The sequence below is a fragment of the Coregonus lavaretus genome, assembly GCF_964263955.1.
Source record: "Coregonus lavaretus genome assembly, contig: HAP1_SCAFFOLD_1170, whole genome shotgun sequence".
Classification (NCBI taxonomy): Eukaryota; Metazoa; Chordata; class Actinopteri; order Salmoniformes; family Salmonidae; genus Coregonus; species Coregonus lavaretus.
The window spans coordinates 82,403-154,491 of record NW_028156538.1 but is presented as its reverse complement, the minus strand read 5'-3'; the positions used below and the strand labels follow the sequence as shown (position 1 = coordinate 154,491).

Sequence of the window (72,089 nt, the reverse complement as noted above, 5' to 3'; positions counted from 1 at the left end):
TCAATTCCAGGCTGTATCACAACCGGCCGTGATTGGGAGTCCCATAAGGCAGCGCACAATTGGCCCAGTGTTGTCCGGTGTAGGCCGTCTTTATAAATACGAATTTGTTCTTAACTGACTTGCCTAGTTAAATAAAGGTAAAAATGTAATTAAATTTTTTAAATACTGCTCGCAGTGCTCTCTGTGGTTTGATGGGTGAGCATTCTGAGCAGTGATGGAGAAGAATTTGAGTTTAGGAGAGGACAAGACAGGAGATGAGTGCTCTCTCCTGTCAGACGACAGTTTTAACTCCCACTGGGCTGGAGATAGCAGGACTACTGTATCTGTTTAGGGGGAGGGTGGAGGTGTTTCCAACAGTGATCCAGTTCAGGGGCAGACTGGCCATCTGGCATTTGCCCAAATGCCAGATGGGCTGGTCAATTTTTAGCCTAGTGGGCCTGTCTAACTATTTTGTTTCTTGCAAAACTATCATTGTCTGGTTAATAATGGGGGTCTTGAGGAAAAGAATGACCCGTTGTGGGGGCCTCAAGAACAAAAAGGGCCGGTTATCACTCATTTTCCTAATCGACACCGAAATTGCTTCATCACTCCAAGGAGAGCTGGTCATGAGGTAAACCAGATGGCTCATTAGAATGCTCTCAGCAAACATCGACAGCCCACCTTTTCCTCCCCTCATCCGCTATTACTCAGATCGCTGCTCTGCTTGCATTCACATAAACACGCAGTGGGTTTCACAGAGAGAGAGTTGCTGTTCTGATAACCCCAGTTCATGCTATGGATGTTCATCCCTCCCTCCCTCCCTCCCTCCCTCCCTCCCTCCAGGGCCGACCCTAGCCACCAAGTGACATACGCCACCACTTAGGGCCCTGCAGCCGCTAGGGGGCCCCGTATTATTATTATGTTTTTAGGAACTCAGTCGGGTAAGAATAGTAGAACACGCAAGGTGCAATTTCGAAACGTGGTTGTGCATCAGCAGTTGTTCTCTTGTTATGTCACTGACGGTCACTCAGTTAGCCATGTCAGCTACCGTTTTTTAGATTGTTAAGTTAGTCTAGCCAGCTATCTAAACTTGTAGTAATCATGGTTGAATTACCGGCCGGGCACGCAGAGTGATTTCCTTTCCAAAGTGAGGGCCCTGTGGGTCACAGTGTGTGTGTGTCTGTGTCTGTGTCTGTGTCTATCTGTGTTTGTGTGTGTGTGTGTGTGTGTGTGTGTGTGTGTGTGTGTGTGTGTGTGTGTGTGTGTGTGTGTGTGTGTGTGTGTGTGTGTGTGTGTGTGTGTGCGTGCGTGCGTGCTTGCGTGCGTGTGTGCATGTGTGCGTGTCGCAGTTGGCTGTTTGAGAGCCTACCCTGCCTCCCTCCCTCTGCCCTGGATGGGATTAGCATTAGGAAGACAGTCCAAGTTACACATGGAGAAAGCAGCATCTCTCTCTCCTCTCCTCCACAGCCTCTGGTAGCTAGAGGTCTGATCTGGTTCCTCTCTCTCCTCTCCTCAGACACTCTAAAGCTGTTTCTGACACTCACACACACACACACATACACACACACACACACACACACACTCACACACACACATATACACACACACACACACTCACACACACACATATACACATTCACACACACACAACACACAACACACACACTCACACACACACACTCACACAGACACAGACACACTCACACACTCACAGACACAGACACAGACACAGACTGAGCTGCTGTATATATTTGATAGTGTGACAGTGTTAATTCTGGCACTCTTTTTTAGATGTAGTCAAGTCTTAGTCTTTTGACAAAAATATAATTAAGTCACGTTTTTATCATTTGAATAATGATTTAGTCTTGTTATTGTCAACATTACAAAAACAGTGGGCCATTTTAGTCAACTAGTAACATTTTAGTCACATCACATTTGTATTGCCTCATTAACCTGCAGTAAACATACATCACCTGACTTCCATGTGCATAAACATACATACCCTTGTCCTACCAATATATTGTTCTGCATAACATCCTATTCTCTTCCCAATAGCAGAAATATCACAAACCTATATAAGAATTATCGGTCACGCTTTATTTGAAGTGCATCCTACGGAGGCTTCATAAAGCATTCATATAGGCTTTATAAGCACTAAATAAATGGGTCACAAATCATCTATAACAGTATTTCATGCTCTATAAAGGAGTAATACATGTGAACAAATAAATTGATGGTTATGTCACACAGTTATGCCACATTATGAATCTTTATAGAGCATGATATATGGTTATAGATAATTTGTGAAGCATCTATGTAGTGCTTATGTTGTCTATATGAAGGCTTTATGAAGCCTTTATAAGATGCCCTTCAAATAAAGCGGGACCAAATTATCTGGCCACGTACATTCCTAATTCAGCCTACATAGATGCCACACATTACATAGAAAACAAACAGACACATGAGAGAGAGAGAGAGAGAGAGAGAGAGAGAGAGAGAGAGAGAGAGAGAGAGAGAGAGAGAGAGAGAGAGAGAGAGAGAGAGAGAGAGAGGAGAGAGAGAGAGAGAGGAGGAGAGAGAGAGAGAGAGAGAGGGGGGGGGGGAGAAGAACTTGACTGGCCTGCACAGACACCTGATCTCAACCCCATTGAACACTTTGGGATGAATTGGAACGCCGACTGTGAGCCAGGCCTAATCGCTCAACATCAGTGCCCGACCTCACTAATGATCTTGTGGCAGAATGGAAGCAAGTCCCCGCAGTGATGTTCCAACATCTAGTGGAAAGCCTTCCCAGAAGAGTGGAGGCAGTTATAGCAGCAAAGGGGGGACCAACTCCTTATTAATGCCCATGATTTTGGAATGAGATGTTCGACCAACTCCTTATTAATGCCCATGATTTTGGAATGAGATGTTCGACGAGCAGGTGTCCACATACTTTTGGAAATGTAGTTTTTCTCTAAGGAGACACACATACACTCCCCATATTGCGTGGGAAGGTGAGTTTCTCTCCCTATCGAGCTGTGAGTATGTGCGAGTGTGTGTGTGTGAGTGTGCGTGTGCATGTGTGTTCGTGTTTGTGCGTGTGTGTGTGTCCTCTCACTCAGCTCTCCCTCCCATACTTTTGGTCATGTAGTGTACCTTAGATTGGTCACTTTCACTGGCCAGTCCAGTGTTGTGATTGGCTATTACTAGCATTATGCATGTTATGTAGAGCTGTCTGTTGGAAAACCCAGCAGATTGATAACCAAATTAATTAAATCTAAAAGGTATACTATACCTTGTGTTGAGGGGAATCTACACTACCGGTCAAAGGTTTTAGAACACCGACTCATTCAAGGGTATTTCTTTATTTTTGCTATTTTCTACATTGTACAATAATAGTGAAGACATCAAAACTATGAAATAACACATATGGAATCATGTAGTAACCAAAAAAGTGTTAAACAAATCAAAATATATTTTATATTTGAGATTCTTCAAATAGCCACCCTTTGCCTTGATGACAGCTTTGCACACTCTTGGCATTCTCTCAACCAGCTTCACCTGGAATGCTTTTCCAACATTCTTGAATGAGCTCCCACATATGCTGAGCACTTGTTGGCAGTTTTTTCTTCACTCTGCCGTCCAACTCATCCCAAACCATCTCAATTGGGTTGAGGTCGGGGGATTGTGGAGGCCAGGTCATCTGATGCAGCACTCCATCTTGGTAAAATAGCCCTTACACAGCCTGGAGGTGTGTTGGGTCATTGTCCTGTAGAAAAACAAATGATAGTCCTACTAAGCCCAAACCAGATGGGATGGCGTATCGCTGCAGAATGCTGTGGTAGCCACGCTGGTTAAGTGTGCCTTGAATTCTAAATAAATCACAGACAGTGTCACCAGAAAAGCATCACCACCCCATAACACCTCCTCCTCCATGCTTTGTGATGCGAACTACACATGCGGAGATCCTCCGTTTACCCACACCGCGTCTCACAAAGACACGGCGGTTGGAACCAAAAATCTCCAATTTGGACTCCAGACCAAAGGACACATTTCCACCGATCTAATGTCCATTGCTTGTGTTTCTTGGCCCAAGCAGGTCTCTCCTTCTTATTGGTGTCCTTTAGTAGTAGTTTCTTTGCAGCAATTCGACCATGAAGGCCTGAATCACACAGTCCCCTCTGAACTGTTGATGTTGAGATGTGTCTGTGACTTGAACTCTGTGAAGCATTTATTTGGTCTGCAATTTCTGAGGCTGGTAACTGTAATGAACTTATCCTCTGCAGCAGAGGTAACTCTGGGTCTTCCATTCCTGTGGCGGTGGTGAAGCTGGTTGAGAGAATGCCAAGAGTGCAAAGCTGTCATCAAGGCAAATTGTGGCCATTTGAAGAATCTCAAATATAAAATATGTTTTGATTTGTTTAACACTTTATTTCGTTACTAAATTATTCCATATGTGTTATTTCATAGTTCTGATGTCTTCACTATTATTCTACAATGTAAAAAATAGTAAAAACAAAGAAAAACCCTTGAATGATGTCACGGATTCAGCCGAGGCTGCTCCTCCTCCTTGCTCGGGCAGGCTTCGGCATTCGTCGTCCCCGGAGTACTAGCTGCTGCCGATCGATGTTTCGGTGTTTGTCTTGTTTGGTCTTTATTGTTTACACCTGTTTCCCATTATGTTTGATTGTGTTCCCTTTAAAATCCCTCTGTTTCTCATTGTGTATTGTGCGTTATTGTTTTTGGTCTTTGCGGCAGTTGCCCATGTGTGCAGGTCTTGTTATTTCCCTCGCTGTTCGAGGTTGCCAGTGTACTTTGTTTTGTTGCACTGAATCTAGTAAAGTTTCTGCCAGTAGCTCGGTGTCCTGCTCTTGACTTCGCCTACCGCATACACGTCGCCTTGACAAATGAGTAGGTGTGTCCAAACTTTTGACTGGTAGTGTATATATATATATATATATACAGTGCCTTCGGAAAGTATTCAGACCCCTTGACTTTTTCCACATTTTGTTACGTTACAGCCTTATTCTAAAATTGATTAAATTGTTTTTTCCCCTTATCAATCTACACACGATACCCCATAATAGGGTGAATGCACCAATTTGTAAGTCGCTCTGGATAAGAGCGTCTGCTAAATGACGTAAATGTAAAATGTAAATGTATAATGACAAAGCAAAAACTGGTTTTAAGAATTTTTTGCTGATAAAAATAATAAAAACATAAAACTGAAATACCACATTTACATAAGTATTAATACCCTTACTCAGTACTTTGTTGAAGCACCTTTGGAAGCGATTACAGCATCGAGTCTTCTTGGGTATGACGCTACAAGCTTAGCACACCTGTATTTGGGGAGTTTCTCCCATTCTTCTCTGCAGATCCTCTCAAGATCTGTCAGGTTGGATGGGGAGCGTTGCTGCTCAGCTACTTTCAGGTCTCTCCAGAGATGTTCGATCGGGTTCAATCCGGCCTCTGGCTGGGCCCGAAGTAACAGTCTGAGGTCCTAAGCGCTCTGGAGCAGGTTTTCATCAAGGATCTCTCTGTACTTTGCTCCGTTCATCTTTGCCTCGATCCTGACTAGTCTCCCAGTCCCTGCCGCTGAAAAACATCCCCACAGTATGATGCTGCCACCACCATGCTTCACCTTCGGGATGGTGCCTTTTGGCAAATTCCAATTGGGCTGTCGTGCATTTTACTGAGGATTGGCTTCTGTCTGGCCACTATACCATAAAGGCCTGATTGGTGGAGTGCTGCAGAGATGATTGTCCTTCCGGAAGGTTATTCCAGCTCCACAGAGGAACTCTAGAGATCTGTCAGAGTGACCATCGGGTTCTTGGTCACCTCCATGGCCAAGGCCCTTCTCCCCCGACTGCTCAGTTTGGCAGGGCGGCCAGCTCTAGGAAGAGTCTTGGTGGTTCCAAACTTCTTCCATTTAAGAATGATGGAGGCCACTGTGTTCTTGGTGACCTTCAGTGCTGCAGACATTTTTTGGTACTCTTCCCCACATCTGTGTCTCGACACAATCCTGCCTTGGAGCTCTACGGACAATTCCTTCGACCTCATGGCTTGGTTTTTGCTCTGACATGCACTGTCAACTGTGGGACCTTATATAGACAGGTGTGTGCCTTTCCAAATCATGTCCAGTCAATTGAATTTACCACAGGTGGACTCCAATCAAGTTGTAGAAACATCTCAAGGATGATCAATGGAAACAGCTTGCACCTGAGCTCAATTTCGAGTCTCATAGCAAAGGGTCTGTATACTTATGTAATTTTTTTTTTTTTTTATTGCATATATATTTGTTACTGCTCGACTAAAACAATTTCGGTTGACCAACAGCCTAAAAACCAAACAATCGACCAGTCAACAAATTGGGGTTAGCCCTAGACTAGTGATATCCAGCCACCTGACAATCTGCCCACTTTACCCCATCCACTCCTCCCTTCTCCAGTCCATCTCTGGAGACCTTCTCCCATCCCTCACTTCCCTCATCAACTCATCCCTGACCACTGGAAGCATCCTCTCTGACAAAAAGATGGCCAGAGTCACTCCCCTCCTTAACAAACCAACACTCACTCCCTCAGACGTCATAAACTACAGGCCAGTATCCCTTCTTTCTTTTCTTTCCAAATCACTTGAGCGTGCTGTCTATGACCAACTCTCTCATTATCTCTCTCAGAACTACAGTTTAAGTCGAAAGTTTACATACACTTAGGTTGGAGTCATTAAAACTTGTTTTTCAACCACTCCACAAATTTCTTGTTAAGAAACTATAGTTTTGGCAAGTCTGTTAGAACATCTACTTTGTGCATGACACAAGTAATTTTTCCAACAATTGTTTAGAGACAGATTATTTCACTTATAATTCACTGTATCACAATTCCAGTGGGTTAGAAGTTAACATACACTAAGTTGGCTGTGCCTTTAAACAGCTTGGGAATTCCAGAAAATGATGTCATGGCTTTAGAAGCTTCTGATAGGCTAACTGACATCATTTGAGTCAATTGGAGGTGTATCTGTGGATGTATTTCAAGGCCTACCTTCAATCTCAGTGCCTCTTTGCTTGACATCATGGGAAAATCAAAAGAAATCAGCCAAGACTGGTTCATCCTTGGGAGCAATTTCCAAATGCCTGAAGGTACCACGTTCATCTGTACAAACAATAATAGGCAAGTATAAACACCATGGGACCACGCAGCCGTCATTCCGCTCAGGAAGGAGGCGCGTTCTGTCTCCTAGAGATGAACGTACTTTGGTGCGAAAAGTGCAAATCAATCCCAGAACAACAGCAAAGGCCCTGTAGCTCAGTTGGTAGAGCATGGCGCTTGCAACGCCAGGATTGTAGGTTCGTTTCCCACGGGGGGCCAATATGAAAATGTATGCACTCACTAACTGTAAGTCGCTCTGGATAAGAGCGTCTGCTAAATGACTAAAATGTAAGTGAAGATGCTGGAGGAATGGGGACAAAGAGCATACTTTTTGGAGAAATGTCTGATGAAACAAAAATAGAACTGTTTGGCCATAATGACCATCGTTATGTTTGGAGGAAAAAGGGGGTGCTTGCAAGCCGAAGAACACCGTCCCAACCGTGAAGCACGGCGGTGGCAGCATCATGCTGTGGGAGTGCTTTGCTGCAGGAGGGACTAGTGCACTTTACAAAATAGATGGCATCATGAGGAAGGAAAATATGTTAATATATTGAAGCAACATCTCAAGACATCAGTCAGGAAATTAAAGCTTGGTCGCAAATGGGTCTTCCAAATGGACAATGACCCCAAGCATACTTCCAAAGTTTTGGCAAAATGGCTTAAGGACAACAAAGTCAAGGTATTGGATTGGCCATCACAAAGCCCTGACCTCAATCCTATAGAACATTTGTGGGCAGAACTGAAAAAGCATGTGTGAGCAAGGAGGCCTACAAACCTGAACCAGTTACACCAGCTCTGTCAGGAGGAATGGGCCAAAATTCACCCAACCTATTGTGGGAAGCTTGTGGAAGGCTACCCGAAACGTTTGACCCAAGTTAAACAATTTAAAGGCAATGCTACCAAATACTAATTGAGTATATGTAAACTTCTGACCCACTGGGAATGTGATGAAAGAAATAAAAGCTTAAATAAATCATTCAATGTGACATTTCACATTCTTAAAATAAATTGGTGATCCTAACTGACCTAAAACAGGGATTTTTTACTAGGATTAAATGTCAGGAATTGTGAAAAACTGAGTTTAAATGTATTTGGCTAAGGTTTATGTAAACTTCCGACTTCAACTGTATCTTGACCCTAATCAGTAAGGCTTCAAGGTGGCTCACTCAAATGAGACCGCTCTCCTCTTTGTCACGGAGGCTCTCCACTCTGCCAAAGCTGACTCTCTCCTCTGTTCTCATCCTCCTAGATCTACCCGCTGCCTTCGACACAGTGAACCATCAGATCCTCCTCTCCACTCTCTCAGGGCTGGGCGTCTCAGGCTCTGCACACTCCTGGATTGCATCCTACCTGGCACGTCGCTCCTACCAGGTGGCGTGGAGAGGATCTGTGTCTGCATCACATGCTCTTACTACTGGTGTCCCCCAGGGCTCGGTTCCTGGCCCTCCCCTCTTTTCTCTTTACACCAAGTCACTTTTCTCCGTCATATCCTCACATGGTCTCTCCTATCATTGCTATGCGGATGACACTCAACTATTTTTCTCCTTCCCCTCTTCTCACACCCAGGTGGTGACACGCATCTCTGTGTGCCTGGCAGATATCTCAGCTTGGATGTTGGCCCAACACCTCAAGCTAAACCTCGACAAGACGGAGCTGTTGTTCCTCCCGGGAAAGGCCTGCCCACTCCACAACCTCTCCATCACGGTTGACAACTCCACAATGTCCCCCTCCCAGAGTGCAAAAAACCTTGGTGTGACCCTGGACAACACCCTGTCATTCTCTGCAAACATCAAAGCAGAGACTCGCTCCTGCAGGTTCATGCTCTATAACATCCGTAGAGTACTACCTTTCCTCACACTGGAAGCGGCACAGGTACTAATCCAGGGACTTGATTATCTCCTGTCTAGACTACTGCAACTCTCTGTTGGCTGGGCTCCCCGCTTGTGTCATCAAACCCCTGCAACTTATCCAGAACGCCGCAGCATGCCTGGTGTTCAACCTTCCCAAGTTCTCCCACGTCACCCCGCTCCTCCGCATACTCATTACATTTGCATTTACATTACATTTTAGTCATTTAGCAGACGCTCTTATCCAGAGCGACTTACAGGAGCAATTAGGGTTAAGTGCCTTGCTCAAGGGCACATTAACGTCATTTAGCAGACGCTCTTAGCCAGAGCGACTCACAAATTGGTGCGTTCACCCTATAGCCAGTGGGATAACCACTTTACAATTGGGGGGGGGGGGGGGGGGGGGGGGGTAGAAGGATTCCTTTATCCTATCCCAGGTATTCCTTAAAGAGGTGGGGTTTCAAATGTCTCCGGAAGGTGGTGAGTGACTCCGCTGTCCTGGCGTCGTGAGGGAGCTTGTTCCACCATTGGGGTGCCAGAGCAGCGAACAGTTTTGACTGGGCTGAGCGGGAACTATGCTTCCGCAGAGGAAGGGGAGCCAGCAGGCCAGAGGTGGATGAGCGCAATGCCCTCGTTTGGGTGTAGGGACTGATCAGAGCCTGAAGGTACAGAGGTGCCGTTCCCCTCACTGCTCCATAGGCAAGCACCATGGTCTTGTAGCGGATGCGAGCTTCAACTGGAAGCCAGTGGAGTGTGCGGAGGAGGGGGGTGACGTGAGAGAACTTGGGAAGGTTAAACACCAGACGGGCTGCGGCATTCTGGATGAGTTGTAGGGGTTTAATGGCACAGGCAGGGAGGCCAGCCAACAGCGAGTTGCAGTAGTCCAGACGGGAGATGACAAGTGCCTGGATTAGGACCTGTGCCGCTTCCTGTGTAAGGCAGGGTCGTACTCTCCGAATGTTGTAGAGCATGAACCTGCAGGAGCGGGTCACCGCCTTGATGTTGGCGGAGAACGACAGGGTGTTGTCCAGGGTCACGCCTAGGCTCTTCGCACTCTGGGAGGAGGACACAGCGGAGTTGTCAACCGTGATGGCGAGATCATGGAACGGGCAGTCCTTCCCCGGGAGGAAGAGCAGCTCCGTCTTGCCAGGGTTCAGCTTGAGGTGGTGATCCGTCATCCATACTGATATGTCTGCCAGACATTCAGAGATGCGATTCGCCACCTGGTTATCAGAAGGGGGAAAGGAGAAGATTAGTTGTGTATCGTCAGCGTAGCAATGATAGGAGAGACCATGTGAGGATATGACAGAGCCAAGTGACTTGGTGTATAGGGAGAAAAGGAGAGGGCCTAGAACTGAGCCTTGGGGGACACCAGTGGTGAGAGCACGTGGTGCGGAGACAGCTTCTCGCCACGCCACTTGGTAGGAGCGACCGGTCAGGTAGGACGCAATCCAGGAGTGAGCCGCGCCGGAGATGCCCAGCTCGGAGAGGGTGGAGAGGAGGATCTGATGGTTCACAGTATCAAAGGCAGCAGACAGGTCTAGAAGGACAAGAGCAGAGGAGAGAGAGTTAGCTTTAGCAGTGCGGAGAGTCTCCGTGACACAGAGAAGAGCAGTCTCAGTTGAATGACCAGTCCTGAAACCTGATTGGTTTGGATCAAGAAGGTCATTCTGAGAGAGATAGCAAGAGAGTTGGCTAAAGACGGCACGCTCAATAGTTTTGGAAAGAAAAGAAAGAAGGGATACTGGTCTGTAGTTGTTGACATCAGTGGGGTCGAGTGTTGGTTTTTTGAGAAGGGGAGCAACTCTCGCTCTCTTGAAGACGGAAGGGACATGGCCAGCGGTCAAGGATGAGTTGATCAGCGAGGTGAGGTAGGGGAGAAGGTCACCGGAGATGGTCTGGAGAAGGGAGGAGGGGATGGGGTCAAGCGGGCAGGTTGTTGGGCGGCCTGCAGTCACAAGTCGCAGGATTTTATCTGGAGAGAGAGGGGAGAAAGAAGTCAAAGCATAGGGTAGGGCAGTGTGAGCAGGACCAGCAGTGTCATTAGACTTAACAAACGAGGATCGGATGTCGTCAACCTTCTTTTCAAAGTGGTTGACGAAGTCATCCACAGAGAGAGAGGAGGGGGGGGGGGGGGGGAGGATTCAGGAGGGAGGAAAATGTGGCAAAGAGCTTCCTAGGGTTAGAGGCAGATGCTTGGAATTTAGAGTGGTAGAAGGTGGCCTTAGCAGCAGAAACAGATGAAGAAAATGTAGAGAGGAGGGAGTGAAAAGATGCCAGGTCGGCAGGGAGTTTAGTTTTCTTCCATTTCCGCTCCGCTGCCCGGAGCTCTGTACTCCACTTACTCCACTTGCTTCCAGTCAAAGCTGGCATCATCTGTAAGACCCTGGTGCTTGCTTATCTAGCAGCAAGGGGAACTGCCCCTTCCTACCTTCAACCCTATGGTCAAACCCTACCCCTCTGGTCTCTTGGCCCTCTCACCCCTAGCTCCTGCTATGCCCAGTCAAAGCTCTTCTCTGTCAAGCTTCCCCCTAATAGATGAAGAACATACGTACATGCCTGATGAAGACCTAAGGGTGGAAACGTTGTTATAAATAAATATCACCTGGGAGCATGAGCAGCAGTGTGCGGCGTTTCCCTTTCTGTTTTTCAAGCTTCCCCCTAATGTCAGGACAGGGGAGTTCCTGCCCATCTTCCGAAAACATCTGAAACCCTATACCAGCAGGTAGCTTAGTGGTTAAGAGCGTTGTGCCAGTAACCGAAAGGTCTCTGGTTCTAATCCCCGAGCCGACTAGGTGAAAACTCTGTTGATGTGCCCTTGAGCAAGGCACTTAACCCTAATTGCTCTTGATAAGAGCATCTGCTAAATGACTGAAATGTAAATACCTCTTTAAAGAGTATCTTAAATAACCCCCCCAAAAAATCATTATATATATATTTTTTTTATATACACTTTTCCTACTAGCACTGACTTTGCTGATAACTACCTTGTTGAGGGAAAATGTACTTGCTAAAATTGTGATATGTTGTTGTCTCACCTAGCTATCTTAAGATGAATGCAATAATGTAAAAGGCTCTACGTGATCAATCCGATGTCTGCAGTGGCCACACAGCATTTAATTGATACGGCCTCTGCAGAGGTCAGGGCTTTCATACTTATTGTGCTTTGGATAGCAGAGCAGAGCTGGTGTGAAGGAAGTTGTCAAGGAAGTGATTTTGTGTTTATACAGGACCTCCCACCCCCACCTACCGTCAACATCATGTCAATGCGGAGTTACACGGAGCCCTCCGCATTGTTACAAAATTTGGGAGGTGCACGCCAATGCTGTACGCTCGATTTGGCCTCCACAAGCCTCCTGAGGCTCTGCAATTGATTCACACCCTCTGTACAGAGCCTATGGACTACACGGCCCGATCAAGCATAAATTGGCTTTTTGTTGCTCTAGATAAGAGGGTCTGCTAAATGACAGAAATCAAAAAAAATTAAAAATAATCGTAGTCTTTTACTCACTTTTCTTTTTTTCCTCAGTTAATTTTTATTTATATCGTAATAATGTGAAATATGCGGGAGCCTTCTCGACTATCGACTGATGACCTCACATGCTAAAGAGTAAATCACATGTAGCTGAAATGTTGGATTTACAGGTCGATTAGTTAATAGTGCTTTATATCCCTACCTCACTAACATTGTGCACTGTGTGTCTTTTTCTTCTCTTTTCCAGACACAATAGCCAACACTTGTTTTGACTTGCTGATATTTCAATAACAACTTGTTCAATATCTTTTTTAATCCAGAAACACTTTTCAATAGGCGTACGGATGGGATGGTGTGGTGACTTTTGGAAAAGCATTGATGATGACTTTGATTAGTGCGGTGAGAAAACAATGTCCAATCCAATATCGCGAGATCATGAACATAGTGGCGTCCACTACGTGTGACGTTAGTCTGTGCGATCAACGGAAGAAATTAAACATGTCGCTTACGAGGTGAGTCGTGTGGCAAGGCCTTATTTATATTTTACAGAATGTACAACACCTGTAAATTATCAAATGGCATGTTAACACATTATTTAACGTTACTAACGTCTTACCCCCATATTCTTTCTTTGAAATCGATGTTTTGGTAGTTAGCATTTAGTTAGTTAGGCTAACTCCTGGCCTAGTTGGCTAGCTAGCAAGCTAACTTTAGCTAACTGCTCTCTGGTGGTTTCTTGTCTTGGGGATTAGCTAGCTAGCTATTTGGTGTATCGGGGTCAGGTTTATTAGAAAATATACCTTGATGTTATTAGTGCGAACACAACCTTGTCTTGTGTCTCAAAACAAGCCTTTGAAGCTAGCACATGCACCGTACGCTAACGTTAGGTAGCTAGATAGCCTTGTTTACAGTCGAGATATCTGAATTGCGGTAATTCTACTTAATAGCGAAAAAAGAATGACAACTTAGTATTTTGTTTGTCTGCCTGCAGCTTTCTACCGGCGCCGACGCAGCTGTCCCAGGACCAGCTGGAGTCAGAGGAGAGAGCCCGGGCACAGAGGTCCCACTCCACCGCCCTGGTCTCCTCCCGCAGAGAACCCCCTCCCTACGGCTACAGGAAGAGCTGGGTGCCCCGCTCTCTGGAGGTACTGAGATTTACTCCATACCTAGTTTAATGGATTCAATGATGCTGTTATTCGGTGTTAGCTATGAGTTGTCTTATAAGGCACTCTATGTAAAATGGAAGGGACAGTCAAAGCCTTACAAGAATGTGCTATTGTTGGTGCTGTGTTAGAAATTACACTCTGTGCAGAAAATATGTCATGTGAGACTTCCTCTTGGTGTGTGTGTTGGGCTCACCTGCGTTGTAGGACTTTGGAGATAGAGGTACATCTCCACATAGCTTCTTCCTCATAATCTCACAGTTTGTTTGACTCTCTGCCTTGTTTTGTGTTGTAGGACTTTGGTGATGGCGGTGCCTTCCCAGAGATCCACGTTGCCCAGTTCCCTCTGGAGATGGGCAGGAAGAAAAAGACGTCCAACGCACTGGCCGTTCAGGTGGACGCTGAGGGCAAGATCAAATACGACGCCATCGCCAGACAGGGACAGGGCAAGGACAAGGTAAGAATATTATTAGTTATCCAGCTGGTCGGGCCTCCCGAGTGGCGCAGTGGTCTAAGGCACTGCATCGTAGTGCTAGCTGTGCACTGTCGCAGCCGGCCGGTGTTTCCTCCGACACATTGGTGCGGCTGGCTTCCGGGTTAAGCGGGCATTGTGTCGAGAAGCAGTGCGGCTCGGCTGGGTTGTGTTTCGGAGGACGCACGGCTCTTGACCTTCGCCTCTCCCGAGACTGTAACTACCAATTGGATACCACGAAATTGGGGAGAAAAAGGGGTAAAAACAAAATGCATAAATAACTAAAAGATATCCAGCTGGTCTGCTTGGTGTAGCTAGATCTACAAGACATTCTCAGATGAGTCTGTGACATAAAGGAAGCCTATTGGTCCTTTTTATTTGGATTTATGCCGTTAGGGAACGAAATTGCCTGAATACTTTTTCTGTGCTGTGAGCCACCATTGTTATTGTCATACAGTTACCAAGTAAATAAAGCTGTTTCATGACCAGATCCTGTGTTAAACGAAGAGCCATCATTTGAATAGATGCGAATAGAACCAGTGTAGAGTTCAGTTTCTTGTATGTTCAGCTGTCTCCTCTGTTCTCCCTGTGCAGGTGATCTTCAGTAAGTACACAGACCTGCTTCCTAAGGAAGTGCTGAACGACGATGCCCCAGAGCTGCAGAAGCCTGACGAGGAGGCTGTCAAAGAGCTGACAGAGAAGACCCGTGATGCTCTGATGAAGCAGGTCTCTCAGAAGATCGCTGCAGCCATGCCTGTGAGGGCAGCAGACAAGCAGGCCCCTGCACAGTACATCAGGTATGGTTGCTCTCTGTGATATACTCTGTGGCCAGTTTATTAGGTATGCCCATCTAGTGCTGGGTCGGACCCCCCCTTTGCCTCCAGAACAGCCTGAATTCTTTGGGCGGTGGATTGTACAAGGTGTGGCGTTCAAACGTTGCTCGATTTGGATCAAGGGACCTAACGTGTGCCAGGAAAACATTCCCCACACCATTACACCACCAGCCTGTACCGTTGACACCAGGCAGGATGGAGCCATGGACTCATGCTGCTTACGCCAGATCCTGACTCTGTCATCACCATGACGCAACAGGAACCGGGATTCGTCGGACCAGGCGTTGTTTTTACACTCCTCAGTTGTCCAGTGTTGGTGATCGCGTGCCCACTGGAGCCGCTTCTTCTTGTTTTTAGCTGATTGGATTGGAACCCGGTGTGATCGTCAGCTGCAAAAGTCCATCCGTGACAAGGACCGACGAGTTGTGCGTTCCAAAATGCTTTTCTGCACGCTGTTGTTTGCCTGTTTGTGGCCCGCCTGAATGCTTGCATGATTCTTGACATTCTCCTTCGATCTCTCATCAACGAGCTGTTTTTGGCCACTGGACTGCCACTGACTGGCTGTTTTTCGTTTGTCACACAATTCTCGGTAAACCCTGGACACTGTCGTGAGTGAAAAGCCCAGGAGGCCGGCCGTTTCTGAGATACTGGAACCGGCGTGCCTGGCACCCACGATCACACCATGTTCAAAGTCGCTTAGGTCACTCGTTTTGCCAATTCTAACATTAAATCGAACAGTAACTGGTACCTGTCTGCCTGCTTTATATAGCAAGCCACGGCCACGTGATTTACTGTCTGTAGGAGCGAACCATTTTCGTGAACGGGCTGGTGTGGTCCTCTGTAGCTCAACTGGTAGAGCACGGCGCTTGTAACGCCAAGGTAGTGGGTTCGATCCCCAGGACCACCCATACACAAAAATGTATGCACGCATGACTGTAAGTCGCTTTGGATAAAAGCGTCTGCTAAATAACTTATTATTATTATATTATTATAAACTGGCCTCTAAGTGTATATGATGCACACATTTTACATCATTGTATGTATTTCTGTCCTACAGAAGAATATAATACTACGTCTTTCAGACTCAATTTAGAAATCATCATTGTGGTCTGAACACAAAAGTACAATCGCATACTTCCATTTACTTCACATGCAACATGTAGCCTACAGGACAGTCCCCATGAAACCTATAATGGATTCAGTGTTTGTGTGGTTTATTGAAAGGGGCATGTAGATGCTGATACCTTGTGTGTTATTCCCCCAGGTACACTCCTTCCCAGCAGGGTGTGGCCTTCAACTCCGGGGCCAAGCAGAGGGTCATCCGTATGGTGGAGATGCAGAAGGATCCCATGGAGCCCCCACGCTTCAAGTAAGTACATTTTCATCATGGTCACTGACTAAATTCACGCTAAACCCGTTTAACTTACATGCTTGTCACTTTTATTATCTTGCTGGGGGAACTCGAGTCATGCACATCCTTAAACAAAACTGATGTAGACTAGAACCCACCCCCTTGCGTTAACTAGGATGTAATGTTTGGTTGTTGTTTCAGGATCAACAAGAAGATTCCTCGTGGACCTCCCTCCCCTCCTGCACCAGTCATGCACTCCCCCAGCAGAAAGGTACCGTTGGGGTTCAGACTAGGGGTGGGACGTTTAAACATTTGAACGAATTTGGGATCATTAACGTTTAGAAAAAAATCCCTAAACGAAACCTTTTTATTTATATTTAAATCCCATTGCAGTTATCACAGAAATACCACTAACAGGTCCTGATCATCATAAAGGCAAAAAATTTAAATGTAACAAATACCTAATGAAATAATGCTGTAAGTAGGAGATATGCATCTTTCAAATGATTTGCCTCGGATATAAAGCACTCCACGCGTCATCGTCGTTAACTGTTGGAAAAATGGCAGAGATTGAGACAAGGAAGCGACAGCAGCGAAGACCTGTACGGCAATACTTTGAGAAGTTAAATGAGAAGGTGATGAAATGCAAACTTGGCGAAGTGTAATTGAGCTGCAGTACAGGTGCAATGCTGAAAGGGAGGCGCCGTGAGACCAAACCCGTTGCTGGCAGCAGAGCGATGAGGGACGGAGTGAGAAAATCACAGCGCTCATTACAGAAATGATTACAGTTGATATGCAGCCATTGTCAATGGTAGAGGATGTCGGCTTCAATACCCTGATGGCATATCTAGAACCAGACTACAAGATGGTAGGTAGCCATGACTGCGGTTCATTGAACTGCATTGCCCCCTAGCAGTCGTACGCAGGACCATTTCTGAAATGTGAATTCATGTCATTTTATGAAGAAAATAAAATGAACGAGAGAGAAAAATGTCAGTTTAAACGTTAAATAGTTTTAATAATTTGTCACAGCCAGCTGTACAGTGTTTCCTCCGATACGGTGCGGCTGGCTTCCGGGTTAAGCGAGCAGTGTGTCAAGAAGCAGTGCGGCTTGGCAGGGTCATGTTTCGGAGGACGCATGACTCTCGACCTTCGCCTCTCCCGAGTCCGTACGGGAGTTGCAGCGACGGGACAAGACTGTAACTACCAATTTGGATATCACGAAATTGGGGAGAAAAAGGGGTAAAAAAATAAATAATAAAAACATACAAAAAAAGCATTTGGTCAATTCAATACATTTCATCTAGAACTTTCTCCCTCTAGCTGTGTAAATGTTGGACAAAGACGTGAAGTGTTTTCTCTCTGTCCTTTCAGATGACTGTCAAGGAGCAACAGGAGTGGAAGATTCCTCCCTGTATTTCAAACTGGAAGAACGCAAAGGTACTGACTAACTCTGCTTCCTCCCTCTGGAGGCATTAGTGAATCAATGAGACATTTGTCTTTGTTTGAGGCCAAGAGCGACGACATTGGACGAAGCCCAACTCCTGTGTTCCGTGTTCTAGGGTTACACCATCCCACTGGACAAGCGTCTGGCGGCGGACGGGAGAGGACTGCAGACCGTTCACATCAACGAGAACTTTGCCAAACTGGCCGAGGCGCTCTACATTGCTGACAGAAAGGTAAACAGTCTGTGGTTTTGGACCCTGGTGTTTGTCCTGTGCCTAGCAACTTCTCAGAGCCTCTCTGAAATATCTGGTCATCTCTCTGTGTCCATTTTCAAAGCTGACTACAATTCTGTATGCTCTTGATTTCAGAGTGATTCTGTCACCATGAAAATATGATTCTGTGCTGTGTTCTCTCTTTGTTGTTCTGTGTCTAAGCCTTTATGTCTGTGAGTCACACTTACGCTTGTGACCTTAAGTATAGAACATGATGCTGATTCACATAGCAATTCTTCCCGTTGTGTGTTGTCTAGGCCAGAGAGGCTGTGGAGATGAGAGCCCAGGTGGAGAAGAAGATGGCCCAGAAAGAGAAGGAGAAGAAGGAGGAGAAGCTCAGAGAGCTGGCTCAGATGGCCCGGGACCGCAGGGCAGGGATCAAAGGTCACGGAGGGGACAAAGGTCAGTCCACCACCCTCTTCCTCCTTCAGGTTTACCCTAACCACAGATCTAGGATCAGGTCATCTGTTTATGATTTCATGTTTTCTTGTACAAGGACTTCCAATATATAGAGTAGTAAAGCTGTGTGCATGGTCACATAAATCCTTAATAAGTACATTTGAAATTAAATATACTGACAATGTTTAACCAAATGCAGCATTGAGAAACACAAACCAATAGATCTTTCTGAGTCTTGTCCAAGTAGCTCTGTGCATGTGGAGGGAGGACTCAGCTGTCGTTTCTGTTTATGTGAGTGAGCCTCCTGGTAACCACATTGCTCCCTCTCTTCCCCTGCACTGTCCTACTCTCTCCATCCCCTGTTCCTTCTCCATCGCTCCTTCTCCATCTCTCCATCCCCTGTTCCTTCTCCATCTCTCCATCCCCTGTTCCTTCTCCATCTCTCTCCTCTCATACCTCCCTCTATCACTCCCTCTCCTATACCTCCCCTCTATTTCTCTCCTCCCTCCGTCTCTCCTGTGTCAGCTGGAGAGGACGGTGAGGCCAGAGAGCGTGACGAGATCCGTCATGACCGGAGGAAAGAGAGACAGCACGACAGGAACATCTCCAGAGCCGCCCCCGATAAGCGGTACATGCTTCTTTAACAACGCATACATACACAAACCATATGTCCATACACCATCACATACACACACATGCACTCCAGCCACACACACGACACACTCACTTTACACACACACACACACACCTATCTACATGGTGCGTAACATTTACATTTACATTTTAGTCATTTAGCAGACGCTCTTATCCAGAGCGACTTACAGTTAGTGAATCATTTTTTTTATTTTTTATACTGGCCCCCCTTGGGAATTGAACCCACAACCCTGGCGTTGCAAACGCCATGCTCTATCAACTGAGCTACATCCCTGCCGGCCATTCCCTCCCCTACCCTGGACAACGCTGGGCCAATTGTGCGCCGCACAAGAAATGTTGAATGAATGCAGCTGGCCACAGCAGCACCCAGCCCTGACCCCTTGTCTGTCTGCTACGACTGCAGTGCGACAGAGAGACAGCAAGTGAGAGGGCGTGAGGGGGGGGGCAGGGAGTGAGGGAAGGGCAGGGAGTGAAGAGGGGGAGTGAGAGAGGGAGGGGCAGGGAGTGAAGATGGGGAGTGAGGGAGAGCTAGAGACCCACAGCGACTACTTAACCTTGCTGTGTGCTGGACGTGATCATCTGCAGATTTGTAGAGATTGGGAGGGTAACGTTATCGGACCGTGCCCAGGCGGTTTGGAGCAGGTTGGGGGCGCTAGGTTTAGCTCGTAAGCTACATTCCATTGCAGTACACCTGAAATGAATAGTTATCCTGTTGTCTCTGTCCTTCCTCCTTTATTCCCATCGTCAGGTCGAAGCTGCAGAGAGACCAGGACAGAGATATCAGTGAGCTCATCGCTCTGGGCCAGCCCAACCCTAGGGCCTCCAGCGAGGCTCAGTACGACCAGAGACTGTTCAACCAGAGCAAGGTGAGATGGAGTGCGCACACACACACACCTACACACACACTAGTGATGCATGGGTTGACTTATAGCCCACGGTTATATCTGCCGGGCGGGTTTAGGGTCATGAAATATTGTGTGGATGAAGTCCGGGTGGGTGGCGGGCGGGTTGAATAAAGAGAAAACAAAACTTTAAATTAATAAATGTATCATTCTTGTGCGATTTCTATCTATAGGCTACATTTAGTCTAAAATAATGAAAGAAAAACCTATCTGGCATTAGTGCATAAGGCTGAGGGCCTAACTGTATGCATGCCAAATACCTTACACACCAATTACCAAATATTTTGGGGACAGGCAGTAAAAGTTCTCGTCGAACCATGGAGGCAAAAACAACTATTTGAGTTTAATTCAATAAGAGAAGAAGCTGTGAAATGGAGAGGTGAAGATAAAGAGAAGGGAGGGCCAGAAAAGTCGTGTTTGGGAAAGATTTGGTGAAGTGGTAAAAGAGGATGATAGCAGTGCCGGCTATGTTATGTGTCCCGTGTAGCTCCGCTATGATACCAAATGTAGGCTACATTTTGACTCGGGAACAGGAGTGGAGAAATATGATTTATTTCTTTCAGCATCTTGAGAGAATGCCAATGCACAGGTAGTGCTATCTTTATCAGCATCATAGAAGCTGATAGTATTTCAACCACATAAAATATGCATCCAAGCTGAGCTGAAGTCTTATCAGAAACATGTTGGGTAGTTTTCACTGCTTTCTATTTCCTTACTACCAGTCGAACTGATGTCATTTGAACGTTTTACACAGAAAATCTTTCCCATTTCTCTATTTTGTTATGGCATTTTCTCTCCAGTCCCTAATTGTTTTTGCTCCGCGAAAGAAGCAGCGGTGACCGAGAACTTTACCAATGTCAACTAGATTGAAGCATTCATGACAAGTTGACTAATGGATAGCCTACCAAAATGTCGGAAATTATAAACAGAAACGTCTACATCAAGCAAAACTAAGTCCTGCACCCTCTGTCAAATATCCCAAAATCATTCCGTCCAATTTCTATATTGGCGGGTTAGGGTCAGGAGTGGGCCTCAGATTTTCACTTTATCACATATAGTCTGTTGCAGATGGGTTGTTAGCAATTGCGGGCAGGTGAAAAAACATCTGCCCGCGCACCACTAAAACACACACTTTATTGTCAGGGGTTAATAAAGGCTCTCAAGTGTCAGTGGGATCCGCTGGCTGTTAATACATCTGTTCGTAAATGTCAAGTGGTTCTCACAAAGAAGGTTATGAAAGTTGTGTGCTTCCCTGGTAGTTTTTTTGAACAATCCCATTCTAAGTCTGATGTCATTGTTTACCAGGGTATGGACAGCGGTTTTGCAGGCGGGGAGGATGAGATGTACAATGTGTACGACCAGCCGTTCAGGAGAGGCGCCGACATGGCTCAGAACATCTACCGGCCCACCAAGAGCTCTGACAAGGACATGTATGGCGACGACCTGGACACACTCATGCAGACCAACAAGTACGCAAGGCCATCTGTTACATTACCCTTCTGTGTATATACTGTTAGATATATACAGTCATGGTCAAAAGTTTTGAGAATGACACAAGTATTGGTCTTCACAAAGTTCGCTGCTTCAGTGTTATGAGATTTTTGTCAAATGTTACTATGGTATACTGAAGTATAATTACAAGCATTCCATAAGTGTCAAAGGCTTTTTATTGACAATTACATTAAGTTTGTGCAAAGAGTCAATATTTGCAGTGTTGACCCTTCTTTTTCAAGACCTCTGCAATCCGCCCTGGCATGCTGTCAATTAACTTCTGGGCCACATCCTGACTGATGGCAGCCCATTCTTGCATAATCAATGCTTGGAGTTTGTCAGAATTTGTGGGGTTTTTTGTCCACCCGCCTCTTGAGGATCGACCACAAGTTCTCAATGGGATTAAGGTCTGGGGAGTTTCCTGGCCATGGACCCAACATTTCAGAAGTGTTGTTCCCCGAGCCACTTAGTTATCACTTTTGCCTTATGATCATGCTGGAAAAGGCATTGGTCGTCACCAAACTGTTCTTGGATGGTTGGGAGAAGTTGCTCTCGGAGGATGTGTTGGTACCATTCTTTATTCATGGCTGTGTTCTTAGGCAGAATTGTGAGTGAGCCCACTCCCTTGGCTGAGAAGCAACCCCACACGTCAATGGTCTCAGGATGCTTTACTGTTGGCATGACACAGGACTGATGGTAGCGCTCACCTTGTCTTCCCCGCCGGATGCCCCAAACAATCGGACAGGGGATTCATCAGAGAAAATGACTTTACCCCAGTCCTCAGCAGTCCAATCCCTGTACCTTTTGCAGAATATCAGTCTGTCCCTGATGTTTTTCCTGGAGAGAAGTGGCTTCTTTGCTGCCCTTCTTAACACCAGGCCATCCTCCAAAAGTCTTCGCCTCACTGTGCGTGCAGATGCACTCACACCTGCCTGCTGCCATTCCTGAGCAAGCTCTGCACTGGTGGTGCCCTGATCCCGCAGCTGAATCAACTTTAGGAGATGGTCCTGGCACTTGCTGGACTTTCTTGGGCGCCCTGACACCACCTTCACAACAATTGAACCTCTCTCCTTGAAGTTCTTGATGATCCGATAAATGGTTGATTTAGGTGGAATCTTACTAGCAGCAATATCCTTGCCTGTGAAGCCCTTTTTGTGCAAAGCAATGATGATGCAGGTAACCATGGTTAACAGAGGAAGAAATGATTTCAAGCACCACCCTCCTTTTAAAGCTTCCAGTCTGTTATTCTAACTCAATCAGCATGACAGAGGGATCTCCAGCCTTGTCCTCGTCAACACACTCACCTGTGTTAACGAGAGAATCACTGACATGATGGCAGCTGGTCCGTTTGTGGCAGGGCTGAAATGCAGTGGAAATGTTTTTGGGGGATTAAGTTAATTTTCATGGCAAAGAGGGACTTTGCAATTAATTGCAATTCATCTGATCACTCTTCATGACATTCTGGAGTATATGCAAATTGCCATCATCGAAACCGAGGCAGCAGACTTTGTGAAAATTAGTATTTGTGTCATTCTCAAAACTTTTGACCAGGACTGTACATATGTACAATGACATGTATGGAAATGACTGGGACATCTAGCTGGGCGATGTGGACAAAAATCCATATTGCGGTAAATTGCCTGAATTGATGCGATGGCGACAAATAGAACTATACGTTTATAACATTTAGATTTGATTAGGATCCACATTAGCCGACACCAATGGCGACAGCTAGCCTTCCTGGGGTCCGACACATAACCAGAAAGACATTACAGACAAAATACTTTATCATTTAAAAACATGTGTTTGCATCTATCAGTTCCACATACATGTTAGTACATACACACAACAAGTAGGTCACATGGGGGAGAGGCATTGTGCCGTGAGGTGTTGCTTTATTTGTTTTTTGAAACCAGGTTTTCTGTTCACTTGCTCTATATGAGATGGAAGGGAGTTCTATGCAATCATGGCTCTGTATAATACTGTATGTTTCCTTGAATTTGTGAGAAGACCCAGGTGGCATGTCTGGTGGGGTAAGTGTGTGTGTCAGTGCTGTGTGTAAGTTGACTAATGCAAACAATTTGGAATTTCAAACGCATTAATGTTTCCAATAGAAACAAGAAGAGATGCAGTCACTTTCCTCAACTCTTCGCCAAGAGAGACAGGCATATTATTGATATTAGCCATCTGATTACAATGAAGAGCAAGACGTGGCTCTCTGTTCTGGGCCAGCTGCAGTTTAACTAGGTCCTTCTTTGCAGCACATGACCATATGACTGGACAATATTCACGATAACATCAAACTAGAACCTGCAGGTTTGTGTCAAGAATTGCAACGCTGCTGTGTTTTTCACACTTAACAGTTTCCTGTGTGTATCAATAATGATCCACCACCCAAAGGACATCCAGCCAACTTGACACAAGCTGTGGGAAGCATTGAGGTCAACATGGGCCAGCATCCCTGTGGAACGCTTTCGACCCCTTGTAGAATCCATGCTCTTACGAACTGAGGCTGTTCTGAGGGCCAAAGGGCTGTTCCTAATGTTTTGTATACCTGGACACACTCATACAGAGTAACATGCTGTTTCCCTGCCACTGCGGCGTCCTCTCTGGGGAGAGACATATGGAGAGATGCACAGTCCACTGCTGATAAATGCAACGTTTAAGCCTAATTTATACCCTGCGTACCCAACGTGAGAACGCTCCAGTCCATAGGTACTATAGTGATATTGCACTAAGTGGAGCGTGCGGTTCTTAACAGGAGTCGACCGTATGGTGCGTATGCCAGAGCAGAAAGTCTTTACTTCATCTGGAGCATCCCTCCCCTGATGTCCAGTGTCTCCTCAAAGACAGTCTTCCTTGGTTTTTCTGGCTGCTTTATGTGATTGGTTTCTTTATGTGATTGGTTTCTTTATTGGGCTATAGATAATGGGTCACTTTAACAGGGACTGGTGTTACTAGCTATAGGCTGATAAACCCTATGGAACAGTGTATCTGATAGATGGTGGCGATCAGTGGTAAATTCAACCTGCCCTTATTATTTTTCAAATATGGAGACATTAGATGTAGAAAGTTAAATGGAAAATACTTAAAAGGATTAATTATTTAATGCATTTATTTACTCGGCTCTGCACTTCATATGGATCATGGCAACTCTGTCCTCTTATGTACCTACCAGAATTCAGCACCCAACCATTTTTGAGTGAACACTATCAATTTCCAAATGATTAAACTTTCCCTACCTCTGTCCCCTCACCTCTACGCCCCAGGGTTGCAGGGAACTAAAGGAACTTCTAATCCTGGTGGACATGGGTGCACATTTTTTGCCCAGCATGCAACTGATTCCTCCTCCCCTTCCAGGTTTGTTCCGGACCGTGAGTTCTCTGGTACGGACCACGGTCCTCGTCGTGACGGCCCCGTCCAGTTTGAGGAGGATCCGTTCGGTCTGGACAAGTTCTTGGAGGAGGCTAAGCAGCACGGCGGCTCCAAGAGACCCTCCACCAGCAGAGGCTCCAAGGACTACGACCACGACAAGAAACGCAGGAAGGAGTGAGAGGACGGAGAGAGAGAGAGACCCAGTCTGGTGGGATGGGAGGGTAGCTCTCAGTAGTCACAAAATGGCTGCGAATGTTTTGAACCAACAGTTCCCACCCAAGACAAGTCTGATAGTGGGGGATGGGAGGGTAGCGTTCATTTGGCACAAAATCTCAGAAAACATTTTGAAAAGTAGAAGTTGCCATTTTAGCGTCTCCAATTAATTTTCCTTTTTGTTTAAACTTTGAAATACGTCTGTTTGTCTCATCTGTTGTGTGGCTGAAACCCCCAGGACCTAGCAGGGATTGTTCTTTACATCTGTGTTGATAATTACCTTTTTTTTTTCTTTACGCCATCCCTTAATCTTTACATGGAACAGAGTCCCGCCTGTAAAGGTTTTTAAGTAAAGCCCCCGCTAGTTGTATTAAGCAATGTTGCTATGGCTCGTTTGATAGTCTTTGATCTAGCAGCATTCCTGTCATTGAGTTTGAATTCCGGTCTTAAGTGATCTAGTCTATGGTATCTTGATAATAACTACACAACCTCTGTTACTGGTCGGATAGTGTGAGCCTACTCTGTAACCACTGAATATACTTCATACAGTGGATTGAACATGTCTCTTATTTTTAGGTTTGTGCTAATAAACATGAAACCAGTGTGATTCTACAGTGATCTAAATGTTTTATTTGTCACATGCTTGGTAAACAACAGGTGTAGACTAACAGTGAAACGCTTACTTACCAACAATAGAGAGAAAAACCTATAAAGATTATAAACCCCATGAATAAATACAGTGAGTAATGCTAACCTGGCCAATACATGGGGTACCAAGTCAATGTGCAGGGGTACGATGTAATTGAGGTAGATATGTACATATAGGTAGGGGTAGAGTGACTACGCAACAGGAAAAATAATAAAACAGTAGCAGCAGTGTATGTGATGAGTCGAGAGTTTAGGGCTGACCCCATTTAGTCGACTGGTCGATAGGCTGTTGGTCAATAGGCTGTAGGCTGTTGGTCGACCGAGATTTCTTTAGTCGAGCAGTCGCAAAAAAAAAAAGGGTGTACAAGACACCTGTCTGATTGCCGCCTGTCTGAGTGGACTGATCCATTGTGGAGGCCTGTCTGAGTGGACTGATCCATTGTTGAGGCCGTGGGGATGGCACAGTCCGTCACTCCTAAGACGAGCTACTGAAATTGCATATGGTTATATTACGTAGGAACAATGGGGCAACGCTAATATAAATATTATTTTGTAAAAGATGCTCTTTCTACCCGAGTTGGATAGCGGTTGATGTCCGCGGTTCTGAAAAACAACAGTGCGCTGTTGAATTGCCGCCTTTTCCTAGACCATGTTGCTATGTGAATAATAGCAAAGTTAACCAGCATATTGGTGTTGAGAACAATGGGGCGGAGGCAGCAGCGGAATGAGTTGAGAAAACAGCCGTTGCCTTATTGTCTAAGGAAAGTGAGGAGAGAGGAAACCCCAACTTAATTAGGTCTATAATCAATAGCCTAACTGTTAAATGTGCCTGGCTTTATAAATTATCCATATATATCTACAGAAATAAGACAGATCCTGCTTCTGTTGCATGTTGGAGTGTTTGTTTAATAGCCTACTGATTCCGGGAGCACCAAGCATCACGCAACAATTTTTCATCTTTGCTGTGCTGTAATAAAGACATATTATTTTTATTCGTTAGACCAGCCTCTGGTATTATTTATCATTTAGTTTGTGTTTACGCTGTTTGTAATTGTCGGAATTTATTTATTTATTATAATAACCCTATTTTTTTCCCCTTATTACTGTTATTATGATCATCATAATATGTAATGTCATAAGTAGGCTTACTATAGCAGCCTTGTATAACCACCATCGAGCTGCCTAAGCGCATCCTGTTTACATTGCATTTAGCAGACGCTCTTATCCAGAGCAACTTACAGTAGTGAGTGCACACATTTTCGTACTGGTCCCCCGTGGGAATCGAACCCCCAACCCTGGCGTTGCAAGCGCCATGTTCTACCAACTGAGCTACACAGGACTTAGTCATAATAATGTAACTTACTTAGGCCTATATTTAAATATTTATGTAGGCTACTGTATCACTCCAATCATTTATTCGTTCATGTCATCACACAGCATACGAGTCATTCATGATGTGAAATGCAATCAAGCATTTTAGTTTTAAAATAAAATAATAAAGCAACCATTGAATAATTAGCGTAAACAATAAATAGACCTAAACCGTTCCATTTTGGAAATTGCATGAACGAATGCGACTGTTTTTAGTCTTTGCTGTAATAAAGGCTTTTCAAAAAAACGTTACCACAGACACTCTGGTACGCTTGTAATTTATTTAGTGTTGCTTACATTGTTCCAAACAGTTTGGCACATAATAGCCACGCAGCGCTTGATCCTTACCTTCTTTTTCTTGATCTCCAGTATTTTCCACAACTAGAGGGTCAATGGAGATAGCTATTTGGTTAGCTATTTAGTAGTCTTATGGGTTGGGGGTAGAAGCTGTTCAGGGTCCTGTTGGTTCCAGACTTGGTGCATTGGTACCGCTTGCTGTGCAGGAGCAGAGAGAACTAGCTGTGACTTGGGTGGCCTTCCTCTGACACCGCCTGGTATAGAGGTCCTGGATGGCAGGGAGCTCCGCCCCAGTGGTGTACTGGGCCGTACTCACCACCCTCTGTAGCGCCTTGCGGTCGGGTGCCAAGCAGTTGTCATACCAAGCGGTGATGCAGCCAATCAAGACGTTCTCAATGGTGCAGCTGTAGAACATTTTGAGGATCTGAGGACCCATGACAAATATTTTCAGGCTCCTGAGGGGGATAAAAAATAAATTGGTCATTTAGCAGACGCTCTTATCCAGAGCGACTTACAGGAGCAATTAGGGTTAAGTGCCTTGCTCAAGGGCACATCAACAGATTTTTCACCTAGTCGGCTCGGGTATTAGAACCAGCGACCTTTCGGTTACTGGTACAACGCTCTTAACCACTAAGCTACCTGCTGGATAAGGTTTTGTGATGTGTGGACAATGATAGTTCTTCGGTGTCCACATCACTAAGGAGCTATCAGAGGATATGCTGTCCTACAAAATGCACTAATAGATTGCAATCATCAGTCACGTTCATTAGACAGACACCAACCGGAAGAGGACTGCAACCGGGAGGTCGCTCATTTAAGTGTTCCGTTGCGTGCCTTAATGAACAAGGCCCAGATGCATTCTCCTCAGTCAGTGAATGCAGTCCCTTCTCTCTGTAGGGTGTCTTGTTGTTGTAACTGTTTTATTTAGAGCGCCACAGTTTCCCCAGATTTTTAATCACGTCCTGAATAGTGCCTCTAATTTACATAGAAGATGAAATGCCCAAAGTTGATTCAGAGGACCCATTAATTCCCTAGCATGACCATCTGACATCAACGGATATGCTCTGCATCCTCTACTTCTGACCAGAGCCCTATGGGCCACTACTTCTGACCAGAGCCCTATGGGCCACTACCCCAAGACAGTTGTTGGTTGTAGGGCCATGGACCCCAAGACAGTTGTTGTTTGTAGGGCCATGTACCCCAAGACAGTTGTTGTTTGTAGGGCCATGTACCCCAAGACAGTTGTTGTTTGTAGGGCCATGATGTACCCCAAGACAGTTGTTGGTTGTAGGGCCATGGACCCCAAGACAGTTGTTGGTTGTAGGGCCATGGACCCCAAGACAGTTGTTGGTTGTAGGGCCATGTACCCCAAGACAGTTGTTGGTTGTAGGGCCATGATGTACCCCAAGACAGTTGTTGGTTGTAGGGACATGATGTACCCCAAGATAGTTGTTGTTTGTAGGGCCATGATGGACCCCAAGACAGTTGTTGTTTGTAGGGCCATGGACCCCAAGACAGTTGTTGTTTGTAGGGCCATGTACCCCAAGACAGTTGTTGGTTGTAGGGCCATGATGTACCCCAAGACAGTTGTTGTTTGTAGGGCCATGTACCCCAAGACAGTTGTTGGTTGTAGGGCCATGATGTACCCCAAGACAGTTGTTGTTTGTAGGGCCATGGACCCCAAGACAGTTGTTGTTTGTAGGGCCATGTACCCCAAGACAGTTGCTGTTTGTAGGGCCATGTACCCCAAGACAGTTGTTGTTTGTAGGGCCATGGACCCCAAGATAGTTGTTGTTTGTAGGGACGTGTATTTCAAGCTTTTGCAACATGCCTTATTCCTTCTCATAATCTTGCTAGGCTTCACATTTTGGTTCTACCTGCAATGTCATTATGTTTGGAACAAAACACACATAGTTCAACTACAAACACTTCAATCTGGCCCCTAGAGTTCCCACTCCGACAGAGAGAGAAACACCTGATAGAGGTAATAATGACAGGATGCCAAGTATACTAGCCTTGCCTCAGTGGTAGACTGTTCTCTTCTGCAGTCAGTTTATTATAGGCCCCATGCCGATTCTCTGATAGACAGTTTTCACACTCCACTTCCACACTGTGCCTCTTCAAGGCTTCACTGCCTGTCTCTAGTCACAGCTGTTATGTTGCCATCGGAATTCATTTCCCTCCCACAGTGAGAGGTCAGGCCAAATGGGATTATCACACACTCCCTGTCAACCCATGGAGCCTGCAAACAAACAGCGTGTGCGTTTGCGTGTGTTTGCGTGCGTGTGTGCGTGTGTGTGTGTGTGTGTGTGTGTGTGTGTGTGTGTGTGTGTGTGTGTGTGTGTGTGTGTGTGTGTGTCGGCTTGTCCACACAGCCCCTCGGGCACTGGAGAACAATAAAGCTTGACTCGCTCCATAGGAAAATGCTGTTTTATTTTGCATTGACCTTTATCATGTGGAGAAGAGTGGAACCGGTGATTGTAATCCGATAGCATCTCAGCAGGAGATGCTTTTCAGACCGCGGTGGAGATTCGCTGTAATGTTGTAAGACAAACAGTGGCGTGAGAGAATCAATCCACAGTATGACGAATCAATGTCAGTTGTTACTGGTCTGATGTAGGGCTGCATCTTTTAGTGGTTCAGAGTGGTGTCTCTGTAGTGTGTAGTCTGTAGTGTGTAGTCTGTAGTAGTCTGTAGTGTGTAGTCTGTAGTGTAGTCTGTAGTGTGTCGTCTGTAGTCTGTAGTGTGTAGTGTGTAGTCTGTAGTCTGTGGTGTGTAGTCTGTAGTGTGTAGTCTGTAGTGTAGTCTGTAGTGTGTCGTCTGTAGTCTGTAGTCTGTGGTGTGTAGTCTGTAGTGTGTAGTCTGTAGTGTGTAGTCTGTGGTGTGTAGTCTGTAGTGTGTAGTCTGTAGTGTGTCGTCTGTAGTGTGTCATCTGTGGTGTGTAGTCTGTAGTGTGTAGTCTGTAGTGTGTAGTCTGTAGTGTGTAGTCTGTAGTGTGTAGTGTGTAGTCTGTAGTCTGTAGTGTGTAGTCTGTAGTCTGTGGTGTGTAGTCTGTAATGTGTAGTCTGTAGTGTGTGTCATTGCTGGTATGGCTTAATTTGGAGGGACTGATATCATTTTTCGGCAAGTTGATCTGCTGTTTATGACATCACAGATAGGACCGAGAGCTTTACTGACCAAGTACCTGACTTCAGGGTGAGGGCCCAGAGAGCACCCCATTCTGTATGATGCTGTAGTCTACAAATTCAATTGAGCTTTTTGAAGCATAGCCCTAACACAGGCACCCTCAGCGTATTCTTTCAGTTCTCTGTTGAGCTTTGACCATTATTGTTGAGACCGTGAGGTGTATTTAATTTTCTCAGACAGCTTGATAATGGCTCTTCACTAGTTGTTCGGGCTGTGAATGTGGAACAGTGGAAGATTAATGAGTTTCTTAAGAAAACGAAATTGGTTCTTTGGCCAGCTTTTGTGTGGCTTTGAACACAAACAGCTAAACACCATTGTGTCCTTCCATAATGGAATCTTCAGTGTGCAGACGGAACACGATTTATAGGTTTTTATCTCTGTTCCCAGAATGGAACAACCCCCAGACAGAAACAATATTGAGTTGTACAGCAAATTTTTCACTTCAAGGGTGGTTTCTAGTTATTTGTTATTATGTATGTGTTTTTGTGATATTTTCCTTCCCTGTCAGTGAGAGAAAGAGGAAGCAATCCGGTTCAGTGATAAATGTGTGTGCTCTGTGGTCCTTTTGACCTGTCTAGAGTTCTGGACAAAGATCCTAGCAGACTGATGGTTTGTTGTTCCACGTGCTGAACTCGGACCCTCTTTCTTTTTATAGAATTACCTACTCTTATGAGTCAGTCTGAGGATTTGATTCTGCTGTATATAAATAAATAATATGCCATTTAGCAGACGCTTTTATCCAAAGCGACTTACAGTCATGCGTGCATACTTTTTTGTGTATGGGTGGTCCCGGGGATCGAACCCACTACCTTGGCGTTACAAGTGCCGTGCTCTACCAGCTGAGCTACAGAGGACCGCATGACGCAAGCAAATCCTGACTCAGGCATCCGTTCAAAATACTCAGTGAGAATCTCAATTGCATACTCCTCGCGTCCTCTCTCCTTGCCTCCTTCTCAAAACCCATTGGTTGAGAAAGCCAGAGATTCCACCCCTCTGACCTTCTCCTCCAATGGGGTTTGAGAAGGAGGCGAGGAGAGAGGACGCGAGGAGTATGCTATTGAGATTCTCCCCATCATGCTAATCTAATTTTACTCACCCAGTCACTATTCCATGTTGCCTGGCTTGCACCGTTTCCTCATCACAACAGACTAGTGGAGTCTGGGGGTCTTGGCTTGACACTCATTGGAAAGTCAATCCAGACCAACATTCATATAGCTTGAGATTTGTCTATGGCTCGTGAGAATACTCTTTGGATGACTGAGCAGTCAGTCAGTGGGTGTGTAGCAGAGTCTGAGGCTAGCATCTGAATCCTGGAGAGCTGAACAGAACCTCTGTTCTCCTCCTCTCCTCTCCTCTCCTCTCCTCTCCTCTCCTCTCCTCTCCTCTCCTCTCCTCTCCTCTCCTCTCCTCTCCTCTCCTCTCCTCTCCTCTCCTCTCCTCTCCTCTCCTCTCCTCTCCTCTCCTCTCCTCTCCTCTCTCCTCAGCCGTGGCTCCTCTTCCCAAGTATGACCGAGAGCATAATCCATTATAAGGAGAAGGTTTAGACAGGCGTAAAAACTTTCTAATGGTTGTGTCAGTCAGAGACCGTCCCCGCCTGGCCGTCACACACACACACATGCACACACACACAGGCGCACGCACACACACAGGCGCACGCACGCACACACACACGCGCGTGCACACGCACACACACATGCACACACACACACACATGCACACACACACAAGCAGACGCACACACGCACACACATGCACACACACACACAGGCGCATGCACACACACACACACACACACAGTTGCCGAGAGAGGCATGGCTGCCTGGAATTCAATGTTCAGCACACTGACAGCTCTGGAATGCGTTGTGTGATTGAGTGACAGCTGGGACAATGTCTTAATTTAATAAAAGACCAAGTGTCTTACTGTGGGGCCAAATGGCTCATAGTAGTTCCCTGTGGTTGTTGCTGTTCTTTTTCGATGGTGGTGATGTCTGTGATGATCATTTCTTCCATATTTCACTTGTTCCTCTTTCTCTCGTCTCTTTCACTTTCTCTCGTCTCTTTCACTTTCTCTCTCACACACGCGTTCACACAGAGAGGTCAATTATAATAGGTTATAATAGGTTATGACTCGTCAGTGTCCTGTATTCATTATAATATTTACCATGTACATATTGTGATGTCATATTGTGCTAAAGCTAAATAATAGGTATTTTCTGTCCAAGATCAGAGCTTTGTCTGGAATTTTAACCTCAACCTTATAAAACTATAACATTGAGATAGATGCATCTATCTCATGGGTAGGAGCCACCTTAGCCATCAGGGTGATAGGTGTTACTTAGGATCAGGGGCACATTCTGAAATTGCATTTTTGTCCCCCCCCAGTTTTATCATTGGAATGTGATACAAAACGAGACAAAAGTGTGCTTTAGGACCATGCGTATGCCTCTGAGCGGTCGGGTTTATCTGACTGGAATAATAAATAATGTCCCAACCACTTCTAAAACCAAAGTTGCGGCCCTGTTTAGGATTATAAATACAGTGGGGGAAAAAAGTATTTAGTCAGCCACCAATTGTGCAAGTTCTCCCACTTAAAAAGATGAGAGGCCTGTAATTTTCATCATAGGTAGAAATCTTGCTTGTTTGTAGGTGACCAAATACTTATTTTCCACCATAATTTGCAAATAAATTCATTAAAAATCCTACAATGTGATTTTCTGGATTTTTTTTCTCATTTTGTCTGTCATAGTTGACGTGTACCTATGATGAAAATTACAGGCCTCTCTCATCTTTTTAAGTGGGAGAACTTGCACAATTGGTGGCTGACTAAATACTTTTTTCCCCCACTGTAAACGGTAAACCTAGTAATGTATTATTAATCAGACTGCTTGTATTATAGATCTCAGTTCATCATTGTGTTAAGGACATGGCTTGGTCTGTAGTATGGCAAATGTTTAGTTTATTACTTCGACCATTTAAGTACACATAAAACTTGAAAAGCTATACATGCACATGAGTAAAATCATTGAGGAAAACACAAAATAAAGTTTAGGACTTATTTACATTGTGGTTCTCTTAAATTACATGGTGTAAAGTACTTAAGTCAAAATACTTTAAAGTACTACTTAGGTAGATACTGTACTTTAATATTTCTATTTTTGACTACTTTTACTTTTACTTCACTACATCCCTAAAGAAAATAATGTTTTCCTTGACAACCCAAAGTACTCGTTACATTTTGAATGCTTAGCAGGACAGGAAACACGTGGTCATCGAGAACACGTGGTCACCCCTACTGCCTCTGGTCTGGTGGACTCACTAAACACAAATACATATTTTGTAAATCATTTCTGAGTGTTGGAGTGTGCCCCTGGCTATCCGTAAATTTTTAAAACAAGAAAATGGTGCCGTCTGCTTTGCTTAAAATAAGGAATTTGAAATGATTTATACTTTTACTTTTGATACTTATATATATTTGAGGAACTCCATTTACTTTTGATACTTAAGTATATTTAAAACCAAATACTTTTACTTAAGTAGTATTTTACTGGGTGGCTTTCACTTTTACTTGAGTAACTTTCTATTAAGATATCTATACTTTTACTCAAGTATGACAATTGAGTACTTTTTCCACCAGTGTGTGTGTGTGTGCGCGTGTATGTTGTTTAAAGACACTGGTTCCCAATAGGCTGTCTGGGGTGTATAGGGAGAGATTGATGCCCCTGGATGATTTCATTAGATCACATTTACAGTAGGGAAATGACTACACAGGCTGTGAATACATCATTTACATTTTAGTCATTTAGCAGACGCTCTTATCCAGAGCGACTTACAGAGCAATTACGGTTAAGTGCCATGCTCAAGGGCACATCGACAGATTTTTCACCTAGTCGGCTCGGGGATTAGAACCAGCGACCTTTCGGTTACTGGCACAACGCTCTTAACCACTAAGCTACCTGCCGCCCTCATCTACTGTAGGGAAATGACTACACAGGCTGTGATTACATCATCTACAGTAGGGAAATGACTACACAGGCTGTGAATACATCATCTACAGTAGGGAAATGACTACACAGGCTGTGAATACATCATCTACAGTAGGGAAATGACTACACAGGCTGTGAATACATCATCTACAGTAGGGAAATGACTACACAGGCTGTGAATACATCATCTACAGTAAGGGAAATGACTACACAGGCTGTGAATACATCATCTACAGTAGGGAAATGACTACACAGGCTGTGAATACATCATCTACAGTAGGGAAATGACTACACAGGCTGTGAATACATCATCTACAGTAAGGGAAATGACTACACAGGCTGTGAATACATCATCTACAGTAAGGGAAATGACTACACAGGCTGTGAATACATCATCTACAGTAAGGGACCCATCGATTGAATGTAACTCATAGGCAACACCATGCAATAGATTACCAATGACGTGTTTACCTGTCAGAGGAGACACACAATAATTAAGTTGTTGTTCCTGTATGGATATTTAATATGGGTTGATGCATTTTCATGATTACAGACACATGAAAACAAATCTGTCCACGTCATATTGTGGAGATTGGTTTGCAGGGATTTAACTTTGCAGAAAATGACTGATGAGACATGGATTGTGTATGTGTGCCTTTCAGAGGGTGAATGGGCAAGATAAAAGATTGAAGTGCCTTTTAACAGGGACATCCAGCCAACTTGACACAACTGTGGAAAGCGTTGGGAGTCGACATGGGCCAGCATCCTTGTGCAATGCTTTTGACACCTTGTAGAGTCCATGCCCCGATGAATTGAAGCTGTTCTGAGGGCAGAAGGGGTGCCGGTGCAACTCAATATTAGTAAGGTGTTCTTACCTAAGTGGCTCATCTGCAACAACAACATTGGCTATCTGTATCTATGCATCTCTGCATTCACTGGATGGAGATAACAGATACATGAAAGTGTTTTACCACAGGCAGATATATCTCGGCTGTTAAAGTATTGGTTGTTTTGGCTGTGTCTTCAGCACATCTGATCACAAAAATTCTTACAGCAAATGCAGACCTCTGTGACAAAATTAACAAGTGATTGATCGATGTGTTTTGTGATTTCCATATGTAATTTCTCCCATAAATAATCTGCTGGAGAAGATAATATTGTTCAGAAGCAAAATATCCATTCAATCAGATTGGATTCCAGGTCTAAATCTATTCGATGTAACAACATTATAACATACAGTGTGTCATCCATTAGATCCCCAGCCTTCTCCCACTTAACCCTGTCCCAGATCCAATTAAAGCGTTACAGTCTCATCTCCACTATTAAGAAGAGATCTTAAGGCTGTGGCACAAACAACACCCTATTCCCTTTATAGTGCACTTCATTCTTTAACAGGGCCAGCCCATAGGGCTCTTGTCAAAAGTAGTGCCATTTGTGACGCATACTATTGGTCTTAACAACCTCTGTGCACGTTGGCAGAGCTAGTCGACATAATCCACTGTAACACAGTGAAGGTATATGACCTTGAATAGGGCGCAAAGCATAAAAGTATCCCGTTGAAAAATCGATTGGACAGAGAATTAATTGCTTTGATGTTATCAGGAAATAATTGTCTTAATCTCAGAGTTCACATTGAGTTAGGTTAGAACATTGCTGTTGTACATTGAGGTATACTGTATAACCAACAGTGGTGTTAATCGAAGAGCGAAGTATTTGGTGATATGATCTTCTCTACTGTTTCTATGGTCCTAAAACGCAATCTAGGAGGGTAAGAGGAGTAGTGAAACACTTATACAAACAACCCTGTTCAATCAAACCCATATGTATTGATAATCTCCAAACCCATATGTATGGATAATCTCCAAACCCATATGTATGGATAATCTCCAAACCCATATGTATGGATAATCTCCAAACCCATATGTATGGATCATCTCCAAACCCATATGTATGGATAATCTCCAAACCCATATGTATGGATAATCTCCAAACCCATATGTATGGATAATCTCCAAACCCATATGTATGGATAATCTCCAAACCCATATGTATGGATAATCTCCAAACCCATATGTATGGATCATCTCCAAACCCATATGTATGGATCATCTCCAAACCCATATGTATGGATCATCTCCAAACCCATATGTATGGATCATCTCCAAACCCATATGTATGGATCATCTCCAAACCCATATGTATGGATCATCTCCAAACCCATATGTATGGATAATCTCCAAACCCATATGTATGGATCATCTCCAAACCCATATGTATGGATCATCTCCAAACCCATATGTATGGATCATCTCCAAACCCATATGTATGGATAATCTCCAAACCCATATGTATGGATAATCTCCAAACCCAGTTACTGGTTCTACTGCTCACACAGGGTAGAGTTGTGTTGGAGTGTTTAATTTAGCCTTTGGCTAGCCTCAAAGTGCACTTGAGAGAGAGTTCTGTGCCAAGAAAGCAAGTGTGTGTTTATAACATCTAAAAGACAGTACTTTAATAATGCAGCATGGTGAAGCATGTCTCTCTACACTGAGTGTACAAAACATTAGGGAACACCTGCTCTTTCAATGACATAGCCTGACCAGGTGAATCCAGGTGAAAGCTATGATCCCTTTTTGATGCCACCTGTTAAATCCACTCCAATCAGTGTAGATGAACGGCGGGAGACAGCATAGCTGCGGGAAGTAGTTTGGGGGTGCTGGAGGTGGGGTAGGCGACGGTGCTGAAAAATGGTTTTGCCCACGCTACAGACGTCTATATCGGTCCACTAATACAGGACTAGTAAAGGCCCAGTGAACTAGTTTTGTAAAAAAATAAATATATATTGTTTATTTATTGGTTTATTCAGATTTTCCAGGGGGTGCTGCAGCACCTTCAGCAACCCTACTTCCTGCGGCTGTGGGAGGAGACAGGTTAAAGAAGGATTGTTAAGCCTTGAGACAATTGAGACAGGGATTGTGTATGTGTGCCTTTCAGAGGGTGAATGGGCAAGACAAAAGATTTAAGTGCCTTTGAACGGGGTATGGTAGTAGGTACCAGGCACACCGGTTTGAGTGTGTCAAGAACTGCAACGCTGCTGGGTTTTTCGCACTCAACAGTTTCCTGTGTGTATCAAGAATGATCCACCACCCAAAGGACATCCAGGCAACTTGACACAACTGTGGGAAGCGTTGGAGTCAACATGGGCCAGCATCCCTGTGGAACGCTTTTGACACCTAGAGTCCATGCCCCGGTGAATTGAGGCTGTTCTGAAGGTAAAAGGGGGGAGCGAGTGCAACTCAATATTAGGAAGGTGTTCTTAATGTTTTGTACACTCAGTGTATATCTAAAGGCTGTTGAAGCATGCTGTCTATTGATTGGAGTGGTTGAAGTCTCTTTTGGGTATTGGCTTTGTGTGTGTGTGTGTGTGTGTGTGTGTGTGTGTGTGTGTGTGTGTGTGTGTGTGTGTGTGTGTGCTTGCGCGTGTGTGTGTGCGCTTGCGCATGTGTGGGTTGGTGCGTGAGTGCACGTGTGTGTACGTGTACATGTGTGGCGTGCACGAACATGTTGACCAAACAGGAAGAAATGCCGTAACATGACCTGGAAGGCTTTTAAGAGCCAAGTTATGCTTGATCTGAAAATGTGGTCGGTTGGAGGTGCTGTATGGATGGTGTGACGCAATTGTGGAGCCTCTGGAAGCATGCAGAGGCCAAATTGAGCTCCGTACCGCATCGCTGTGCGCCTCTTAAATGTTGTAACAGTGCAGAGGGCTCCGTATAGCTCCGCATTGACATGATTGGTTGACAGGTAGGTGAGGGCAGGAGGTCCTGTATAAACACAAATAAACACAAACTCACTTCCTTGACCACTTCCTTCACAACAGCCAGTGGTGTAAAGTACTTACAGTAAGTAAAAATACTTTAAAGTACTACTTAAGTAGTTTTTGGGGGTATCTATACTCTACTATTTATTATTTTTGACAACTTTTACTTTAACTTCACTACATTCCTGAAGAAAATAATGTACTTTTTACTCCATACATTTTCCCTGACACCCAAAAGTACTAGTTACATTTTGAATGCTTAGCAGGACAGGAAAATGGTCCATTCATGCACTTATAAAGAGAACATCCCTGGTCATCCCTACTGCCTCTGATCTGGCAGACTCACTAAACACACATGCTTTGTTTGTAAATTACGTCTGGGTGTTGGAGTGTGCCCCTGGCTATCCGTAAATAAATAAAAAACAATAAAATATTTAAAACCAAATACTTTGACTTTTACTCAAGTAGTATTTTACTGTGTGACTTTCTCTTTTACTTTAGTCATTTTCTATTACGGTATCTTTACATTTACTCAAGTATGACAGTTGGGTACTTTTTCCACCACTGACAGCAATTCTGCGCTGCTCGGCGAAGAGCAAGAAGTATAAATGCCCTGACTTCTGCTGAGGCCATATCACCGTAAATGCTGCACGGCCAATGCAGACGTCGGATTGACCAAGGCCAACTTTTTTTTGCTCGAGACTTCTTTAAAAAAAAAAAAAAAAAAAAAAAAAGTACTGCACTTCAGGATATCAAGGACTATTGTTTCTCCATGGCAGTGACTCCACAGATCAGGAGTGTTCTTTTCCTTCTATTCCAGGAATGTCTTAGCTGGCAGTTCCAAGCATAGCACAGGCTATGACTGCTGTGTTTGTTATTGTTATGTTCCACTTCTTGTGCTGGTAGGTACAAGAGCAAATAACTGGTAGATAAATTAAATAACATTATGCGGTAAGATTACCTTTATTGTAAGGTTACCTTTATTATAAAGTGTTTATGAATGACTATCACACAATTTTAACCAACAAATGATAGGTGTTTAAAAAGCATTTATAGTGTCTACATTGATGGCCAATTAACAAATTATAATCGCTTTATATATATAAAGTAATCTTGTTTTAAAGCCTTACCGAGGGGATATTGTTGTTTTAAAGCGTTACTGAGGGGGATATTGTTGTTTTAAAGCGTTACAGAGGGGGATATTGTTGTTGTAAAGCTTTACAGAGGGGGATATTGTTGTTGTAAAGCTTTACAGAGGGGGATATTGTTGTTGTAAAGCCTTGCCGAGGGGGATATTGTTGTTGTAAAGCGTTATTGAGGGGGATATTGTTGCTGTAAAGCGTTACCAAGGGGGATATTGTGTAGGTAAAGAAAGGCCCACTGATAGAGGAGCAGATAAGGATAAAGTTACAGGTTACTGTTTCAGGTCCCTGGCAAGTCATTGTGGCAGTGTTTTGCTATGTGGCAGTATGTTGCTATGTGGCAGTATGTTGCAGCATGTTGCTGTGTTTCTATGTTCAACAGTAGGCTATGACTAGGGTAACTCATCATAAAAGGTACACCTGGATGTGCAATTGAATGTGTCCCAAATGGCAGCCTATTCCCTAATAATGCCCTACCTTTGACCAGAGCCCTATGGTCTCCCTATGGGCCCTGATCAAAAGTAGTGCACTACATAGGGGATAGGGTGCCATTTGGGATACCGTGTTATTGGTCTAGGCGAGGTCTCATGTAGACTGAGTGGGTGAGGAAACATATCCTGCAACCTTGGAGGATTGTAAATCGATTAACTGTAAACATTAAACAAGTGATGCTAGTCATAAAAGCTGGAGATAATGTGAATAATTCATTAAAACAGTACACCGTATTATTTAATTAATGTAATTCTATTCAGTTTCCCAAAAATACTATTTTCACAAACATCCTATTCAGGGACATCTGGCTCAGTGAGTGGGTGTAAGGAAAATAGTCTCCTTTGACTGTTTTCCTGTAGGCTATGGCGCAAGGCCAAAGATACTTCACTGGAAAAATCGTCACGGTTTAACCCACGCAAAAGGTTACTACCCGCCCTTTCGATGGCAATTTACATAACTCCGTATTTATTCCTTTTTACATGACGTCATAAATCCCTCATTGGTCGCTGAAAGTTAACAGGGGCGTGTATTTCCGGTAATCTCATTGTGTATTTGCAGTTTCCCCAGCCACAGAGAGAGAAAAGAAGTCCCCGTGTACATAAGTATACAAACCTGGATATTCAGGCGAATAAATGCCACCAAGTATGACCGAGTGCTCGGCGAATAAACTGATACATGGAGATGTTTGCCACCGGACATCCAACAGTAAGACATCATCTGGAAGGAACGGTTTCGTGAAGAATCATTGCTTGTTCCAACAACCGCAACAGAAGAATCGGCGTCCGAGTGAGGTGAGGCCCACCCGTCAACACTACCGCTACTACCGCTCGATTGGAATAGGGAATGGCCACTAGAATATCCAGCAACAATATAGATTGAATAAACACAGCTCAATAAAATATTAAATCGTTGGAATAACTCGCTACATCTGTAACTTTTATAAACTAGTCTTGAAGTTGAGTAATTGTGATAGGGTGGATGCTTTGTAACGAAATTATTACTCCTCAGAATGTGTTGATTGAATAATAATAATTATTATTTATCGTGTGCCTTTTTGAAAATGTCATGCATCTCAACACACCACAGCATCACCACATAAGTACATCAATATATACATGAATTACAAACAATAACTACAGCAGGCAACACGTGGTTACAGTTAACGTTATTCAGTTCGTGTGGGGGGGGGGGGGGGGAGCAGTTATTGATTCAATTGCCATATACTGGTGGGGATGAATGATTTGTGGGCTCAGGCGGTTTTGTGAAGATGGACTCTGTCCGCGGGCTGATGGTAGCTGGTACTCCTGGTTGAGTGGGTGTGTCAGGACGGTGGCATTTCTCGCTCCTGCCCTCACCACTCTCTCCAAGAACAGCGCTTCCATGTTCTTCAGGTTAACGCCACTGATTTTGCTTGACAGTTTTACTATTTTGTGTAGTTGGTTTTGTTTGAGATGGATAGTTGATTGTACCAGGCTTGGAAACAGAAAGTGAGAACACTGAACAATGGATGTGTATAATATGGTTCCTATTCTTTTGACCTGGTATTTATTTAATCTCCTCATGAAATACAGTCGTTGTCCCTTGTTGTGTGTTTGCAGTCCGAGAGAGTTTTGAGTCGATTATAGTTCCCAGATATTTGTATTGCTCAATTGATTCTATTTGTTCTGAGTCAATATGGATGGGCCCGGTGTCGTCTTTTACGGTTCTGAAGTTTGTCATTTCCTTGTTTGTTTTTTCACATTAAGAATGAGTCTGTTTTCTTTGCACCATTCGGTGAAGTGTGTTATTACTGTCCTGTAGTAATCCTGGACCCCTCGATTAGACTGAAAAATAGGCTAGGGTTGTTGTCAGATAGCGTAATCATAGGCTGCTATGCTTTCATTCTTAATTGGTTAATAAAGTGAATAGGCTAGGCGAGGCCACATGCTTGACTCATTTTCACCATTGTTTTTATTTTGTTTTCCCAAAAGTCACTTTTAAACTAATCATTTACATGATAGTCACTTTTAAAACTCCAGTCACCCAAGTCATAGACAGTTCTATCTGCTACCGCACAGAGCACCAAGTCTAGGACCAAAAGGCTCCTTATCAGCTTCTACCCCCAAGCCATAAGACTGCTGAACAATTAATCAAATGGCCACCCGGACTATTTACATTGACCCCCCCCCCCCCCCCCTTGTTTTTACGCTGCTGAGATTCGCTGTTTATTATCATAGTCACTTTACCCCTACCTACTTGTACAAATGACCTCGACTAACCTGTACTCCCGCACATTGACTGCACATTGACTCGGTACCGGTACCCCCTGTATATAGCCTCGTTATTGTTATTTTATTGTGTAACTTTTATTTGTAACTTTATTTTATTTAGTAAATATTTTCTTAACTCTATTTCTTGAGCTGCGTTGTTGGTTAAGGGCTTGTAAGTAAGCATTTCACTGTAAGGTCTACACCTGTTGTATTCGGCGCATGTAACAAATACAATTTGATTTGAATTAAACTAATAATTTACATCAAAGTCACTCCTATAAACTCCAAACTCCTAGCCAGGTTTTACCTGGTGACATGATGATTTGATTGATTAGGATCACCATTAGCCGACGCCAATGGCGACAGCTAGTTTTACTGGAGTCTGACACAACCAAAAATACATTATAGACAAAATACTTTAAAACATTAACATTTAGTGTGCGTGGTGTAGAAGGACTGGACTCTGTTTACACTGACACTAACATGGAGAATACCAGTCAGAACGGGGAGCCAGGGCAGTTCGTAGTGTAACGTAACTGGAGAGGAGTACTTTGTCCCCCAGGCAGCACACACACATGACACAGCACAAGCCTCCCCCGGGGGATAATGGCTGCTGGCTATAGGAAGTGATCCCTGGGAGGGCTGAATGTCTCTGAGGACAGAAGGAGAGAGGAATGTGAAAGAGCGACACTGTGACTGCTTTGATGTGTTGGGAGCTTGGGGGATTGGACACACACACCTGAGGCTACCGCCGAATTCTATATCGACCCCTTTTCCTATACCCCTCGGGCAATGTAGATCTGAAAGGGTCAGATAGAAACCAAACAACATGGTAATAGCGTATATCTGGAGCTCCATCTAGCCCACTGATAGGCAGAATGACTATTCACTATGCATCTGACCTATACACTGCCTTGAGATATAAACAAGTGCCTTGGGGTCAGGAATTCAGCCTTCGGAAGCATTAGAATTGGAATTTGGAGCATTTGGAATTCAACATAACTGACAGGTTGGCCCCTTTGGCTACCCCTAGAAAGAGTTGTTGCTCTCAACCCAAACGTGATCTTTATTGAGCTAGTGATGCAGATAATGCAACAGTACCCTTCCTACCCTCCACACCCTTGGTTGATAGTACTGGGGTTGTATCACTGCCAATGGCTGGTCATGGCTCACATCAACACCATTATACCAGAAACCCTAGACCCACTCCAATTTGCATGCCGACCCAACAGATCCACAGATGATGCAATCTCTATTGCACTCCACACTGCCCAAAAGGAACACCTACGTGAGAATGCTGTTCATTGACTACAGCTCATCATTCAACACCATAGTGCCCTCAAAGCTCATCACTAAGCTAAGGACCCTGGGACTAAACACCTCCCTCTGCAACTGGATCCTGGACTTCCTGACGGGCCACCCCCAGGTGGTAAGGGTAGGTAACAACACATCTGCCACGCTGATCCTCAACACGGGGGCCCCTCAGGGGTGCCTGCTCAGTCCCCTCCTGTACTCCCTGTTCACCCATGACTGCATGGCCATGCAGGAATCCAACACCGTCATTAAGTTTTCAGACGACAAAACAGTGGTAGGCCTGATCACCGACAACGACGAGACATCCTATAGGGATGAGGTCAGAGACCTGGCCGTGTGGTGCCAGGACAACAACCTCTCCCTCAACGTGATCAAGACAAAGGAGATGATTGTGGACTACAGGAAAAAGAAGAGGACCGAGCACGCCCCCATTCTCATCGACGGGGCTGTAGTGGAGCAGGTTGAGAGCTTCAAGTTCCTTGGTTTCCACATCACCAACAAACTATCATCGTCCAAACACACCAAGACAGTCGTGAAGAGGGCACGACAATGCCTATTCCCCCTCAGGAGATTGAAAATATTTGGCATGAGTCCTCAGATCCTCAAAAAGTTATACAGCTGCACCATCGAGAGCATCCTGACTGGTTGCATCACTGCCTGGTATGGCAACTGCTTGGCCTCCGACCGCAAGGCACTACAGAGGGTAGTGCGTACGGCCCAGTACATCACTGGGGCCAAGCTTCCTGCCATCCAGGACCTCTATACCAGGCGGTGTCAGAGGAAGACCCTAAAAATGGTCAAAGACTCTAGCCACCCTAGTCATAGACTGTTCTCACTGCTACCACACGGCAAGCGGTACCGGAGCACCAAGTCTAAGTCCAAAAGGCTTCTTAACAGCTTCTACCCCCAAGCCATAAGACTCCTGAACAATTAATAAAATGTCTACCCGGACTGTTTGCATTCTCCCCCCCCACCACCACCCCCTCTATTACGCTGCTACTACTGTCTGTTTACCATCTATGCATAGTCACTTTAACTATACCTACATGTACATACAGTGGGGGAGAAAATTATTTAGTCAGCCACCAATTGTGCAAGTTCTCCCACTTAAAAAGATGAGAGAGGCCTGTAATTTTCATCATAGGTACACGTCAACTATGACAGACAATGAGAGAGAAAAAATCCAGAAAATCACATTGTAGGATTTCTAATGAATTTATTTGCAAATTATGGTGGAAAATAAGTATTTGGTCAATAACAAAAGATTCTCAATACTTTGTTATATACCCTTTGTTGGCAATGACACAGGTCAAATGTTTTATGTAAGTCTTCACAAGGTTTTCACACACTGTTGCTAGTATTTTGGCCCATTCCTCCATGTAGATCTCCTCTAGAGCAGTGATGTTTTGGGGCTGTCGCTGGGCAACACAGACTTTCAACTCCCTCCAAAGATTTTCTATGGGGTTGAGGACTGGCTAGGCCACTCCAGGACCTTGAAATGCTTCTTACGAAGCCACTCCTTTGTTGCCCGGGCGGTGTGTTTGGGATCATTGTCATGCTGAAAGACCCAGCCACGTTTCATCTTCAATGCCCTTGCTGATGGAAGGAGGTTTTCACTCAAAATCTCACGATACATGGCCCCATTCATTCTTTCCTTTACACGGATCAGTCGTCCTGGTCCCTTTGCAGAAAAACAGCCCCAAAGCATGATGTTTCCACCCCCATGCTTCACAGTAGGTATAGTGTTCTTTGGATGCAACTCAGCATTCTTTGTCCTCCAAACACGACGAGTTGAGTTTTTACCAAAAAGTTATATTTTGGTTTCATCTGACCATATGACATTCTCCCAATCCTCTTCTGGATCATCCAAATGCACTCTAGCAAACTTCAGATGGGCCTGGACATGTACTGGCTTAAGCAGGGGGACACGTCTGGCACTGCAGGATTTGAGTCCCTGGCGGCGTAGTGTGTTACTGATGGTAGGCTTTGTTACTTTGGTCCCAGCTCTCTGCAGGTCATTCACTAGGTCCCCCCGTGTGGTTCTGGGATTTTGTGATCATTTTGACCCCACGGGGTGAGATCTTGCGTGGAGCCCCAGATCGAGGGAGATTATCAGTTGTATGTCTTCCATTTCCTAATAATTGCTCCCACAGTTGATTTCTTCAAACCAAGCTGCTTACCTATTGCAGATGCAGTCTTCCCAGCCTGGTGCAGGTCTACAATTTTGTTTCTGGTGTCCTTTGACAGCTCTTTGGTCTTGGCCATAGTGGAGTTTGGAGTGTGACTGTTTGAGGTTGTGGACAGGTGTCTTTTATACTGATAACAAGTTCAAACAGGTGCCATTAATACAGGTAACGAGTGGAGGACAGAGGAGCCTCTTAAAGAAGTTGTTACAGGTCTGTGAGAGCCAGAAATCTTGCTTGTTTTTAGGTGACCAAATACTTATTTTCCACCATAATTTGCAAATAAATTAATTAAAAATCCTACAATGTGATTTTCTGGATTTTTTTTCTCAATTTGTCTGTCATAGTTGACGTGTACCTATGATGAAAATTACAGGCCTCTCTCATCTTTTTAAGTGGGAGAACTTGCACAATTGGTGGCTGACTAAATACATTTTTCCCCCACTGTATTACCGCAATTACCTGGACTAACCGGTGCTCCCGCACACTGACTCTGTAACGGTACCCCCTGTATATAGCCTCGCTTCTGTTCTTTTTACTGTCATTTTACTGCTTTTATTTTTTTACTAATCCAGGTTTACCTAACACTTATTTATCTTAAAACTGCGTTGTTGGTTAGGTCTTGTAAGTAAGCATTTCACTGTAAGGTCTACACCTGTTTCAGCTCATGTGACAAATAAAATATGATTTGATTTGATTTGCCAAGAGTTCGATAAAGATTAGGTTTAGGAGCGGCAAAAATGTAGCAGCTAGGCATTCATGTGTGGAACTCCTGTCTTTTCATGGAGTAGGAAACACCCTATTAGATCACAATACTGTGGACTACATTTCCAGTTTCATCCCAGTTTCAAAGCAGAGTCTGTGCTCACATGACAGTTGGTCTTTGGACGGTTGCTAACGTGTAGCTATAAAATGTGTTCAAATATGATCTGTCTGGTTTTAGCAGTCTGTGGTAGTGGATGTAGGGCCTAGGACACTAACTACTTTCTCTGAAAGGTATATTTGACTTTAAACATTTCTCTGTCTGTGTTTCAGTTAGCTTGAAGGTCTAGTTGTTAGCAGTCAGACCTCAGGGTGTATGTGGGTTAGTGGTGTAGTTTAGAGGGCTATTTCCTCATGCTCGTTCCTAATGGGAGAATGACCCTAGGAGCCAGTTTGACTAGTTCTGAGCTCCGTTGAGCACGTAGTCCACACACACACACACACACACACATGCACCACAAAGGTATTTCAGAGAGGTGCATGACTGGGTCACATGTGGTTGCTAAGCAGCCAGGGTTTAATGAGCGACCAGGCTGACTGACTTTAGGTCATTTGATTTCAGAGTTTAGTTTTGAGGACAATAAGCCACAGTTCAGCTCAGCCTCAATTAAAAAGCCCTCTGAGCCCAGGGTCGACATGAGGTGATCTGGCTTTACAGGAAAGATCAACAACACCCAGTCACTGTATTGAGGGGTCTGTTTTGTCCGTCTGTTTTTGAATTAAGGATCTAAGGTGAAGGCCAATTTTTTTTTAAATCTCAAGAACAGAAGGATGACTACGTCTATTTCTTCTCAAGTTTCCCTCTTAGTGTTTTGTCTATAAAGACGTCTACACTGAGTGGACAAAACTTTAAGGACACCTGCTCTTTCCACGACATAGACTGACCAGGTGAATTCAGGGGAAAGCTATGATCCCTTATTGATGTCACTTGTTAAATGCACTTCAATCAGTGTAGATGAAGGGGAGGAGACTGGTTAAAGAAGGATTTTAAAGCCTTGAGACAATTGAGACAGGGATTGTGTATGTGTGCCATTCAGAGGGTGAATGGGCAAGACAAAATATTTCAGTGCCTTTGAACAGGGTATGGTAGTAGGTGCCAGGCGCACCGGTTTGTGTCAAAAAGTGCACCGCTGCTGGGTTTTTCACGCTCAACAGTTTCCTGTGTGTATCAAAAACTGTCCACCACCCAAAGGACATCCAGCCAACTTGACACAACTGTGGGAAGCATTGGAGTCAACTTGGGCCAGCATCCCTGTGTGAAATGCTTTCGAAACCTTGTAGAGTCCACGCCCCGACGAATTGAGGCTGTTCTGAGGGCAAAAGGGGACGGTGCCACTCAATATTACTCAGTGTAAAGGCTCCATGGGCGCATATAATTAGTTATCAGACACTGTTGATCTGCATACCAAGTTAAACACCGTTTCATGTTCACCCTTTCACAAATCACTGACGGAGCGAGCGTGGAACCGAAGGTGTTTATCCTTCTGTGGTTTTTGGCTGCACTGCAGGGAGAGCGTTCTAGTAGACAGATTAGGCCTGACTAAAGTAATCCATGATCCATGAGATCCAGTGTGTCTGCTGAAAGGGCTTAACGCTTCTAGATCTGTGTTTATATGTAGATTACAGTTTAACACTTCTGTGATCAAAGGCTAATTCATTCACTCAAATGCCATTCGTTAATAATTTTTCTCACCTTGCGTGTGGCCCATGGGGCAGACTGCAACGGTGCAACCACCATTAGACCTTTCTGCAGACATCACGGGCTAACGTCAGGACGGACTAGGCTACCCAGTAAATGGTGGTTCTAATGCTCCCTGTTTTGCATGACCAATATTGCATTTTAAAGATCAACACCAAATCCCTTCCAGTCAGCGACACAACCATCTTCTGTTTTGTCCCTGTATTTTATTCTTCTCCAGAACAACCATGTTGTGCGTAACGCCAGCCTGTACAGCAAACCGTTTGTGGAGCAGTTTGAGGAGACTCCTCTGCTTGTGGCTGTCCTCACCTACATGGGCTACGGGATCCTCACCATCTTCGGGTACCTGCGGGACTTCCTCCGGGACTGGGGCATGGAGAAGTGCCATGTGGCCAGAGAGCGGGATGAGCAGAAGGTAAGAGATACAGTCATTCCTTTTTCCTTGTAGGCTATTTGCTTTTTTCTCTCTAGCTCCTGTCTTGGATGTTTCCTTTTGCGAAAGAGCAGACAGAAGGTATGTTAAGCCTCAGATATTTGTTTTCGACAACAGATCTAGATTACGGATTATCGGATTACCCCACCCCTGAATCGGATTACCCCACCCCTGAATCGGATTACCCCACCCCTGAATCGGATTACCCCACCCCTGAATCCTTTTCTTTAACCATTAAGGGTTTGGAGAAATAGCCAACCCTGTTACGGGTTAGGGAAAACTTCTGCCTACCTAGTCCTTCATTGCCATTCATTCATTGCTTCTACTCTAAAACGCCTCTAAACGGTTTTATGATGTACGTTATTACAGTGCTAATATTTACTCTGGCGCTGTGTGAATCGGGCGTGTCTGAAATGTCACTGAACGATACACACGTGTAACATGGGAAGGTGTGAAAGTGATGACTCGACAGATTCCACTACAGCTTTAGTGTGTTCTAAACCTGTTCTTTTGTAAACCACAACGCTCAGTGCAACCGTTATGCCAAACTAGTTGTCCTAAAGCTGTAGAAGATACACACCTATGCCTGAGAAGATTTTGCGTTGTCTTTTTAACGCAGTCTTTCAAGCAACAGTTAGTGCACAGCAAATGCTTTTAACGCTTTACTATTGAACAGTTCAGTTAAACGATTTCTCTGAAAGCTTGGGAGAATAACACACCTGTGTGTTTGCATCGATTCAGACTGTGTTATTGATTCCAACAATGACTGACAATTCTCTCTCTCTCTCTCTCTCGCTCTCTGTCTCGCTCTCTGTCTCTCTCTCTGTCTCTCTCTGTCCCTGTGTGTGTGTGTGTGTGTGTTCTAGGACTTTGTTCCACTGTACCAGGACTTTGAGAACTTCTACACCCGGAATCTATACATGCGTATCCGTGACAACTGGAACAGGCCGATCTGCAGTGTCCCAGGAGCCAAGATGGACCTGTTGGAGAGGGCCTCCAAAGACTACAACTGGACCTTCGAGTGAGTGGCCCAGCCTAACCATAATAACCCTAACAGGGCTTCTAGTGTGTACATGTGTGGCTACTAGAGCATTTTATTTGGCACCGTACCCGTTGGACCTAGCCCTGGACTATCATGGCTATTACAGGGAGTAGCTGTGTGTGACCTACTGTCATGTGAATTTCTATCTCTAATTCAACCTAAGCTTGAATCATTACCAGAGGTTGTAAGGCTCTGGTTTTAATCATCAATGATTCAAGGTCCACAACCACGAAGAAGGATTTTCTGTATGTTTATTCATGGAGAGCTCTGGGGCCAAAGACCCAAACATACGATTTTATACCTCCTGAACTTGACTCCTCCCACCTTTTAGGTGGGTTTTCTAAACAGTTTCCGCCTTCCCCCTTGAATGTTTAGTACCGCCCCCTCTGTTAGTGGGTTGACACTTCATGATAATTCTAACATTTATACTGTATTTGGGGTGAAATCCTTTAGTCATTATTCTTAAAATCCAAATTAATCTAACACCTACCTATGTCATGGAAGGCTGTATCATGCCCCCTCTATCACCTACAGGTCATTGTCCTCCTTACAATGATAAGAGAGGGAAGTGTGTCTGGGGACGGACGTGATTAATAGAAACCAACTGACAGTATCTATCATGTGGCATTGTGTGGTAATGGTTGACCTCATTCACTCTTAGCTAGGCATGGTATGTGATTGTGTTAGCTGCTTTCACAACTACGTGTAAGTGTTAGGGAACCCGTCAAGACCAAGTTTAAAAACAAAACCTGATATTATTGTCAACACGATAGCTACTTTTGCTGCTTGTCAAAAATCACAAGTACAGTATAAAACAAATAAAAGAAACAGATGCCCTCGTTTGGTGTGTTTGTCATTGTCACAAGGTTTTAAAATTCAGAACTAACTTCCTCCACCACCACAACTGTCTAGCACCTACTTAGTGAGTAGTTCTGTCTCGTCAGAGTTGCTAAAAGTTGTCTTTGTACCCAGACACACAGGCAAGGTGGTGAAAGACGTGATCAACATGGGTTCATATAACTACCTGGGCTTTGCTGAGAACACTGGGAGGTGTGCCGACGCTGCCACAGAGTCTACACACAAGTACGGCGTTGGAGTGGGCAGCACCCGCTATGAGATGGGTAAGACTGGGTTATAATAACCTTCTTGTAGGGACAATGCTTTAAAACACTCATATCTGTGGACCTCTGTAGCTCAGGTAGAGCATGGCGCTTGCAACGCCAGGATAGTGTGTTCGATTCCCGGGACCACCTGTACCTAAAATGTATGCACGCATGACTGTGAGTCGTTTGGATAAAAGTATCTTCTAAATGACATATGTTATCTAGAACAAAGCACTGATACAAAACGTTGATAAAATATGCATCGCAGACAACCCTCTGGGGACAAACTGGCCCACTCATTCTGTTGTTGGTCTTGTTTGTTGCCGTCTTCTTAGTGGTTTTGCCATTTTTAAGGAAACAAAAGCCAGGTCCTCTGTTATCATGTACCCCACAATGACCGAGAACAGAATATAATGACATGTTGGACATAAACATTCTAGTCAAGTCCTCCTCCATGCATTGTTTATGTCACGCCCCTATTATGTGCAGGAAGCTGTTGTTTTGAGGTAGTGCATCCTTGTACTTACATGGACCATGTTGTTGAGTTATTGTATTATAGTATGACCTGGACAGTTGTATTAAGTTAAAAAGCATCTTTGTTTCTACATGGATAGTGATGTTGACTTAGAGCATCACTGTAACTGATATGGATACTAGTGAATTTGAGTTAGTACATCTTTATTGACGTCATGCACACTTTATGTTGACATAAACACTTGTTAGAGTAAGACATCATTTTATTTACATGTTCCTTCCTGTTCCTGCTGTATCCAGGTAACCTGGACCTCCATGAGGAGTTGGAACAGCTGGTTGCTAGGTTTCTGGGGGTGGAGTCATCCATGGCGTTTGGGATGGGCTTCGCTACCAACTCCATGAACATTCCGGCTCTGGCTGGAAAGGTAGGGAGGAAAAAATATATTTCTCACATGCTTCGTAAACAACAGGTGTAGACTAACAGTTAAATGGTTACTTACAGGTCCTTTTCCAACAATGCAGAGTTAAAGATAAGATAACAATTTGAAATAAAAACATAGATATCGTGACACAAGGAATAAATACAGAGTGAATAATGAATAACAATATTGAGAGCAAATAACATGAGTAGAAAATAACATGGCTATATACAGGGAGTACCAGTACTGAGTCGACGTGCAGGGGTATAATATAATATAATAATAATAATATGCCATTTAGCAGACGCTTTTATCCAAAGCGACTTAGTCATGCGTGCATACATTTTTGTGTATGGGTGGTCCCGGGGATCGAACCCACTACCTTGGCGTTACAAGCGCCATGCTCTACCAGCTGAGCTACAAGGGGTAGCTACGTACTGTACAGATAGGTAGGGATAAAGTGACTAGGCAACAGGATGGATAATAGATGGTAGCAGCAGCATGTGTGTGAGTATGGCATCAGTATTCGTGTGTGTGTGTGTTGGGGTGTCAGTGTAAGTATGTGTGTGGGTAGAGTCCAGTGTGTGTGCATCAAGGTAGTGAAAAAAAGGTCAATGCAGGTAGTCCGGGTGGCCATTTGATGAGCTATTTAGCAGCCTTGTGGCTTGGAGATAGAAGCTGTTCAGGGTCCTGTTGGTTCCAGACTTGGTGCATCGGTACCGCTTGCTCTGTGGTACTACAGAGAACAGTCTGTGGCTAGGTTGGCTGGAGTCCTTGACAATTTTTAGGGCCTTCGTCTGACACCGCCTGGTATAAAGGTCCTGGATGGCAGGGAGCTCGGCCCCAGTGATGTACTGGGGGTACCCACTAGAAGTTGACACGGGAACAGGACTCTTGCGGGTCCCACGGGATTCTGGCAGGAATGGGAGTGAAGTTCTAGAGTGAAGTTCTGGGACATGACGGGACAGGATCAACTGTCCACAGGAATGGGCAGTGCAGGAATAGTTATAAACAGAGTTTTGTTTTAGTGTGTGGAACATTCCATGAAAAAAAAAACTGTGTGAGCTAGGCCTCTATATACTATAATATATGCTAGGCCTCTATATACTATAATATATGCTAGGCCTCTATATACTATAATATATGCTAGGCCTCTATATACTATAATATATGCTAGGCCTCTATATACTATAATATATGCTAGGCCTCTATATACTATAATATATGCTAGGCCTCTATATACTATAATATATGCTAGGCCTCTATATACTATAATATATGCTAGGCCTCTATATACTATAATATATGCTAGGCCTCTATATACTATAATATATGCTAGGCCTCTATATACTATAATATATGCTAGGCCTCTATATACTATAATATATGCTAGGCCTCTATATACTATAATATATGCTAGGCCTCTATATACTATAATATATGCTAGGCCTCTATATACTATAATATATGCTAGGCCTCTATATACTATAATATATGCTAGGCCTCTATATACTATAATATATGCTAGGCCTCTATATACTATAATATATGCTAGGCCTCTATATACTATAATATATGCTAGGCCTCTATATACTATAATATATGCTAGGCCTCTATATACTATAATATATGCTAGGCCTCTATATACTATAATATATGCTAGGCCTCTATATACTATAATATATGCTAGGCCTCTATATACTATAATATATGCTAGGCCTCTATATACTATAATATATGCTAGGCCTCTATATACTATAATATATGCTAGGCCTCTATATACTATAATATATGCTAGGCCTCTATATACTATAATATATGCTAGGCCTCTATATACTATAATATAGTTGACTTAATAAAAGGTCATTTCCCCCTCCCCTTTAAGTCGGCTCACTCTCGCGCCTCGCTGCAGTTGTAGCCAGTCACCAGGCCACCTCAGATGCCAACCTACGTCTGTAGGCTAAGTGATGAAGCATTCAACAGAGGAATTGCAACTTTGCAGCCAAGGACCCATCACTAACATTAACATTAGAGCCAAGGAAAGAGCGTTTTGGCTACGTTTGATGGAGTTGTCTTTGACAATAAAGGAACCAGTACATGGCTTGTAAAAAAATGCTGCGGTTTAATCAAATAGGCCACCACCCGGAGAGGGGGACAAGTGGCCTGACGCGGCATAGCTGCTCTACTCCCAACAACTTTACCCTCAAGCCCAATTGTTTACGTATTTAACTAAACCCGTGCCATATTGACTTATGCAGTACTGCCACTCAGGTTTTAGAATTGTTTTATGTTCATGTTGTAAATGTTAATGTGTTGTAAATGTTCCTATGTGCTCAGCTGTAGGCTACAGATGTATGTGCTCAGCTGTAGGCTACAGATGTATGTGCTCAGCTGTAGGCTACAGATGTATGTGCTCAGCTGTAGGCTACAGATGTATGTGCTCAGCTGTAGGCTACAGATGTATGTGCTCAGCTGTAGGCTACAGATGTATGTGCTCAGCTGTAGGCTACAGATGTATGCCGGTGCTGAGCTGTAGGCTACAGATGTATGCCGGTGCTGAGCTGTAGGCTACAGATGTATGCCGGTGCTGAGCTGTAGGCTACAGATGTATGCCGGTGCTGAGCTGTAGGCTACAGATGTATGCCGGTGCTGAGCTGACCATCCTGCTGGGGTCTCTGTCCTCATCCTCCAGCCTTAATCCAGCTACGTTTAGGTCATTTGGAATACGCTCTTATCCAGAGCGACTAAAGGCCTACAGTCAGTGCATTTAACTAAGATAGGTAAGACCACCACATATCACAGTCCCATATTGCATTACTGAAATTATTTTCAAGACTTCCTAATCAAACACAATAGCCTACATATTTCTGCGCGCAAAAATGAGCACGGGACGGGAGTGATTGTTATCGAGAAGGGACAGGAAAGTTCCGGGGTTATGGAACTGTTGCTGGATCAGGACAGTACAGGAACTATTTTTTACAAGACAGGAATTAATGTTCTCTCCTGTGTCAACCTCTAGTACGGGCTATCTTCTGTAGCGGCTTGCGGTCGGATGCCAAGTAGTTGCCAGACTGTGTTGTTGTGTGTGGACCATAATAATTCCTTAGTGATGTGGACACAGAGGAAATGGAAGCTCTAGACCTGTGCCACTACAGCCCCGTCCATTTAAATGGGGGGCGTGCTCTGCCCTCCGTTTCCTGTAGTCCAATCAGCTCGTTTGTCTTGCTGACGTTGAGGGACAGGTTGTTGTCATGGCACCAGACTCTCTGACCTTCTCCCTATAGGCTGTCTCATCGTCATTGGTGATCAAACTTAATGATGGTGTTGGAGTCGTGCGAGGCCATGGGTGAACAGGGAGTACAGGAGGGGACTAAGCACGCACCCCTGAGGGGCCCCGTGTTGAGGTTCAGCGGGGCGGATGTGTTGTCACCTACGCTCACCACCTGGGGGCGGCCTGTCAGGAAGTCCAGGATCCAGTTGCAGAGGGAGGTGTTCAGTCCCAGGGTCCTTAGCTTAGTGATGAGCATGGAGGGCACTATGGTGTTGAATGCTGAGCTGTAGTCAATGAACAGCATTCTCACGTAGGTGTTCCTCTTGTCCAGGTGGGAAAGGGCAGTATGGAGTGCAATAGAGATTGCGTCATCTGTGGATTTGTTGGGGCGGTATGTGAATTGGAGTGGGTCCAGGGTGTCTGGGATGATGGTCCTGCTCTTGCTACATATATTTCTCACTCACTCACTCCACGAACATTCCTGCTCTTGCTGGCAAGGTAGGAATGCCTCGCTATCTCTCTCTCACTTTTATCTCTCTAACTATGTCTGTCTCTCTCTCTGTGTCTCTCATCTCTGTTCTCTCTCTCTTTATTATCTCTCGTTCTCTCTCCCTCTCTTATCTCTCTTATCTCTCTTTCTCTCTCATTTTCTGTAAGTCAATGAACTGAAGTAACCTCTCCTTCCCTGAAATGATCGCTGGTGGGCACACAGCGTTTTTCCTCTGCAAGGTTTTTATTCACCAGTTGTACATTGGTCTTAACCAGTTGAATGATAGGGCAACATTTAGATTTCCGCCTAAATAGACTTACCAAAACGTAAAGATTTTTAATGAGATGGCCATAAACAATAACTGGTTATGTTGCATGGTTTTAGAAAGGTCTGGAACTCAACTTTCTGGTACAAATAGTTATACATTGCTGAGGTGTACTCACTTGAGGACACAAGCTCAAGTACATAGTACATATATTATGAAAAATCATAGTTCTTTCCTATTCAACAAAAGTGCGGCAATGGGGCTTGAAATGACTGAAATGCTTTCTAATTATAGTAACAATGAAATGATAAACAAATTCATAACTGTACAATAAATATGATAATACAATATTGGCACTATTTCATATAACTGTCGACAGAGAATTTTCTCCTAAACGTCCACTGAGCAGCACAGAAACACCATTCCATGTTTGCAGACTCGTTACTTCATCTTTAAGCACGAAGTGATTTTGTTTCAAGAGAAAGTGATCTTGTTTCAATTCATTGAAATTATTTAGTTGAGAGGTCTAAATCCGGCCGAAAATATTACACCGAGATGAAACCACAATGGCTGGATTGGTTTGACTGTCACGTTTATTTGCCCTTTCTGAAGCTGGGCTCGCTCGCTCAGAGGAAGAGATAATCGATTCTTTGTCTGGATAGGCCAAAAAAATGTGACACGTCACTCCTTGGAAACGGAGAGCAGACAGATGTTTTTTTTGGCATTATAAGGCAAGGGACCCTACAGCATTCACAGAGTGCTTTGTACACCAAAATGTCAGTCGGAACCAGTCCAGAACCACTCAAAGTCCCTCTAGTTTCCTCAATGTGTTCTCAAAACATTGAGAGACGGGTCGTCAATCGTCATGATGCCTGAAAGGCCTTTAGCTACTAGGATAGGAAGCTCTCTCTCTCACACTCCCTCTCTCTCTCCGCCCCTCTCTCTCTGCCTCTTTCTGCCCCCCCACTCTCTTCCTGCCTCTCTCTCTCTCCGTCCCTCTCTCTCTCCTACTGCCCCTCCCTCTCTCTTTCTCCTACTGTCCCTCTCTCTCTCTCCTACTCTCCCTCTCTCTCTCCTACTGCCCCTCTCTCTCTCTTTCTCCTACTGTCCCTCTCTCTCTCCTACTGCCCCTCTCTCTCTCCTACTGCCCCTCTCTCTCTCCTACTGCCCCTCTCTCTCTCCTACTGTCCCTCTCTCTCTCCTACTGTCCCTCTCTCTCTGTCCCTCTCTCTCTGTCCCTCTCTCTCTGTCCCTCTCTCTCTGTCCCTCTCTCTCTCCTACTGCCCCTCTCTCTCTCCTACTGCCCCTCTCTCTCTCCTACTGCCCCTCTCTCTCTCCTACTGTCCCTCTCTCTCTCCTACTGCCCCTCTCTCTCTCCTACTGCCCCTCTCTCTCTCCTACTGCCCCTCTCTCTCTCCTACTGCCCCTCTCTCTCTCTCCTACTGCCCCTCTCTCTCTCTCCTACTGCCCCTCTCTCTCTCCTACTGCCCCTCTCTCTCTCCTACTGCCACTCTTTCTCTCCTACTGCCTCTCTCTCCTACTGCCCCTCTCTCTCTCCTACTGCCACTCTCTCTCCTACTGCCCCTCTCTCTCTCTCCTACTGCCCCTCTCTCTCCGTCCCTCTCTCTCTCCTACTGCCTCTCCCTCTCTCTCTCCTACTGTCCCTCTCTATCTCCTCCCCTCTCTCTCTCTCCTACTGCCCCTCTCTCTCTCTCCGCCCCTCTCTCTCTCCTACTCGCTCTGACTCATTAGAACCCTTTACTTCTCCTCTTCATAAGTTCAGTTTTGACAAAAAGTGAAATAAAAGGAATTTGACTGGCAAGACGCATGGTCATCCTCGTGAGAGTAGTGAACACATTTCTTCTCTTGACAGACAGGCAAAGGGCCAGTCACATGTTCCTGACAGATCATGAGTTCTTTAAACCCAGTCAGTGTTTCTTTTTTCCTCCTCTCCTCGCTTCTTCTTGTAAATTGCGTCATTGCGTAATGTGCTCAGTCATTCAATCACTAGACGATTAAATTGTGTAACTATGCAACGGGGGGTGTGGGGTTTCGTTGTGTGATGGCCGAGGTGTCATTGACTGTGAGACTGTGTCTGTGACCCCTTCAGGGAAACTGTCTTGTATACCACTTTAGTGCATCAGTGTTGTGTATTGCTATGTAAGTAAATGATATTATTTTGGTGTAATTCCAGGGCTGTTTGATCCTGAGTGATGAGTTAAACCATGCCTCTTTGGTGCTGGGTGCTCGGCTGTCTGGAGCCATCATCAGAGTCTTCAAACACAACAGTGAGTATAGGAAACTAGCGTCATGAGTGTTGTCAAAGACAACCCTGCTTGATCACCATCTGTCTTACCTCAGGCAGCTCTCTACAGTAAACTTACAGATCACAATGGGACCTAACCTGCTCCATACAATCAACACAACACTAAAGACCAACTGTCTTTCATTAGAAGCTCTACTCTCTGTGTGAAGCTGTTTGTTGACCGTACGTTAGAGGCTGAGCACACGTAGGCCATGGCACCATCCATCCCCAGCCACCAATCTACTGTTCCTCCCTTTCTAATAAGACATGACTCTGTAGTTAGGTGTGTCAGGTAATTATACAAATACTGATATTCTACATCTTTCATGCCAGTGTTTTAGTTTTCCCTCATTGCTCCTCCTGACCGACAGGGGAGATATAAAGCATGAACTCTGTTAGCCAACCATCTTGTTGTTGTCTTGCTTTGGGATACAACGTCTAAACATTCAGGTACGCAGGCTGCATTATTCAGACCCTTTCTATGTTCTGTCTGTCTCTAGATATGGTGAGTCTGGAGAAGCTGTTGAGAGACGCCATAGTCCACGGCCAGCCCAGAACACACAGGCCCTGGAAGAAGATCCTCATTCTGGTCGAAGGAATATACAGGTAGTGTATCTTTTTTTTAGAAGTGTCATATGTACAGCTATCATCTGCATTTTTATTCTGCATTTCTATTGAACTTTCATTAATGAGTTCAATAAATAATGGGAATAACCCCAGCTGAATCAGATGCTGACGATACATGTAAGAAAACCTCTCTGCAGACTCCGCACGGTCTAGTCATACAGTTAGGAACTATTTTTACTGGGTGTAGCTGGAATGTCGACTGAATCATTTACTAGTATTTGCATTTTATACAAATAATAATAAAATAAAAATAGTGTGACTTGAGTTATTTTGTAAGGTACTTACTGTAAAAGTCAAGTCAACCAATCCATAATGATCAGTATGGTTCTTGGTAAAGCTGCCTCTCCTTAATCAATATAGTTCACTAATGTGTCGTTAAAAATGGTCTGACACACCCTTGGGGATCTAGAGAAACACAGTCATTGACTTATGACTGCAAATAAAGATCAAGAAGAAAGATGTACTTTGCTTACATTGTTTTAGATTACACATAGGGTGACTTATTCACCTGTCTTAGTACGGGTGTGTGTTCATTTTCCAGACACAACAGTTGATCCACAGAATGTTTATAGTGTGTGTGTGTGTGTGTGTGTGTGTGTGCTGTGTACGTGTTCATGTCGTGTGTTTCTCTCCCTGTCTCTCCTCCCTCCACATCTCACCATTCTCCTCTCCTTCTCCAGTATGGAGGGATCCATTGTGCGTCTGCCTGAGGTGATAGCCCTGAAGAAGCACTACAAGGCCTTTCTCTATCTGGATGAGGCTCACAGCATCGGGGCACTAGGACCTCACGGTGGAGGGGTGGTCGACTACTTTGGTCTGGACCCCAAAGATGTTGACATCATGATGGGAACGTTCACTAAGAGCTTTGGTGCTGCTGGAGGGTACATCGGAGGAAAGAGTGTGAGTCGGCTGTCTGACAGGGGTCAGAGGTTAAAGGTTAGGGGAGGTCATGATGGGGGTGTTTACCAAGAGCTTTAATGCTGCTGTAGGATAGATCGGAAGAAAGAGTGTGAGTCGGCTGTCTGACAGGGGTCAGAGGTCAGGGGTCAGAGGTTAGGGGAGGTCATGATGGGGGTGTTTACCAAGAGCTTTAATGCTGCTGTAGGATAGATCGGAAGAAAGAGTGTGAGTCGGCTGTCTCCAAAAGGCATTCCATTAACTGGCTGAATAATGGACTAGGAAGTAGGGCTAAGTGACTCTCCAAAATATCTGGGATTAGGATAAATGTTCTTGGCAGGATGCCAAGACCTCTGAAGCAGCACTCGGTGCTGGAAACACCAAAACATTCAGTTGCAACAGAGCTATGTGCAGTGGTCCACCCTTCTAACACTGAAACTGCCTTGGGTGTTTCTCACATAGATCATCTCCACTGACATGAGTCATGACATCAAGTATATTGCCAGGTCGCAGTTGTAAATGAGAACTTGTTCTCAACTGGTTTACCTGGTTAAATAAAGGTGAAATAAATAAATAAATAAAAATAAATATTATGAGTGGAAGCCTTTAATATATTCGGGGATGGTTACTGATACAGTTTACTGAAAAAGTTTCGGTGTGGTGGTTTCTTCATCAACAGGACAACCCGGTTTCATAATTGCCCAATGATATGAGACATTTCCCACAGTACTTACTGAAAACAGGTTTCCATGGCTCAGTTGGACCATGTTGTTTGATTTCAGAATAGATCCCATACTGGCTTCATTCTTTCTGTGTGTTATATTAGAATGACAATGGTCTCTTCTGTCCCCCATAGGAGTTGATAGACTACCTGCGGTCCCACTCCCACAGTGCTATCTACGCCACCTCCATGTCCCCTCCCGTGTCCCAACAGATCATCACTTCTATGAAGATTATCATGGGGGAGGACGGCACTACTCTGGGTGAGTTTACCCAGCAAGCCTCCCTCAGCTGGGAGGGACCACACTGTGTTGCTGAATGAGAACTAGTTAGTATCTCAAATCCTACCATCAGTTACATTTGACCCCTTTTTATATGTACACTGAACAAAAATATTAACGCAACATGTAAAGTGCTGGTCCCATGTTACATGAGCTGAAATAGAAGATCTCCGAAATTTCTCTCAAATGTTGTGCACAAATTTGTTTACATCCATGTTAGTGAGCATTTCTCCTTTGCCAAGATAATCCATCCACCTGACAGGTGTGGCATATCAAGAAGCTGACTAAACAGCATGATCATTACACAGGTGCACCTTGTGCTGGGGACAATAAAAGGCCACTCTAAAATGTGCAGTTTTGTCACACAACACAATGCCACAGATGTCTCAAGTTTTGAGGGAGTGTGCAATTGGCATGCTGACTGCCAGAGCTGTTTCCAGAGAATGTAATGTTAATTTCTCCACCATAAGCCACCTCCAACGTCGTTTTAGAGAATTTGGCAGTACATCCAACAGGCCTCACAACCCGCAGACCACGTGTAACCACGCCAGCCCAGGACCTCCACATCCGGCTTCTTCACCTGCGGGGGAGGGGGGGTGCTGAGGAGTATTTCTGTCTGTAATAAAGCCCTTTTGTGCGGGAAAAACTCATTCTGATTGGCTGGGCCTGGCTCCCCAGTGGGTGGGCCTATGCCCTCCCAGGCACACCCATGGCTGTGCCCCTGCCCAGTCATGTGAAATCCATAGATTAGGGCCTAATTAATTTATTTCAATTGACTGATTTCATTATATGAACTGTAACTCAGCTCCTGGAGAGCTATAGAGTGTTACTATCTGGTTAGGTAGTTCTCTGGTTATAGGTTACTGTCTGGGTAGGTAGTTCTCTGGTTATAGGTTACTATCTGGTTAGGTAGTTCTCTGGTTATAGGTTACTGTCTGGGTAGGTAGTTCTCTGGTTATAGGTTACTATCTGGTTAGGTAGTTCTCTGGTTATAGGTTACTGTCTGGGTAGGTAGTTCTCTGGTTATAGGTTACTATCTGGTTAGGTAGTTCTCTGGTTATAGGTTACTATCTGGTTAGGTAGTTCTCTGGTTATAGGTTACTATCTGGTTAGGTAGTTCTCTGGTTATAGGTTACTATCTGGTTAGGTAGTTCTCTGGTTATAGGTTACTATCTGGTTAGGTAGTTCTCTGGTTATAGGTTACTATCTGGTTAGGTAGTTCTCTGGTTATAGGTTACTATCTGGTTAGGTAGTTCTCTGGTTATAGGTTACTGTCTGGGTAGGTAGTTCTCTGGTTATAGGTTACTATCTGGGTAGGTAGTTCTCTGGTTATAGGTTACTATCTGGTTAGGTAGTTCTCTGGTTATAGGTTACTATCTGGTTAGGTAGTTCTCTGGTTATAGGTTACTATCTGGTTAGGTAGTTCTCTGGTTATAGGTTACTATCTGGTTAGGTAGTTCTCTGGTTATAGGTTACTATCTGGTTAGGTAGTTCTCTGGTTATAGGTTACTATCTGGTTAGGTAGTTCTCTGGTTATAGGTTACTGTCTGGTTAGGTAGTTCTCTGGTTATAGGTTACTATCTGGGTAGGTAGTTCTCTGGTTATAGGTTACTATCTGGTTAGGTAGTTCTCTGGTTATAGGTTACTATCTGGTTAGGTAGTTCTCTGGTTATAGGTTACTATCTGGTTAGGTAGTTCTCTGATTATAGGTTACTATCTGGTTAGGTAGTTCTCTGGTTATAGGTTACTTTCTGGTTAGGTAGTTCTCTGGTTATAGGTTACTATCTGGTTAGGTACCGGTAGTTCTCTGGTCCTGGAGAGCTATAATGGTATATGCGTTTGTTAAAACCCCCCACTGAAAAACATGATTCAGTCATCAATACTTAATCATCAAGAGCTACCTTCATGTGTTGAATCTGGGCCAAAGGATTGATTACTGCTATACACAAGGTTTTTACTTGCATTAGGTGGTGGCTGGCACCACACAGTGTCATTACCACCAGTAACTGCAAGGTGGCAGTACAGACCTGGAAAGCATTACTGACCTTTCACTGACTCTATTGAAACTTGCTCACAGGAAAACTGAAGAAAAGCAGAATTTACATTTGATAAAAATATGCACTTAAAATACATTAAGCTGTGTGTGGATTCTTCCAAACTAAAACTAAAACACGAATACAACATGAAATGGCTGTTGAGTCCTCTGGTTAAACTGTAGTTTTAAACTAGTGAAAGTTGGGTCTCCTGTCTGGTCCTACAATAGAACACAATCTCCTCTCTTCAACCTGAGTTCTGTCATCAGGTACAGTGGGGTTGACGGTCACTCCTACACACACTGTACAGCAAACATCTGGAAGTAGCTCTCCTTCCCTTCCCAGCTCAGCCCATCCATAGTATATGTATCTCCGTAGCACCAGGCTGGGTTAAAACCTCCAGTCAGTCCCCTGCTTCCCTCAGGGTTCTGAATGATTGAAGCCTGTGAACTGGTAGACTTTCCCCACATATGGCTTTCAAATGTCTGTATGTCTGTCTGAGCTCCACAGTGTGTGTGTGTGTGTGTGTGTGTGTGTGTGTGTGTGTGTGTGTGTGTGTGTAAGACTTCCAGCCGTGTACAAAGCGACGTACCACAGTTCTCTCAGGAGTTCACTGTGCCCAACACACACGCAGAAACCCAGGCTAAACCCAGCGAGGGTCCGGGTCACTCCAGGGTTGTGTTACTCGTAACAGGGAGGTTCCTCCCGTCTCCTACCAAGGTAGTTTCCCATAATCACAGATCTACGATCAGATTACTCTATACCCAACCCTAACATTAACCAATGGGGGATGAAAACATATCTGATCCGATATCAGTGGATAGGGACAAAGTGGGCCACAGTACTGAACTGATGCATCTGCACCGTCTCAATGGTCCAGAACAGTCTCAGACAGACACAGAGACACATGGAAATGGCTGATCTCACAGTCTTGACCTAATCACTTGACAGTTTTCTCAGGAAAGAGTAATGTTGGCAGTTTGATTGATTGTTCACAGCCTCATGTGTTTGAAATTCAAGCCTTTGAAGTTACTGCCATGGTTAGATCACTAGGAGAGACAGTAAGGCTGTGAATGTATTGGCCATAGTGCTTTGTGCCAGAATGGCTGACTGGGTTTAGAATCTCAGCCTAGATGACCCATCATACTGAAACATCTCCATTACACAACCAGAATGACTTTCTCTGGTTTGAAGCGCAAATCAAATATCTGGATAGGACAGACAATTAAAATAAATATTTCATATCAGGATGGGACAGGGAACAGTCAGGACATTCCTACCAGAGAGCCCGTCAATATGAAAGGAATGTGAAACAAGTGGAAAGCGATTCCTCCTGAAAAATATCCCTTTCTTTTTTCAGCTTATATCACTCTACAGCTCACAGAATGGTTTTGAATTCCTGGGCTCAGGAAAAAAAGTGTGTGAATTTAATTTCAGACTTGTGTCTTAAGAAACTTTGAAGCTGTATGTTTCTGTCTTTCAAAATGAAATGGCAGATGCTGGTATGGAGCTTTTTTCTCATATTGCTGAACTCACACCAACACCTGTACCCACTACCCAGGCCTAGTGAACAGGCCGGTACAACCGCCTAAGACCTAAGAGAGGTCCCCTGGCTGCCAGCTTGTTTCTGCCCTCTTGCCAACTCCTTATGGGATTGACAATGACAATGGAGAAGGAACAAACTCAAACCCATCAGGCGATAAGGGAGGGACTAGAATACAGGGTGTGAGCACCAGTCCTTTAATGGGTGTGGTTTACCTGTTAATGGTTTTACTGGTTAATGGTTGTAATCACTAACGGTTTAACAGGTTTACTAATGGGTTTACAGGTTAATAGATTAAATAGAGAATGGTTTCATTGTGTTGTTTCCAGGTGGGGTTCGTCTGAGGCAGCTGTCAGAGAACACTACGTACTTCAGGAGGAAACTGCGAGAGATGGGCTTCATCATCTATGGCAACGATGACTCTCCTGTCGTACCAATGATGCTCTACATGCCCGCCAAGATAGGGTAGGTCTGGTAACGGCTAGTTACAGATGTTTACCACAGCACAAACAACACACCAAGATAGGGTAGGTCTGGTAACAGCTAGTTACAGATGTTTACCACAACACACCAAGATAGGGTAGGTCTGGTAACGGCTAGTTAGAGATGTTTACCACAACACACCAAGATAGGGTAGGTCTGATCAGTCTGCCACGTCACATCTTGGTCAACCCTCACTGTTTTAGTGTAAATAACCGCAGTGAACATGATCAGATTGTTTCTGTTAAATTCACTTTTCTCTGACACGATCAACACACAGTTTTAGTGTAAATAACCACAGTGAACATGATCAGATTGTTTCTGTTAAATTCACTTTTCTCTGACACGATCAACACACAGTTTTAGTGTAAATAACCACAGTGAACATGATCAGATTGTTTCTGTTAAATTCACTTTTCTCTGACACGATCAACACACAGTTTTAGTGTAAATAACCACAGTGAACATGATCAGATTGTTTCTGTTAAATTCACTTTTCTCTGACACGATCAACACACAGTTTTAGTGTAAATAACCACAGTGAACATGATCAGATTGTTTCTGTTAAATTCACTTTTCTCTGACACGATCAACACACAGTTTTAGTGTAAATAACCACAGTGAACATGATCAGATTGTTTCTGTTAAATTCACTTTTCTCTGACACGATCAACACACAGTTTTAGTGTAAATAACCACAGTGAACATGATCAGATTGTTTCTGTTAAATTCACTTTTCTCTGACACGATCAACACACAGTTTTAGTGTAAATAACCACAGTGAACATGATCAGATTGTTTCTGTTAAATTCACTTTTCTCTGACACGATCAACATGGCATTCCTCAGTCAGTCACAGAATAAACAGATTGTTCACACATTGGTCACATGGTCTCTAAACCCCGCTCTCTGATTGGTTCTCTCTCAGGGCGTTCGGTAGAGAGATGTTGAAGAGGAACATTGGGACGGTGGTGGTTGGCTTCCCGGCCACGCCCATCATAGAGTCCAGGGCCAGGTTCTGTGTGTCTGCCGCCCACACCAGAGATATGTTGGACATGGTGAGTCAACCAATCACAGACCACACAGTCAAAGGACTCCTCCCCCTCTCCATGGCACCATCTCTGTCTGCATCTTACTGGTTATTTTTCAGAAGTGTTCTTCTGTCAGTCTCTCACTCAATAGGGTTTGTGTTCATCACTAGTTATATTCTATTAAACTCTCTGTGGTGTTATTATAGGAAGGAAGGAGAATAAGCTGCACACCTCAAGTCTCTGTGGTCCTAGAATTAGGTCCAGTCCAATTGATGGGAATGGTTATGGTTGGTTACAATCATATGTCAATGGTTAGAATGTATGGTGAATACTTTATTTATCCTTTGAGACAACAGCATTTTAATAGCTGAAGGAATCCCTCCACATCTCTTCAAAGCAGTGAGAGTGACTGACTGACACTTTCCCAGTAGTGAGTCAGTCAAGCCTGTCTTCTGACTGTCAGGGCTGATGTGCTGCGGGTATGGACGACAGGAAAGGCATTTCAATATGTGCTTTATTAGAGTGGGTGAGAGGGTTCAGAAAGGATTTTTCTTTGCCTGGCGCAATGGAACCAACAAAATCCTCCCATAATTGCCAAGGCCACCCATCTGGCACACACAGGCAGGTTTTTTGGAAGAACACATACTATTTGAACCCAGTTGTGGGTGGGAGTGACTTGGAAGGACGACAGCACAGGCCATTACTACGGTTGAGCAGCGAGCTCTGACATAGTTTTATTTAGACATAGTCCAAGGACAGTCCATTCATCTTTTTGATGAGTGTGTCAACACCGTTTTTAATAGTCCATCACATCAGCTTCAACTTGTTGAAATGTATGAAGACACTTTGTCTCTCTCTCCTCTCTTTACTAAATTCAGAGAAGGTATAAAAAATAAAGAAAATAGAAAGTCGAGAAAGGTCGATTGTTTCCAGGTGGGTTGCGGACCGATGGTATTGCAGGACAGATAGCTCAGTTGTGTTTTCTTTGTTCACCCTTACGCAAATGGCCCCCATTTTTCTTCACTAACAATTTCATCAGGTGAATTTCAGGGTTCAGCAACCCTCACAATGCTGTAAGAAACATCACCCCCCCCCCCCTCCCCCCTTGTAAGCTTGTAATTTCTCCACAGTAAGGGATCTTGCTTCTGAGACCAAATGTAATGGATCCAGCACTCTCTCTTACTGTTGTTGATCTTCATGTTGTGTAGCTTGTCATTTCTCCACAGTAAGGGAGAAGTAGCTTCTCTTCATTCCAATTGTTGTTGTTCTAGCTTCTCTCCTCTCTTCCCCAGGCGTTGGAGGCCATCAGTGAGGTAGGGGATGTCTTACAGCTGAAGTACTCCAGACACCAGAAACATCCTCATCTCCCCTCTTCCCAGGGTTCATGGTCCTCTGAGGAGAGTCTGCTCCAGGAGCCCAGCCACGTCAAGCCTTCTGTCATGTAACTAACTGAAACGCCTGCACTAGTGTAAGGTCCAAGTTGCCTCTAGATGCTGATCTGATCTTGTGTCAGTTTAGCATTTCCCCCCACTAATAGTTAAGTTTAGGATTGGGGGAGGGAAAGCTGATTCTAGATCTGAACCTAAGGGAAACTTCACCAGGTCTGAAAAGTCATCATGGTCTCGTGGTGTGTGAGCCCCTATGGTTTTCTTACTGTATCTTAACTTATTGTGAATTTATTTTTTTGAGTTTGGACCTAAACGTTAAGTCTTAATTATGTCTGTGTGCTTTATGGAGTCTTCTAGTGCAATAATATCAATATTACATTTACATTTTAGTCATTTAGAAGACACTCTTATCCAGAGCGACTTACTGGAGCAATTAGGGTTAAGTGCCTTGCTCAAGGGCACATTGACCGATTGATCACTTATTCGGCTCGGGGATTCGAACCAGCGACCTTTCAGTTAATGGCCCAACACTTTTAACCGCTAGGCTACCTGCTGCGGTTGTTAGAAGATCTTTTAAGCTTTTAAGACAGGAGGGAGTAATCAAGGGGTCTGAAACGTGGAAAGTTTTCATATTCAAATATACAGGTTTGGTTATACCAATGGTTGGTTACTGACAGGAGTTATATAACAGACAAGAAAGTAAATCAATAATATCTATCATTCATTACATTAGTAGAGCACTGTCTATATGGGTAAAATACCCCCACCCTACATAAATATAGGGCTTCATATCACATGAGGTACATCAAGTGTCAACTTTTATTTATTTATTATTAACTTAAAGCTTTCCACTCTAATCAGTGTTTTATACTTGAATATTGTCACTGGGTCCTTTCTCTAACGAAATCTATGTATTGTATATTATCTACTGTTTATACTGTAAATTAACAGGTGAAATCTTAACTTCTTTGACCTAGCATCGTAGCTAGTCACCAATGACAGAGCTCCTTTCCTAGCTCTCTCTGTAAGCTACATATCACACCTGGCTCATGTTCATTAGGGCACATCTTAGCCAAAACAAGCATTTCTTATTGGACAAGCCCCGCTAGTCCCTCCCCGTTTCAGTTAGTTTTGTTCCTTTTTGTGCCTAATGAATACGACCTTGTTCCAAAAAGATGCGTTGAGATATTTAGAATAGTAGGGGAAAAGCCCTTTGAAGAGCTGACATTTTGTGAATGTTTTATACAGTATATTGCATCTTATTTTCAATCATTTTTCAGCCTTTAATATTTAGTGTTTACACCTCCACTGGAATAACTTGAGCCCAAATGTCTTCAACATTTTGAAATGCTCTAGAGTCTTCAACGTATCGATAGCTGAAAATTCTCTAATAATGCTATAAGATTAATTAGAGCTCTAGAGTCCAATGTATTGATAGTTGAAGATTCTCTTAATACTGCTATGGGATGAATCAGAGCCAGGTCGTGTTGTGTGTTTCGTAGGATCGGTTTCCTGGAATAAAAAAAAAAGTATATTTCAATGGAGATTCTTGGCTTCATCTGTGTCCGGGGAAACTGACCCTTACTGAAGAGACATGTCATGTGATGTGAATCTCTAACTGTATATTTTAACCTAAGTGCTTATTATATCATTAACAATCCAGCGCTGATGTCTTCTTACTAAACAATGACACGCTGGGTTGTAATGTAACCTAACTGTCTATCTGTACGTATGACGATGCTGCATCCTAACCATGCTTCTCTGATGTACAGATATGTCCTTATTCGGAAAACACTTCCTATGGATACCCTCTGTAAGGTATTATAAGTGCATCCATAATGCCTTATGAGCTATGTATAATGCATTATAATGCAGAAAGTAGGTTTAATACAGGAAGTGTTACCCCTTTTATTTATTACAAATGCCCTATAGTTTTTCAATCTGCCTTATTTTGTGGAAGATGTTTCTAATATAATATAGTATCTCTTGGTGGCAGCTCTACTTATTTTCCACAGGGGTTCTTCTAAATTCCATTTCAATTGAACCAATTCAGCAAGTCAAATTTCATGGAATTTCAGTTTTGATTTTTTGGGAGGATTTCAGAAAACTATTAGAATTGCAGTTTACCTCCTAAATTGACTTGATTTGTAATGGAATTGATCCCAACCCTGATCCAGAGTAACTATGTACGTGTGTGTGTTAGTAACCAACGACCCGTCTTCAGTATGAATACTACTGACAGGCATTGGAAATGCACAGATGATGTAGACTCACTGAAACCACAGGCTTTACGGCTGGCTAACGACTGCTTGGTTTGAAGGAACCGTCTTTTTGCCGCCGAGTGTCTGTCTCACAATGATTCTTCTTATCTAATATGGCATTCAAGAATTAGCAGATTTGTTTTGGCTGGCTTGTATATTTGTTTTGATTTTTAGTTTATTTTGTGTAAATTATATATTTGATTTTCCATGGGTCAACCTTATGAGTTATTTCAAGTGTAATATTTTCATTTGTCAAATATCCGGTTTGTAGTTAATTTGTGTGAGTGTAGCTGAGGCTAGCACTGTGATCATTCCACCACTACAAGCTCCTTTTTAAACTATCACTGACATTCAAAGTGTCTAGAAGTTGTTCAGGAGTAAAACTGAAACCTTGTTGCTTATACATTGTAGTTGGTTCAAGCTGGGTGGGCCCATGTAGAGTCTCTCTGAGTCCCAAATGGTACCCTATTCCATATAGTGCACTACTTTTAACCAGATCCCTAGTCAAAAGTAGTGCACTATATTGGCAATAGGGCACTATTTGGAATGCCTGCTCTGTATCCTGTTCCCATCTCTATTGAGGCAGGATGTGATTGCTCATATCCAGCAACATGATCTCAGGAAGGTTGTTAAGATTTCAACAACGCAAATAACCTTAACAACAGATGTAATTAATCACTGGCCCATTTTCAAATGAAAAGATTAAAAAGTCCTTTTGATGTAAAATGACATTATTTAACCAGCCATGGGAGAGATTTGGGAACTGACCTACTATGTACGCAACTGCATTAAACCGGTCTGTTATCAGTAGGCTTTTACCCATGGCAAGTTCAATGTTTGGAGATAGTTAGGGTTGAAAGATAAACCATTTGATGAGGTTTTTGAAGCAATGGGGTGTGTTAACCGTGCTGTTGGAAACGGTGCTAAGATTAAATCATTCTTTGTTTGTATCAAGCTCTTGGTTAGATTTGTCTTTGGCAAAGGTCTTATATACATGAACACAATGTGTAATGTCATCTATCGGAAAGTCTTTACAGAATGAATACCATTAAATGACTTACAACTTGTTTGTATCTTAAAGAAGACGTCTCTGATTTATTCTGTTTATTTTTAACTACACACACACACACACACACACAGTGACCTATAAATAAATGTATCTACCACTATGACTAACACCAACATCTGTATTTCTGTGGAAATTGGAATTGATAGAACTTATGATTCCGTGAGATGGTGTGTGCTTGTCCTGCTCATTGTAGAATTGAGAAAATATATGCATCTCATTGAAAAACACCTCTTTCCTGTATGATTCAAGATTTCTGATAAAGAAAATGTGTCAGTCCCGAAAATGTCTCCAGTCCTTTCTATGTTCTTTCCTATAGCTGTTTTTTTTTTCTCCTTCTCTGTTCTGTCTTAACATCTGTGGATATTTATCTATTATTCTGAGAACAAATGTGGTCAGTGTCTGTTTAGATTCATTCCACACACAACTCATTTGTAGTCAACTTAGAACTGTAGAACTCACTATAGATGCGCACACATCGATGTGGCCAGAAGCCATGCTTTGTTATGATTCGGAAAGGTCAGATAGCAACAATGCAAGAAGCTGCCATGTGGGGAATCGTAGGTGGCTCGTTTCAGCTAGTTTTATATTTTTCTCAGACTCGCATCGCATGTGGCAAGGGCTACAGACTATCGCACACTAAAAAGGCAAATCAAGCTGTGCGGTGCCCACCGACGGTTTCCTCCCAGACGAGCTTTACACATTCTATGCTCGCTTCGAGGCAGACAATACCGAGCCATCCAGGAAGACTCGCCGCTCCGGGACGACCAGGTGCTTTCGCTCTCTGAGGCCGACGGTGAGGAAAACTCTCAAAAGAGTGAATACTCACGAAGCCGCCGACCCCAGATGGCATCCAGAGTGTGTGCTGACCAGCTCGCAGGCGTCTTCTCTGACATCTTCAACTTGTCCCTGTCCCAGGCTGTAGTCCAAATGACTATCGCCCCGTCGTGCTCACCTTGGTCATCATGAGGTGCTTGGAGAGGCTGGTCATGGCCCACATCAAGGCCACCATACCAAGCACACTGGACCCAATCCAATCTGTCCACCGCTCCAATAGATCCTTGGATGATGCCATTTTCCATCACTATTGACACGGCCGTAACACATCTGGACAAGAGGAACACCTATGTGAAAATGCTGTTCATTGACTACAGTTCAGCATTCAACATTATTGTTCCTTCCAAGCTCGACACCAAGCTCAGAGCCCTGGGTCTGGACACCTCCCTCTGCAACTGGATCCTGGACTTCCTGACGGACAGAGCACAGGCTGTGAGGATTGGCAACAACACCTCCACACGGACTCTTAACACAGGTGCCCCCCAGGGGTGTGTCCTCGGTCCTCTGCTGTACTCCCTGTTCACCTACGACTGTGTGGCTTTGCACGACATCAAGTTTGCTGACAACACCACGGTTGTCGGCCTGATAACCAACAACGACGAGTCAACCTATAGGGAGGAGGTAAGTGAACTGGCATTGTTGTGTCATGACAACAACCTCTCCCTCAATGTCAACAAAACAAAGGAGTTGATTGTTGACTTCAGGAAGCAGAGGAGGGAACATGCCCCGATCCACATCAATGGGACTGCAGTAGAGAGTCATGCGTTTTAAGTTCCTCGGCATCTACACTTGTCATGCACCAACAACATCACCACTCTTGTCAAGAGGGTACAACAGCATCTCTACTTCCTGAGGCGGCTGAAGAAATTCGGCATGCCGCCCCGGGACCTCTCCATACTACCGCTGCACCATCAAGAGCGTCCTTTTAGGTTGCATCGTGGCCTGTTACGGGAATTGCTCCGTCCACGACGGCAAG

The 72,089-nt window shown here is 44.2% G+C and overlaps 2 protein-coding genes across 2 annotated transcripts; both read left to right on the top strand.

The window, feature by feature from the left end:
- The first annotated feature begins 12,888 nt into the window (after nt 1-12,888).
- On the top strand, nt 12,889-25,614 carry LOC311126252 (SNW domain-containing protein 1). Its single transcript, XM_084200268.1, has 13 exons — nt 12,889-12,943; nt 13,423-13,576; nt 13,890-14,051; nt 14,661-14,863; nt 16,164-16,268; nt 16,452-16,521; nt 17,625-17,690; nt 17,813-17,929; nt 18,226-18,370; nt 18,893-18,995; nt 19,770-19,887; nt 21,229-21,392; nt 24,775-25,614. Exons 1-13 carry the CDS (start codon nt 12,930-12,932, stop codon nt 24,965-24,967), a joined length of 1,614 nt encoding a protein of 537 aa, XP_084056394.1. The 5' UTR covers nt 12,889-12,929; the 3' UTR covers nt 24,968-25,614.
- A 14,890-nt stretch (nt 25,615-40,504) lies between these two features.
- LOC311126254 (serine palmitoyltransferase 2-like) lies at nt 40,505-68,487 on the top strand. Its single transcript, XM_084200269.1, has 12 exons — nt 40,505-40,732; nt 48,369-48,563; nt 49,448-49,602; nt 50,596-50,744; nt 51,501-51,625; nt 57,840-57,933; nt 58,451-58,556; nt 59,258-59,477; nt 60,331-60,457; nt 64,381-64,516; nt 65,459-65,588; nt 66,854-68,487. Exons 1-12 carry the CDS (start codon nt 40,574-40,576, stop codon nt 67,004-67,006), a joined length of 1,749 nt encoding a protein of 582 aa, XP_084056395.1. The 5' UTR covers nt 40,505-40,573; the 3' UTR covers nt 67,007-68,487.
- Nucleotides 68,488-72,089: the final 3,602 nt, after the last annotated feature.

Bases quoted from the DNA above. Each gene is read 5' to 3' on its own strand.
- LOC311126252 (XM_084200268.1), top strand. The intron at 13,577-13,889 runs GTACTGAGATTT...TTTGTGTTGTAG, and splicing joins GGGTGCCCCGCTCTCTGGAG to GACTTTGGTGATGGCGGTGC. The intron at 18,371-18,892 runs GTCAGTCCACCA...CTCCTGTGTCAG, and splicing joins AGGTCACGGAGGGGACAAAG to CTGGAGAGGACGGTGAGGCC.
- LOC311126254 (XM_084200269.1), top strand. From the start codon at position 40,574: ATGCCACCAAGTATGACCGAGTGCTCGGCGAATAAACTGATACATGGA. The intron at 48,564-49,447 runs GTAAGAGATACA...TGTGTGTTCTAG, and splicing joins GAGAGCGGGATGAGCAGAAG to GACTTTGTTCCACTGTACCA. The intron at 57,934-58,450 runs GTGAGTATAGGA...GTCTGTCTCTAG, and splicing joins CAGAGTCTTCAAACACAACA to ATATGGTGAGTCTGGAGAAG.